This window comes from Lissotriton vulgaris, chromosome 1_1 (genome assembly GCF_964263255.1).
Source record: "Lissotriton vulgaris chromosome 1_1, aLisVul1.2, whole genome shotgun sequence".
Taxonomy (NCBI): Eukaryota; Metazoa; Chordata; class Amphibia; order Caudata; family Salamandridae; genus Lissotriton; species Lissotriton vulgaris.
The window spans coordinates 1,007,135,958-1,007,208,046 of record NC_141685.1 but is presented as its reverse complement, the minus strand read 5'-3'; positions in this window follow the sequence as shown (position 1 = coordinate 1,007,208,046).

The window sequence follows — 72,089 nt, the reverse complement described above, 5'->3', positions numbered from 1 at the left end:
CTGGTCAGCAGTGGTAAAGTAACCAATGTTCTAAAGCCAACAAAACAGGTCAGAAAAATAGAGGGAAGAAGGCAAATATTTGGGAATAACCCTGCAAAAATGGCCAGGTCCAACACTCAGTTATAGTGCCCTACACTGGTGTGATGTAGGAGAATGCCCTGTTTCAAAAGACAGTGATCCCAAACATTAGCAAAAGTATGACAATCAGAATGAATATAGACCAAAATTGAAATCTATATTTTTTACTGTCCAGCCGGACAGAATTTAATAGTATAAATATTTATATATATGACAAAAGGGATGGAAAACAATTACCAAGCGGGACACAACCTGTGTCCTACTATCACATATGACATAGATATAAGGCAAAAAAAGAGAGAAAGGGCAGTCTGTAAATGCTTCAATTTTTGACAGACGATGGTAAAAATACACTTTGCGTGATCTTTTCAATACAGTATAAGAAATCATCAAGTGTATAATGTTGACGACGTTTCGATCCCTGTTAGTATGGGATAATCATCAGGACTTATACTTGTATGCCTTAAATGATATTAAATGCCCAACAATTAAACAAACCAAAATTACAGTTACATACACACCATATTCACAATTGAAAAAGGAAAAGAAGGGGGGAGGAGCCAAGCCGGAGACCGCGATGGCCGCCTAGGCACTCAGCTCCGCCGACCTCGTTGTTTTGTGCACTGATCCTGAATTCTATCCTGACCCCGAGCCGCATTCCTATGAAGGGGAAGTGTGGCGGCGCTCGGCGATGTGCTCCCGAACTCTCCATCAGCCGTAGATCCGGAGAAATGCTCTCGCCGCCTATCAGGCCCTCCATGGCTGCTGGTCCAGGGCTTTGCGTGTGAGGAACGGCCGGCCCCCTATACCATGGTGATGATGGCCTGTGACGGGGAGGAGCCGGCTGCCCGGAGTGATCCGCCCGCATTGTTTGCCTCTTGCTACGATCTCCGGCCCACCCAGTGGGTTGAGTGCCGGTGGCGCATTGAGGAACCGGGGGATTACACTTCATTTGGGATTTTTCGTCTGTGCATTGCTCGGCCGTTCCCTGCATTTCTCCCGAAGTAAGTCTGAGCGCCATTTTGTTCGCCGAGGGATCGGTGTTTGAGACTTGGGGGCACTGGTATGTGATTGAGACCCTGACACCGCTGAGGCTGCCTTTGTGTCATTTTCTGCAAACATCATGGAGTTTGCCACTTTCGCAATTGTGACTCACTTGTGCTCTGATGGGGGGCGAGAAGATGCCCGACCGGATGCGTGGGTCAGTGACACCCTTCCTAACATGGAGGAGCCTGCTGAAGAGCATATGGTAGGGATGAGCGCCGTGGATTGTGCTCATGGGACGTCGCCAGGGGTCCGGGATGTAATGATTGCCCTCGGTGCCCTTCGTGGCGCCATGGCCTGCAGTGCTCGCGATCTGGGACGCAAATTGGAGGCCATTACTCCCGTAGCCGGACACGCCTTGCTGGACTATCCGCTCGCTCAGGACATTATGCCACACCCTACACTCGAGCGGTGGGCTAAGTTCTTTCCAGTGGATATGGCGGCTTTGGGGGGCCAGTCTCCCATGATGATAACGGAACTATCGGCTGTCGCTAGGTATTGGGGACTGGTGCCGTTCGTGAACCTTTCATTTGGCACCCTTCACAGCACACTGTTGCTTACGGCGGACGTTGGAAAACAACCCACTGGCCTCTCCTTGTCGCCCACGTTCATCATCATGGCGGCTGGTTGGATGTACTTTGCTGGTGCAATCGATCGCACGGGGCAGGGCTGAGTCTGCTTCCTTGATTGATGGTGTTGGTTTACCTGGTGACTACGAGGGGCGCGCACTGTTTTGACTGCCACTGCTCTCGCTTCTGTGTCGACTTTGTGGTTCTGGGCTCGGGGGTGGATGACTGGGTGCTGACATACTGACTTTTCTCCTCCTCCGCTTTCTCTCTTTCTTCCTTTCTAACTTACTACATTTCGGGTCTCTTATTTAGGGCGACAGGCACACTGCTGGGGGGGGGGGGGGGGGGGGGGGGGTAGGCCGTGGCCTTCTGCAGGGGTGCGGGGTGGGGGGCTGGGGGCGGGGATTTTTCTTTCTAGCTCTTTGTTTCTTCCTTGGTTCTATGGCCCTTTTTTCTTTTTCTTTTTCTGTACTACCGTTCCTTAGGATCTCTGCAGTGTTTTCGGTTTTGAGGGATGGGGCGCTGGTGTACTATGGTATGTGACTGTGTTGGGATTCATCCTGATTTGTACGCGTAGCCCTTTTTCCCTACTGCATTCGTGTTGCTTGTTGACCTCTCCCTTTGTGCGGACTACCTACTTGACCTGGAACGATTGCTTGATAGTGATCCTGTGACTTAAAGATTTGAAAACGAACCTACATTACTCCTGACTGCCTACACACATGTTTGCTCCTACGTTCTGTCCTGCCTTTACGGGTACTCCTGGCCGTGTGCTGCTATGTTTTTCACTTATAGCTTTGCTATTATCATGACTTCCTTAGTGGCCGGCCAGGTGGTTGTAGGCCTCTGCCTGTAATTGCTCGCATTCATAATAAAGGTTCACCAAAAATTTAAAAAAAAAAAAAGAAAAAGGAAAAGAGGGGGGGGGGGGGATGACAAAATGACATATATTAGACACAAAAATAAATATACCTTTGAAGATGTCTGAATCAACTCCAAAACGAGATTAGAGCATGTTCGAACATCCAAACGACCCAAGTAATTCAGAAAAAATTAGCATCAAAAGTTAGTGCCACACTTCGAAAAACACGCTAGAGAACTTATTCAGCGTGATGAAAAGAAACTATCACCGTATAACCGATAGTTATAAGAAACTGAGCACCCGTGAAAGAAATACTAAGCTGTGATGGCCGTCATTGTGCAGTATGTTTAAAAACAACGTGCGTGGGGCATACCTTAGTGTCAAATAAATTGACAGAGTCATCAATTTATTAAAAGCAACCGAACCTTATAGGGACCTATTATGGGAAAGAAAGAAAATCAATTCCCAATCCTAATATTGCTAGCACTTAGTAAAAGCGGGGAGTAATGAGGCTTACCGATTTACTATCTCGGATGGAAATTTAAGGTGAACGAAGCATATAGGGACCTATTATAGGGAAAAGGAGGAAGTTATTTCCCAATCTTAGAATCTTAGTAGTGCTCGAAACAAGAGTATCGTTTCGAAGCCAGGCTTACCATTTTAAAATTGGACAGATGCTAAACGGGTCCTGAAAAATCAATTAAAGGAGATATCAGAAGTAAATCAAGTTGGAAGCCGGAATAGCCTTAAGAATAAATTACAAAGTGCAGCCCTTACCCAAAAGAAGCTCTGTGGCCGGTCTAGGGAGTACAGAATTAAACCTGGGGAGGAATGATAAACAAATGCTGAGAATGCCCCATTTGCAACACTCAAACCACATAAGTCCGAGAGCCTAAAGCCAGTATGCTAACCATAGAACTTACCAGCAATGCGAACAGGTTCCACCGCAATGGAGGTCTGTCGAGTCGGACGAGTAATTACTCGTTCCGTCAAGGCTGATAGCGGACGCCGGCTATTTACTCGAGCAACCGGAAATACACTGCCGGGGTCATGGCACTGACAGGCACGTGATAGCTATAGATAGAATGCCCTGGCACAAGCCCAATGAAGCAAAGTAGGTAGCTTCATAGTTACATATGAAGGTTGGTTGTTCCTCAATGAAACCTCAGATCTAGAACCTGGAACAAGGAGAAGCCTGGTAGTCTCCAGATGCAACAGACTTTCACTATGCACAGGTCTAATAGGTGCCTTGAGTATATTTACATTCATGTCTTTTTTGTCAGATGACTGTTTGGAAGTCAGATAAACATTTCCCTTGAATCACCCAATACATCTGGGAATAAGTGTGTCTTGGTGGGGGACAAAATAATGATGTTTCAAAAAGGTTAGGAGCCTGGCTGCCTCTTTAGGGGCCAATGTTTTGCTATATATCTTCTTGTGGATTGCCTTCAAGAAAGAGAGGGTTTCTGACTGTGCGTAGGACTTTCTGTTGACCTACATGAAAGCCAGGTGGAACCAGTTTGGTGTCTCTAAAATGTTCTTTGCCTAATCGCGTTCCCAAACCAATGGATTGGTTGAGAGTATTAATAATACTTTTAAAGGATTGATGGACCTTTAGAGCAACCATTACGGACTAAGCGGGGACATACCTTCATATCAGATAGGACATCGACTGACATTGAGTATTTTTATAACATTTGAGTGACAAAATCTATAGAACAATTATAGACTAGATGTCTAGAATGGACAGTTTAGTGGGAAGAGGTACAATAGTGGATGATACGCATGGAGCAGAGGATGTTAAAAAATGAGCAATTTGAAGTCTCTTTACAGGAGCAGATGAGAGTTGGATGTTTCAAAACTCCATCACAATCTCCCAAGCCTCTGCTCAAAGTTTTGTGCTGTTTTTAATCTCATTTAATCCACACTTATGCAAGACGTTGGTGAACACGTAAACATTTTAAAAACTTTTTTTATAGCAGCCAAGCAGAATATATATATATATAGATTTCAGAATTTGTTTGTTGAAAACATCTTTTTTTTTGCTATCCTTCTAATCTAGTGCATCTTAGTGGAGAGTCCACACAACATCATTACGTTTGTGTCCAGAGACTACCTCCAAATATCCCAGTAGTTACAAGTATTCATGTGGGGAGCATCAGTCCAACATGAATATTCTGTTATCATAGTAGTGTTTACATCTACTTCCTTTCTGTTATCCCTTGATGGTGGAGTTGTATGTCTCCTGTGAATGCACATTCTGAGAGGATACTAAATTACAATAAAATTGCCAGAAGCAATCTGTTACTTGCATAAGGTTTAGTTCCAGATCCTGGCAGAACCACATACATAATGTACATATCTTGCACCATCCCCTTTTTTCTGGAATGGCAATTTTGCACACATTTTATAATTGTGCACTATTTTAATGAGTAATCCTTACCTTCTAAGCCCTACTCCTTCACCACCTACTGGAGCATGTATATTGTACAAATAGTGACTAGGTTAGCATACAAGAAGTCCGGTATCGTATGTAGCATAAAGAAATACATGTATTCGCCTTGCCACACACATAACCCCATCTTGTGTGCCAACGGTCATGGTTGACAGTCATTTACCCCCATCTTGTTTAGCTTATGTGTCTAAGGATATCACGTTTGAGCATTTAAACTCACCCAGTGAGCTCAATAGTGTGTTACTCTGTGCTTAAGTCCATAGTTTCTTCTTGGTCTTATTCTTGAGTGCTGAAGCCTGTTCTTAGTGCAGTTTTCATTGAACATCAATTCTTAGACCGGAAAAACTCATGTGCATGATTCCCAGAACTTTGCTTATTTCATGCACAATCTAGGAGTAGCTTTTTACTCAACATCTTAATTTTCTGATTCAAACTTGGAACATCTCTTCAGTCTACTGAGTACTTTTATTTCTTCATTAATAATATTGCATATAGTAGTTATTCCCACTAGTATTAGCATAGCCAAGCCAGAAATTTATTTATTTATTTATTTATAGCATTTGTATAGCGCATCCTGGCGCTTAGATACGTAGCTATGGCTTTAAGGGGGCAGGAGCATGAACGAAATGCTGAGCCGGAAAAAATTATTTATTGCGGAGGGTTTTGGGGGTGTTTTTTGGGAAAAGCCAAGTTTTCACCTTTTTCCGAAAGGTTAGAAGATCATTAGTTGTCCTGATGTCAAAGGGGAGGGTATTCCAAAGGTGGGCTGCAGCAATGCTGAAAGCTCGTCCTCCACAGGTGGCTTTCTTGATCCTGGGGGTGCTGATGAAATTCATGGAGGAGGATTGAAGAGACCGGCTGGGCTCATACCACTTGAATTTGTGCTGGAGTGGTCGGGGGCCTAGCTCGTGAACTGCCCTGAAAACAATACATAGGGATTTGAAGCAAATCCTTTGGTGTATGGGCAGCCAGTGTAGGTCAGCCAGGGCAAGAGTGGTAGAGGATCTACGCTCACGGGAGAGTGCCAGTTTGGCTGCGGCTGCCTGGACACTCTGGAGTCTGGAGATGAGATAGGCGGGGGATTCCAGTAGGAGGGCATTGCAGTAGTCCAGGTGGCTCAGGATAGTACTCCTGACTATGTCGGCTCTGGACTGTGGGGGCAGGAGAGTTAGCAGTCTTCGAAGTCCTCTTAGTAGGGCGAAACAGCAGCTAACCTGCTTGTTGACGTTAGTCTCTAGGCTTAGTTTGTTGTTAATAGTGACTCCAAGATTTTTTACAGAGCTCACTGGGGTGGGTGAGTCCCCTAACGACTGAGGCCAGAAGTCAGTCGGAAGACTTTTGGGGATTTTTCCTACTGTGCAGTGTAGTATTTCAGTTTTCTCACTGTTGAATTTTAGTGAGTTCTGACTGAGCCAGAGAGACATGTCCAGCATACAGGTGTGAAAAGTTTCCATTGAGCTTGCTCTATTTCCGTCCAGCGAGATTATCAGCTGGGTATCGTCTGCATAGTTTGTCACGCTGATGCCATGGCTTTTGATAATCCGCATCAGGGGTTGCATGTAAATATTAAAGAGTATAGGGCTGATGGCAGACCCCTGTGGGACTCCATGCGGGACTTTCGTGAACTCGGATTGGTAGGGAGGGATAGATACTGCCTGCCACCTGTCCGTCAAGTAAGAGCAGAACCAGTCGAGCGCGACCCCTCTGACTCCGATGTTCCTTAGTCTTTCTATCAGGATGCCGTGATTCACCGTATCGAACGCGGCGGACAGGTCAAGCAGAATCAGCGTTGCTGATTCTCCCCTGTCCGCCCTCATTCGCAGGTCATCCATAACTGTCAACAGGGCTGACTCCGTTCCATGAACTGGTCTGAAGCCAAACTGCTCCTCCTCCAAGATGTTGTTGGTTTCAAGGAAGAGGGCCAGAGAAAGTTTGCACGGCTGCTCCTAATGCCGATTTAATTGCATCCAAAGTTACCTTTCCGGCTGCTTTAATTTGTGAGACTAGCCCTATCACATTTGAAGCATGTAAAATAATTTCTAACATCTCAATAAATGCTGGCAGATAAGATGTTTGCAATATGTAATCTGTGTTCTACTATGTGCTACCTGAGCAGCATAGTAATCACTAGGTTTAATATTAAAAATAAATATTGATCAATTTGCATTTCAAACAAATACACAGAGAAAAAACAAAAGACAAACAAATGTGACAATCCACGACGTGGGAGCAAGGAGCTTATTTAACAGTTATACCATTTGATAAGGGAAGGACCGTGAAGACAGTAATGCCATCATTATCTAAAAGAGCTACACGTTAAAAGACAATCTTATCCATGTAGAAACAACAAGCGGGCAATGTGCAAAGACATAATAAACCTTTTTGTAGTGCTCACCAGCATCATAAAATGAGAAGCTGCTAGAGGGTTCAGTGGTACAGGTGCCAAATGAATTTATGGTCGATCAGTTAGATTCTGGTTGGTCTAACTGTTGTAAATAGGTGCCAAATATCTTTCGGATGGGCCACGGGTGGTTGCAGTGAAGAGTAGAGTTCACTAGTAGTGTCACAAAAAGTGAGGCTCTAAAGCCAAGCAGCCACAGTTGGGAGGCTCTTACTAACCCAGTGTAATGCTATTTCTCGCTTTGCAAGCAACAATGCCAGAGCACTGAACCTACAGACTCTGTTCAGGATATCATGCATGTAGCCCTGTAAGGTCATATAGGGATCAGGCACAAGGGCAAACCCCACCATCAAGGAGAGCTGGAAAAAAGCAGCTACCCAGAAATTGCTAATGTGGGCACACGTCCAGGTAAGATGTTCAAATCAGCGTCAGTGTTTTGGCATGTAGGACAGGCAGGGGATCTAGTTGGGTCAATTTGGGTCAGGGAATGGGGAGTGCTATACGTGTGCCTGAGGAATTTAAAGTGTATCAGCTGATATGTATGGTTTGGGGAAAGGAGTCTGGTTTGTTGACAGCAATAGTGCCAAATTTTATCTGGTAATGGGTGCTACAATTCACTCTCCCATAAGTCGCTAATGCGAACGTCCCTGGCAGAAAATAATGTCAGGCAAACGTGATAGAGTTTAGTGGCAAGATGTCTACCATCTGCATCTTCAATCAATGTGGTAAGTGCGGTGAACTACTCAGGGGTCAGTGGGTAGGAAGGAACCTGCAATCGCAGAGAAGTGTTATTGCGAGGCAGAATAAAGTGGTTCATGGGGGTCGCTGCGGCTATGCGAACATCGTCAGAGTAGGACAAGATATGACCCTCTGGGAATAGATCTTCGAATGTAGTGCATACTTCGTCAGTGTATTTTTGACAATGACCTCAAGTGTTGGGGCAGGCACTAGCTGTCCGCAAGGGGCAGTGAAGGTGAGTTTAGTAGATTTCCACCGAGAAGTTGAAGGAGTTTCTGCCAAGCCCAGCAGGTGGTAGAGAGGGTCTGATTATCCGTAGGGTCAAAGGGATTCCGTGGGGCAGAAAAGAACATCCCGGGACCCCCTCGGCTTGATCGCGCTCCGGTCTGTCGTATTGCAAGCGTGTATCCCTGTGATTCCAAGAGTGCGCATACTGGCATTGCACCACCAGGTAATAGAGCCGTAGATGTGGTACACCAAATCTGCTGTGCTCATAAGGGTGTCTACAAGGGATTTTGTTTTTTTTAAAACTCAGTATATGTGATTCAGAAGAATTACTTACAGTATTCGTGAGTCAATTGAACCTGACTGTATCTCTAGGATAACCAATATATTTCAATGTTGTTCAAAGTCATACATTCAATGAGGTAATAAAGGAGGAGAATGTGAATTTAAAAAGCACACAAAAAATTTATTATATTCCAAAAAACTTGTATTTTGAACAAATCATGGGGATAAATAGAAGATATAAAAGTCATGAAAAGGCTATACATATGAATTCACAGATAAGTTCATAACAAAACATCAACTCCGTAAATTTGTAAGGAAAAACCAGTTCATAAATGCAAAAAAGGTTTCTTCCAATGCACAAAGGCTGTGGAGATGATGTTAGTGGTCGACGTTTCGGTCTTCCTTGTTGTCATCTATGAGACCATCATCAGGACTAATGTTTTTCAAAATAAAAAGAAAGCCCCTTGAGATAACTGAGTGCAAGTTGCCACTGGTCTACAAACGGAACGGATCGAAGGTCTTTACTGCTGATCGTGAGACTCATACCACGGTGTTAGCTGGTTCAATTGCGGCTACCTTTGAAGTTCATATTTCTGTAATACTAAGTGACCAGTATTACCGTTTCAGATCTCCCAGATTCAAGAGAAAATAATCGTTCCACAAAATCCCTTGTAGATACCCTCTACTTCAATCACTTACCTTGCCCAAGCCTACAAGGGTCTATTGGGTTTCCCCAAGTATATCTTTAGTGCTCATAAGGGAACACCAAGGTGTCCCTACCCACACATGATTTCAGCCTGCCCAGACCTGTCTCAGTGCAAAAACAACAGTTGGTGGACAGAATGCAGAACAATGTCATACATTCACCCCAGTACAGAGATCTGGGCCTAAATCCATCGTTTTTTTGCACTCCACACCACCCCAGTTCAGACATGGCCATATGCAAATCAGCCTTGACCCTGTGCCTCATGGAAACAGTCCAGCCCGAACTGCCAAGCCGGTATACAACCGTTACCACGCATCTTTTACCACCAAATACTGTTACAACGAAACTATTACAACGCAAGTGTATTTACAACGCCTGTATTTACAACGCATTACACTACAACGCAGATACTATTACAACGCATACCATTACAACGTAAGTATAGGTAAGTTTATCTTTTTTTTAAAACATTTATTAGGGGTATTGGGTTATGGGGTACAGGGGTATTTTAGGGTTCAGGGCTGGGTTTGGGTTATGGGGTACAGGGGTATTTTTAGGGTTCAGGGATAGGTTTGGGTTATGGGGTACAGCGGTATTTTTAGGGTTCAGGGCTGGGTTTGGGTTTTGGGGTACAGGGGTATTTTTAGGGTTCAGGGCTGGGTTTGGGTTTTGGGGTACAGGGGTATTTTTAGGGTTCAGGGCTAGGTTTGGGTTATGGGGTACAGGGGTATTTTTAGGGTTCAGGGCTGGGTTTGGGTTTTGGGGTACAGGGGTATTTTTAGGGTTCAGGGCTGGGTTTGGGTTTTGGGGTACAGGGGTATTTTTAGGGTTCAGGGCTGTGTTTGGGTTATGGGGTACAGGGGTATTTTTAGGGTTCAGGGCTGGGTTTGGGTTTTGGGGTACAGGGGTATTTTTAGGGTTCAGGGCTGGGTTTGGGTTATGGGGTACAGGGGTATTTTTAGGGTTCAGGGCTTGGTTTGGGTTTTGGGGTACAGGGGTATTTTTAGGGTTCAGGGCTGGGTTTGGGTTATGGGGTACAGGGGTATTTTTGGGGTTTAGGGCTGGGTTTGGGTTTTGGGGTACAGGGGTATTTTTAGGGTTCAGGGCTAGGTTTGGGTTTTGGGGTATAGGGGTATTTTTAACATATATATTTACAAATTCTTAAATAAAAATTAATATAATTAAATACAATATTTTAAAATATTATATACTTACCTATACTTCTGTTGTAATGGTATGGGTTGTAATAGTATCTGCGTTGTAGTGTAATGCGTTGTAAAGGCATTCGTTGTAAAGGGTCCTGCATTGTAAAAATTGCGTGGTAATGGTATGCGTGGTAAAAGTATGCGTGCTAACGTCATACATCCGCCAAGCCATGTCTTCCCTGGACCGGAATCAAGCATCCTAGGACCGGTTTCTGGATATCAGCCGTCATCAGCCAGGATAACTTGACTCCAGTGGTGTGGAGAGCACGGGACTCACGTCTGAGCATACCCGTCCCACTCCGGGTGACAAATGCAAAAACAACAGTTGATGGACAGAATGCAGAACAATCTCATACATTCACCCCAGTACAGAGATCAGGGCCTAAATCCTTAGTTTTTTTTGCACTCCACACCACCCCAGTTCAGACATGGCCATATGCAAATCAGCCTTGACCCTGTGCCTCATGGGAACAGTCCAGCCCGAACTGCCAAGCCATGCCTTCCCTGGACCGGAATCAAGCATCCTAGGACCGGTTTCTGGCTATTAGCCATCATCAGCTAGGATAGCGTGATTCCAGTGGTGTGGGGAGCACGGGACTCATGTCTGAGCATACCCGTCCCACTAGGGGTGACAAATGCAAAAACAACCAGTCTCAGTAGTAGGCTCCGGAGCGTGCCGAAAAAGTTGTTAGTGCGAGGAAGAGGGATAGGGATGTTTTGAAAAGATTAAGAAAGCGGGAGAGAACCACCATTTTAATAATGAATAAGCGGCCAGCCATGGAAAGCAGCAGGCAGATTCAGCCTTCAATCTGTGTTGAATTTAGCCTTCAATCTGTATCGTCAAGAGGTCAATTGCCGGCTCATAATTCAGGCGTAGGACTTGTTCTTTATCGCAATGGATGTGCACTCCCAAATATTTGACAGTATCATCGCGCCATTACAAGGAAAATTTACAGGCCACCGTTGCAGTAGCGTCAGCAAGCGGAAAATAGTTCTGATTTCTCCCAATATATATGAAGACCATAAAAATGGCCATACCGTATGTTCTTACAGATGAGGGGAGTAAGATTGACCACTGGGTAGCATACAAACAGCAAAATGTCACCTGCATATAGTGACAGGAGCAGGGGACCGGTTGTGAACTGTAATCCTCTATGAAGGTGTTTGGATTATAGTTGCGGAACCAATGTTCCATAGCCATGATAAATAATTATGGGGACAACAAGCAGCCTCGTCTTATCCCTTTGTTCATTTCAAAAGGGGCGGTGAGTGAGCTGTTGGCTCGGAAAACGGGCCATTGGCTGTGAGTAGAGAAGCATAATAGGAGAGGTAAATCCTCGAGACAAGCCCAGTTTCGGGTGTGTAGCAAGTAGGAAGGGCCACTCAAGTAAATCAAAGGCCATCTCTGCATCGAGAAGGGCCACAGCCGCAAGAACCTCAGGGGAGATTTTGTGAAGAATTGAAAATAAAGTACGCAGGTTTAGGGATGTGGAGCGGTGGGGAACAAATCCCGATTGCAAAGACGAGATAATGGTTTACAGCAGGAGAAGTGTGGCTCAATGGTTAGAGCGGCAGACCATGATGCAGAGGTCTGGCCCGGGACCAGGGTTTAATTCCCCGCCTCGGGGGGTCTTGGGCTCAAAATTCCACGGACCTGATAATTCTCGCCTCGGTGCCTATTCCAATCATGGAGTCCCACTCTGCAACTCTGGGCAATAGCTTGCTTTATCTCCACAACGGCCCCCACAACGCTAAGGATGCCTGGCCTCCACCTTGGGGGTGCCCAGGAGTGGACGCCTCACAGGGAAAGCCAGGATGGGTTCCACAGTGGTATTCGCACAAGCGCCTTGAGACCCTTGTGGGTGAGTAGTGCGCTATACAAGTATCAATTTACATTTTACATTTTACAGCAGAAGAGAGAGATGGGTGGCAAGTATTTTGGCCTATATCTTACTGTCGAAATTTAACAATGAAAGAGGCCTATAGGATTGGTAGCATAATGGGTCCTTGCCAGGCTTGACAAGAACTGTGGTTATTGCTTTGCAGAGAGTGGGAGGTAAAATTCCGGCATCATGTGACTCGGTGTATATGGGCAGTAAACGGGACACAAAGAGGTGCTTGTAGGCTTTATAGAAGACGCCAATAAGGAGCGCCTTGAACCTGTCCAGGGAGTTAATGACGTTAATCACTTCCCACTCTGAAATCGGTTCACTGAGGAAACGCTGCTGTGGGGCCAAAAGGCAGTCTGCCACGACTTTGGCTACCCCGAATAATGGAAGGTATGTAAACACAAATAGGATCATAGGATTTCAGCGAGTATTGTTGTATTATCGGTGGCCCGTGTTCCATCTCCAAGCAAGAGCTCTGGAATATAGTTTTTTTTTAAAATATATTTTTATTTGCATTTTCAACCAAACAACCAACGTGTTACAGATGATTACTCTCGAACCCAAATACCCTCCCCCGCCCGCCTCCCTTAGCATCTTTTCCATGACATATACCCACCAAAGAATCAGCTCTGCAGTCAGTGACATATTTGGGAGTCTACTCCCCTCTCCGTCTGTCCTCCCCCAGGGTCTAATACACATGTCCCATAGCACTCCGTCCCTGAACGCAGTAAGGTTCGAAGAGGCCCACCTTTCATATTCAGGGTACAAACCCCCATCCAGACCATGATACTACCTCCATTTCCCCCATACCTTACGGAACTTCCGGGGACACCCTCTCGCTGTATATGTGACCCTTTTTGCCGCCATGTAAAGGTCCATTCCCCGTCTCCATTCATCCAGCCGTGAGGGAAGAGCTGCCACCCATGCGCAAGCCACATCCCTTTTTGCCACCACTAATGCCAATAATGCAAAGATAAGTTGTGGGCGACTCAAGTCAACGTCGTTGGATATTCCCAACAATCCAAATTTAGGGTCTACGGGAGTGTAGTCTCAAGCACCTTACTCAACTCTCCCAATGTTTGTGACCAGTATGTGTGGATGACAGGGCAGTCCCAGATGGTATGGTAGAAGTCCCCCTGCAGAAGGCCACATCGCAGACAATTGGGGTTACTTGCCTGGCCTATTCGGTGAAGTCGAGCCCTGTCGAAGTATACCCTGTGCAATATTTTGTATTGGATGAGACGGAGGCGTGATTTGATCGCTACCTCCCTATGATGCATCAGGGCAGCCTCCTAATCCACTGTGTCCATCGTGCCCACATTATGCTCCCATGTTTCTCTTAATGTTCCCAGTTTGTCTGGCATATTATTGTTCAGGGTTCTATATGTCAGAGATACTGTCTTGTTGGCCATCCGTTCTTGTAGTAAGCGACCATCCAGTGGAGCAAATTCCGGCAGGGGGCCAGAGAGCACGGTCTCCGCCCTCCATGCATGTCGTAGTTGGGCGTACTTGAATTTGGGTGGGGTGTAGCCCGAACTCCCGCGCCAAAGCCCCGAAGGCCTTAAGTTCCCCCTTTGCCACCACATCCCCCAGGGTGGAGATTCCAATATCGTCCCAGCCCCTAAAGCCCATAAGTTTGTGAAGTTCCCTCAACCAGGTGCAATTCCATATCGGTGTTTGTTTAGTCGGTTTACGCGCCCATCCTATGGCCTTAGTCGCCCTGTCCCACATCTCAATGGTTATTTGCGTGGCCGGCAGGAGGCGTCTCCTACCTGGACCCCCATATAAATAAAAAAGGCAGGATCGACATGCCATGGTGTCCCTTTCCAATCTGTAGGTGGGATGATATGCCGGGGCATGGAGCCAGTCATTCACCGGCGCTAGATGTTCCGCCCAATAGTAGGCCTCGATGTCCGGTAGAAATATCCCCCCATTGTACTGGTTTCGCAGCAGTGCACTTAACGCAATCCTCTGTTGTTTCCCTAGCCATAGCAGTGAAAGTAGTTCTGCAGCTATCGTCTGAAACGCCTGTCGAGGGAGAGGGAAGTATTCATTTTGGAGGGCGTACAGGAAGTGAGGCAGCGTTATCATTTTAAACATGGCGGCTCAGCCAAGTATCGTAAGGGGGAGCATTTTCCAACGTAGAGCTTCCATTGTAAAATTCTTTATGACTCGCTGAATGTTTTTTTGGTAGGAGAGATTTCTGTCTGTGGGTATATAGATCCCCAGGTACGTTAACCCCATCTGCGTAACCAGGAGAGCCCCTGGGAGAGGGGGTCATGTTACCTCAGGTCGTGGGCTATACAGAACCGACTTATGCCAATTAATCGTATACCCCGAGAAGGTGCCATATTTGCCCAGGAGCCTGAATAGTGTGGGGATCGTGCTTTCTTATGAGAACATACAATAGGATATTGTCTGCGTATTGTGAAATCTTTTCTTCCTCTAGGTCCGTCTGCGTGATTTGGAAACCCCGTATCTCCTTTGTCAGTCTGATCTCACAGGCCGCAATTTCCATGGTGAGGGGGAATAGTAGGGGGGACAGAGGACACCGCTGCCTGGTTCCCCTTCTGATGGGGAAGTCCTCAGACAATAGCCCATTCAATTTCACTCAAGCGCATGGGTCCGCATATAGGAGTCCCACTCAGTGTCTGAATTTGGGTCCGATACCGAATTTGACCTGGACCGCTCTAGAAAGGGCCAGTGGACAGCGTCAAACGCTTTTTCCGCGTCTAAAGAGAGAAACATATGTGGGTCCTTCCAGTCCTGTACCTCCATAAGCCAGTTGTGAGTCCGCTGTAGGTTCTGTCGGGTCGCCCGATCCGGCAAGAAACCCGCTTGATCTTGGTGCACAAGGCCCGCAATTACTTGGCGTAATCGGAGGGCAAGTATCGTCGCCAGGAGTTTAACCTCTGTGTGGAGGAGGGAGATTGGAGATAGGACGCACACTCCTCAGGGGGTTTCTCCGTTTCATGGATGGGGATAATTGTGGCCAGTTTGAGGTCCAGTGGAAAGGCGCCCTCTTGGGCCGTGTCCCTGAACAGAGCTAACAGGTGAACTGCCAGGAGGTCTGCCCCTTTCTTATAAAATTCCGCTGGGAGTCCATTCGGGCCCAGGGACTTCCCAGGGCGCAATTTAGAAATTGCCTCTTTAAGTTCGGTCACCGATATGTCAGCTTCTAAATCTGCTATATCCTCTGTCTCCAGGTTCAGAGTCTGAACAGTGGCTAGATATGCTTGTATCTCCTCCGGGGTAGCTAGTTCTCTGGCCGCATAGAAATCCCTAAAGTAGGAGGCAAAAGCCATCAATCCCTGGGAGTCCACTATACGTTCAATCCAGCGGGAGTCAAGTTCCTTGTGGCTAAGCCAAGCAAGTAGTGTGCCAGATTTATCCCCGACATCATACAGCCTATGGAGGGTCGTCTGCGTCCTAGCCTCCTTTGTTACTTGAGCTCTGTTGGAACCTAAAGATGTCAGGTCACCTAGGGTAGCCTGGCCTAGGGTAAGACAATATCAATAGAGGCACATGTGTAAAGGTTGCAAACCACCCAGCAGTAATCCAACGCAATATCACTAAAAAATGACGCTACACCAATGTTTAGAAAAATACGAGCTTGTTTATAAAAATATTCTTTGCTCTCTTGTCTTCAGAAATTACAGTTCAATACATTACATTTTCCCATGAAATTATTAAGATTTTCAAAGTTACCAAATTATGTCATTAATCAGCATTAATAGCACATTACATTAGTCTCCAAACTCTGCTAGACTTGACTTCTCTGAAGGGCTTATACCTTTACTCCCTCTGCACCCTTAACCACCAAGAAGGTACACAACTAGTGAGATATGTCAGAGAATCAAGTGTTTTACATATGCACTAGCAACCTCTATGAGGATCTTATAATTTTTCTTAGACAGTAGGTACTTCCAGCACTACTTTGGCAGTTGATTCTGCCCCCAGATTCTGGTTCAGTGGCTGCTTTTTCCCGGACCTGTAATCAATGAGGTTTGCATCACCAAGCTACTCCCCACCTTCTAGGACCCAGTAAAGGGGAAAAACGAACAGTGTGTCTGGACTATTTTTACATGTACTAGTACTAATTTTGCTCTACACGGAAAGACCTTTTTAAGAACCCCACTCCTCTGTCTCTCAAGGTGATTAATCCCTAGGGGTTCAGTCTTCCCCCTTTTCCCACACTCTCCTTACTGTACTGTGGAGACTGCACTGCCCAAGTCTCCGAGTGTCTGTGTTGTCAGGCGGCTCTGCAGAGGTCCCGGCCGGCAGCTGCTGAATCTGTTTCCTCCCGCCCAGCCAGCCACCTGATCTCAGTGCTGGCGCGGGGAGGACCGGGGAATGACTCTCCTTCAATTGGGAACTGCTGTTGGTTCCTCCGCTTTCGGCCACACGATTCCGGGGCTGGCGCTGACAAGGCGGATCAACACTGACGAGCGCTGCTTCCGCTTCTCTCCTCCGGCCGGCTCCGCCTCACAGAGCCAGACGGCTCAACTGGGCATGCGCGGAGGTGAAGTGTCTCCCCGCTGGAGCCCGCGCTCTTCTGCCGGCGCTTCCCCTTTCACTCCGCCCACTCCGGAACCAATGGAGGCATCATCAGGGCCGCTCCACTCAGTGAAACAACCCCCTCACTACGCCTCTCCCCTCACCTCAGGACCGGCGGCCACACCTCCGAACCTGCGCTGTTCACCTCACGCTGGCTCGAGAGCAGACCAGTTCGTTTTCACTCCTCTCTTGCTCCCTCAGCGATCGCTGCTCTCCTCAGCCAGCAATCTGCCACTGCAGGTAAGAGGGGGGATTCCGTCAGGTTATGTCGCCAGGGGAAATCAAGGGCAACTACAAGCAGAATTCCTTTAAGGAGCTAATCGAGGGGGGGCCATAAAGAATCACCACTCAGTCTTTATCTTCTCTTCTTATTGGCAACGCTCTGCCCGAGCCTTTCTAAGGATTTTCCAGCTAGGCAGAGGACTGCGCTCCGCAGCGCCGCAGTCTCCTTCACCCACTCACACCCCTTTCTTCAAGGCTAGGGGTTGGTCAGACGCCCAGGGTCTCCAGTAATCCTACGCAGCGGGGACAAGTCAAATAGCCCAAGGGAGGAAGGGTGGTGGATCAATAAGGCAGCGTCCTTAGACTGGGAGGTCAACCCTTTGACTATCCTACCCCCACCTTCTGCTACAGCCTGTCCTCCAGCTGACTCTCTCTGGTAAGACAAAATGGCTGACCAGCATTCTGCCTTATATAGGCTGACCTTCAGAGGTCCAGAAGGGACCAGAAGGTTCTGGAATGCCCTACTCTATCCTATGGGACCGGTTCCAGGTATGTCAGTTATGACAGTTGGTAGCCACCATTTTGTGACTCCAAAGAAATTCCTGTCAGGAAAGGCCTCTAGGCCTGAGGTGAAAAACTATGAGGGCGAAAGAGCACCTATCCCCTAGACCAACACCTTGAAAAATCTAGTGGACACAAAAATAATTAAAGGCATGAGGGGCAAAAAGGGGACAAAATAAATAATAAATTGGAGGGACTACGCAAAAGGTCAGACAGGTCTAACAAGCTCTATATCGTTGTTGGGTGTCAGTCAGGAGCTGAAGTACCTGCGAGTCGCGCCCTGTCAAATACCGTCGTTCCAACGTCAGGATTTGGGCTTCCAAGGAAGCTAGATCCTCTCGGGCTTTCCGCTTCTCCCAGGCTATTCGATTTTGTGCCCTATCGTGGAGCACCATCTTATATGCCTCCCACACTATCAAGCCCGATTGCACTGAACCTACATTTTCTGTGAAGTACACTTTCGTGTCGGCCCGCAGGCCCTTTAATATCTCGGTGTTCTGAAGGTCCCAAGCCATCAACTTTCACTTACCACTGTTTGCCCTGGTCCTCCCTCCCGTCCTAACCGTCAGTGAGGAATGGTCAGAGATGCCACGTGCCATGTATTCCGCCTCGCAGTCATTGCCCAGTGCCCGCCGTGGGAGAAAGACATAGTCCAGCCGGGAATGCGTCTTGCGTGTCCAGAGTAGTATGAGTAACTTCAAGTGTCTGGGTGTAGATACCGCCATATGTCTGTCAATCCCAGCGTGTTCCTCACCTCAGCCAAATGCGTTGTCGGGGGTGGTTGGTACGGTTCCCTGAACGGTCCATAGGGATGGACATGACGTCGTTGAAGTCACCCCCTATTATATGAAGTGTGTCCGGGGTATCAAGCAGGATGTCAGTCAGCCCACGTAGAGTTCTGTCCTGTAGCTTCGGAGGGGCATAAACCGAGACTATGGTAACTTTTCATCTACCCCATGTCCCTGTCACTCCCACATATGTGCCCTGGGGGTCTACCCATGTTCAAACTATCTTGAAAGGGGGAGATTTCCTAAGTATAATTGCCATCCCCTGGGAACCAACAGTGAAACCTGCGTGTGCCAATACAGTGTAGGCTCCCCTCGCCAGGAACCCACACTTTGTGCCCTTAAGGTGGGTCTCCTGCAATAGGACCACATCCGGCTGAGCCCGCTTTATATATGTGGATACCAGCCCCCTCTGGATTTTATCCCCTAGGCCATTCACATTCCATGTGAGTATCCTGTAGCTATCGGACTTAATCCCATCAGCAGGGGGGCTGCATTCAGTCAGGGGGCCATAGTAGTGGGTGGTCAAAGTATAACCCGGGTGGGAAGAGCAGGTTAGCGCGCGTCTCCGAGTGACCATATGAGTGTCTGCACACAACAAACGTTAAAAAAACAACAACTGTAGAACTCTTGTACCACCCCAGCTCCCCCACCCCCCACCCCCTCCTGAGGTCGCATCTCCTGCCAGTCGCCGGGGAGTGAACACTAGGTTGGTGGAGGTCTATCGCCCTCCCAATCCCACTTACACCACAAGTTCCAACTCCCTCAACAAACCCAAAATCCTGCCAGAGGAACAGATGAGTGAAGAGGAAACAGGGACAGAGATAGACCCTAGGAAGAACACTCCTGCCAAAACAGGCGAGCCGCTACGGGTCCAAGTCTGCAGCCACACCAGGGCTGTCGCCTATGGCTCTACGGGTGTCCTATATATCTCTGCCTGCTCCAGCAGAAATAACGAAGAAAGAAAGGGGAAAGAAAAATAAAGAGAAAAAGAGGGGGGGTGAATGTCCAGCTTGTCGGCTCAGAAATATCAATCCAGTCCACGGTCAACTCTGCAGACCACTCTTCATGAGTGGGAATCCGACGGTTCTCCCTGTGACACTGTAGCCTCCTCCATTGCGTCCCATTCCATCGCGAGGATCTCAGCTGCCAAAGGGTGCATGGCGGGATCCGCAGCCTCATCCTCACGGGAGGAGGAATTTCTAGTTTCATTCTCAGTATCCGGTTGGAGATGATTAGGAAGGTGGAGCCTCTGTAGACCTGCTGAGAGCCGTGAGTCCAAGGAGCGTCCACTGCGTCGCCTGATTCTACCTGTGTTTTTAGGCACGTATGGAGTCGTCTCCAAGAGTCTTCCCCTACGAGATTGTCGCGGTTGGAGTGAGCGCTGTGGGCCCGGGTATCGTCTGGCTCCCATTCCTAAGGGCCCCTCGTCGTGCATCTGCGTTTCCGCGCGCCCCAGTGGGGGCGTTTCTCCAGCCAGTGCCAGGCCTCCTTCGGTGTCTGGAAGAAGTGGGATTTGCCCAGGAACAGGACTTTCAGTTTCAAAGGAAAGAGTAGCATGTTTTGGATCTTATGTTCCCGCAATTTGGCTTTGACTGAATCAAATGTGCGGCGCTGCTTCTGCACCTCTCTACTATAATCTGGGAAGATCATTATGCGTGTGTTCTCGTGTCGGATCTCCCCGATCCTTCTGGCTTCCCTCAGAATCATATCTCTGTCGAGAAAGTTCGAAAAACATGCTATCACAGGACGTGGCTGTGCCCAGCAGGGTGCCGGGACATCAGCGCCCTATGGGCCCTCTCTATGATAAAGCAAGTTGAGAATTTGTCTTTCGGGAAGGTGCGTAAAAGCCAACTATGTAGGAGCTCGGGCATGTTTATTCCTTCAATTCCTTCTCTAAAGCCCACAAAACGCAGGTTATTGCGGCATGCTCTATTTTCGGCATTTGTCCACCTTTATAGTAGATCTTGTGCGAAGATTGCAGGTCTGCCACTCCTTTGCGTAGGTCTTGCAGTGAGTCATCTGCTTCGCCCAGCCGGGACTTCGTCTCTGTGACTATCTGCCAAGTTTCTAAGATCCTGTCGCAGAAGCGACACCTCCGCGCTCACTGTACCTATCTCCCCCCGTAGTACCTCTCTGGATGTATTGATCGCCTGGAGGAGGGTGTCGGTATCCGAGTGAGGGGTCGGGCGGTCCTCGGGAGGTGGGGGAATAACTTTCGCAAATTGATCCATCTTGCCTTGTGGTGGCGGCCTTGGTTCCTCGTCCTTGCCCATGGTGGATGATGCTAGGGCTGGGTATGGAAAGGGTTCTTGTTCCGGACGGTGCTGGTCCAGGCCGGTGCACAGCTGTGTCTCACTGTCTCTCCTGGTGGGTGCCACGCAGCTCTCGTTGGAGCACCACTGCTGTATGTGCACCTCTTCCACTGGCGCTCGCAGACCCACAGTTAATGCCCCCAAAAAACAGTGTATATCCGCCAGAAGCTTCTATGTTGCTATGGGCTTCCCAAGTTCCTGCCCCTGCTGGGGGACTCTCCTCATGCCCCTAGCCCCGTGTGGGACTTGCGCACCTCCAGGCCCCAGAGGCCTCACTGGAGGCAGTCTCCGTCCAGCCATCTCACCAGTCAGCCTGGGTGCTGTTGATCTGTTTCATCTCCTGCGCGCTCATGTAGACAAGAGGCAGAGGGGAGCAGGTGCCACTCGGGGCGAGATCCCCCACCTCCACAGTTCCCTCCCAGCCTCCCCTCACCATTACTCGTTGCCCATCCTGGGGGGCTGGGGCTCTCCCACAGGATGCTTTCCTCCACAGCCTCTCGCTCACGATCTTCTGCCGCCACACCTCGCCCGACCGGGGCGATCACTCTTATCAGGTGCACCCAGCGCCTCTACCTCCAGGCTATCCTCTCAGAGCTCGCGGTGCCTATTCCAGACAGCTGGCCGTTATTATGTGCTTGCCCGAGGCCACGCAGTGGCCATCAAGAGGGCGGGCCCCTAGTCGCGGAGGACTGCCCCCACCCACCTTGTGGCCAGCCACTCCTCACCTGGGCAGGCATCGCCCGGTAGGAGGTAGGCGGGTCGTTAACGCACGTCCGGGGCGGCTGGGAGGAGCCTCTAGGGGTACATTCCTCCCTTGCTCCAGTGGGGAGGCCTCTTTGCCGCTCCGGACGTCGTCGCGTTGCAGCTTCGGGACACTCTTTTCTACGGGACACTCTTGCGGTGATTGTGGCCTACGGGCCTTACCCCCCCTCCGCCTACTCCCTCCCTGCGGAGGTATGAGTCATGGCTAGGCGGCCCGCTTAGCGTCGGGCCGCTGTGGAGGTGGGGGTTGCGACTCGGCATTGAGGTATCCCCGCACTCTCCCTTCGGGGTGCGGGCGAGACCTGTGAGCCCACGTGGCGTTGGGCCCCCCTCTGTGTGCCGGGCGGCTTGAGTAGCCCTCTTCCTGGGCCCACATGGAGGGATAAGCTGTAGCGCTGGCCAAGCGGGTTCCCGACGGTTGCCCGTGCGAGGGGGCAAGTTGTAGGTACGTTATTGTCAGGGCGCATCTTATCGTCTCGGCCCGGGCCCTGAGTTGGACGTTTGTCGTCTTCGTTCACTTGGGCCGGGTTGGGACCGTGAGATGGCGTCGGATTGTTCTTAGCTCCCCCCCCCCTTTTTTGTCCCCGTGCGAGCCTAGGTGCGGGCCTCTTTTGTATGCTAACGTTGCATTTATGTATTACAATTTCATCGGCGACAGTGTGTGGTATCTCATGTGCATCACTCTTTGTGTTGTTAGGATATGTTTTGTTAAGGGGGTTACCAACATTATCTTCGCGCGACTCTTGTCCTCGTTGATGGATGGTACCGGAGAAGAGACACTGTGACGTGCTGCGATCCTCCTGCACCGCGGCTGTGGGTTGTGTGCCTGACCCTCGTTTCCCGGTCCGGGGGCTGACGGGCTGCACCCACGGCCGGTGTCTGTGCTGAGTGTGCCATTTCGGAGCGCCCTTGTTGTTGCGATCGCCAAATGTGTGCCCGGAGCCCGGCGATGTGGGCTGGGGATTGTGTCCCCCTCCGTCCTCTGGACCCCGGGATGGAGGGGATGGATGGCGCACATTCATTGAGATCCGTAATGGCGGCGATTGGGGCGCTCCGCTCGCAATTCACCGGCGCATGTGTCTCCCTGGCGGCGAAACTGGATGATGTCTGCTCGCGACCGGCCACGGACGCTGCAGCGCCTGCACAGAAGTCTGCGGTCCAGACGAGCGATTTGACCCGCCATCTGCAGGGGCCCGAGCGGCAGCCCGACTTTGCTCTTTTGAGAGTCGGCCTCACCTTTCCTTCATCTGCTACAGTACATGGTCTTCCCTCTACGTCTCCTATCCGATGGTGTGTCGTCGCTGGATGTCCTGTTCTTCATTGCCGAGTCTCAGGGTCCCGTCGAAGGGGATCGCCATTTTCCTTTGTTCCGGCCCGTCTGCATACCGGATGCCGCCATTTTGAGACCGGACTTTGCTCCACCTTCACTGCCTTGGTCCGCCATGGACGCTTTGACTGCCTCTGGTCGGATGTGGCTTGGTCGGGATGTGCTCCGGAACGGATTCGCACTAGTCAGGGCTGACTTTGACTTTGAGGTTTTCTTGCTCCTCGCCACTGCTTTGGACCATCTGAGACGCTCCCTTGGTTTGCAACTGTTATGACTTTGGCGATAGATCTCCTCGTGAGGCTTGCAGGGTTGACTTCTATTTCCCTGGGGTTGTTCCGTTTATTTTTGCCGGGACTGCACCGAATACCTCACCGGGCCGGGGGTAGGATGGGGGGGTGTTTTTCCTGGTGACTGTCCTCCCCGTGATAATGCTGACCGTTTTGCTTTGTTGATGATGATTGTGCTATGGGGGGGTCACCGCCGGCGGGGGGTATCAGGTGTCCGGGGGCTTGTTTGTTTTTCTCCTCCTCCACTTCTTCTTATACTTTCCCTTCTGTGGGGCAGTTCCGGGGCGATAGGCACGCTGTTAGTGGGTTAGGCCGTAGCCATTACAGGGGTGCAGGGTGGCGTGTGCGGGGGGGGTTTGTTATTTTAGTTTGTTTTGTTCTATGGTCCCTATCGCTCTTTTCCGGCTTTGGGAGGGTTCTTTCCTCTTTCGTAGGGTTGGCTGTCTCTTGGTCTTGCACCTTTCTTTTTTCTTTTTTCGGCTTCTCGACAAGCCTCTGTTTTTCTGTTCTTGGGGGGTAGGCTCTCTGGGGTGATTTTTAGAAATGTGGATTATTGTAATGTGGTTTATTGTCCAGTATTATCGCCGAGGGTGCCCGGATTGCATAGTCGCTTTAGTCATAGCCTATCTCCGACTGTAATTGGGGTGAGTCCCAATCGTCTCCTTTGTGCTCCTATCCTGTGAGGTGTGATGTCCTTGTTGTTGCAGCCCCTACTCTTTTTCTAAAATTTAAAAATGAAAACCTCATATCCTGTTTGCGAGCCCCACAACCACATCTGGTATACTTTGATATATCCTGTTTACTGATTGGCTTCAGTTTCTCCTGTTTTCATTGATTGTATTTGCGGCCGGCCATGATGGTTGCGGGCCTGCGCATGTATCTCCTTCTTTTTTGAATAAAGGTTTTAAAAAAAAAAACATTATCTTCGCGTGCTTGCAATCATGTGAACGCTAAAACGTTTCATTTTACCGTATTGCTCTGTTGATGGGGGGGATATATGTGTTGGTCAGCCATTTTGAATTTCGCAAATCTGTCCGGACATGTTATGCATGCTATCGTTTATTTAGTGGTGAACTCGATACATGCGATCGCTGATTCTATGGATTGTATATCATGTGTGGTGGGCGGTATTCATGTGTGGGGCAGACATGTCTTTGAGGATTGCATCGTGTGTTATGCTATGCTTAGTGATTCAGAGTATTACTGTTGATGCTTAACGCTGGTCCCCGTGGTGGGCGGCATTCATGTGTGGGGTAGACATATCTTTGATGATTGCATCGTGTTTCATGCCATGCTTAGTGATGCCAAGCTTTATAGTAGATGCACAACGCTTGTCCCCCCCACGCCCCCCACCCCCCCTCCCCCCACTGCTGTGTGCCATGGGGTGGGCGGGTTTGGTGTGTGGTGCTGCCATGTCCGGTTGCGTGCCGTGTGGGACTGTTGCGGCAGGGGAAGTATTTCTTTCGCTTTACACGTGGCTGTCGGCAAGGGTGGTCGGATAGGATGTTGCCTCCCATGTTTGTGTTGCAGGCCGTTCATCGGCGATTATTGCGTACAAGTTCGATTCCAGGCCCCACTTCATTTGCACGTCCACAGGTGCATTATTACCCCCTATGCTCAGCGCCATTGCGGGATCCGGCGGCATTCAGCATCGGTTCTGCGGGGCTCCGACGGTTCAATCGCCGGGCCTCGTTAGAGTGCAGTTGCAGCCAGATCTTTGCCGCGCTGCCCCCCCCCCCCATTTGTGGGTGCAGGGCGGGCTTTATCACATGGCCTGGTTTTCGCGAAATCAGTGGGAGTCACGGCGTACGCCGCTACTTATTTTCTCTTGTATTACATAATCAATGTCCTCATTTTGATGCGGTGTGTTGTGCGAAGGGTTCAAGCCGGGTTTTTCGGCGTCTGGCTTGCGCCTGCAGCCGGGTGTCGGTCATATCGGTAGCTGGTCGCGAGGGTCGGCTACACAGCATGTGGTCGCTGCTTCAGGTCCCACGCAGCAGCACCAGCGTGTGGGGCCTCATTCCTAATTGTGTCATTCTTCGTTGCAGGCTCCGCTCGCATCTTTTCACCCATTGCGCACTCCCGGCGCCGCGCGGGTCAAGCAGCTTTTTCAACACCCCTTTGGGGAGGTATGTATTCTGGCGAAGCGGGAGGGGCAGGTTCAGGAGGGTGCCCCGTGTGGGGATACCGGTTCAAGCACCAGACCTCTCTTCGTGGGGGCAGGGGCCAGGGTAAGCCCTATTGGCAGGCGCCCTTGCGCCCCCCCCTTACAACCTCTGCGCCCCTGACTCAGGGCGTTTTGTAGCGTGCGTATATGTTGCCGGAGTCGACCGGCAGTCGTGTGTTGCTTTGCCATGCCTAAATTCTGTCTTCTTCCACACAGTACTTGCCCTCGTCTACAGCATCGGGCTTGAGGAGCTGATCCTTCCACCCGCTCCTCCACCCCCCCCCCCCCCCTCTTTGCCTTCCCGGCACCAGGATCAGTTCGGCGAGGTATGTATTGGTGCCTGTTGGGATCAGGGGTATGGGCATGTCGGTGTGCTGGACATATTCCAGGCCAAATCTTCCCATTATCATTTTTTCCTGTTCACAATCTAGGTACGGGTTTGTTACTCTCGCCAACTTATGGTACCGTCTCTTGAGGTTGTGTGATTTTCAGTCTCGTGCAGTAAGTGCTTCTCCAGATATTCCCACATGTTTCTTTGCTAGGATAACTCTTTATTCCAACAGATAGCATTGTGTCAGTTCTAGGGTCGCCCTTTATTCTCGGGAGGTTGTTTGTGCTGTTGTTTGCTCATCATTTAGAACTTGGTCTAGTGGCTCACGGTCATTTTTCTTTCAGGGGAAGAGCCAAAGATATCATGGAAAGTCAGGGGTCCCCTCCGCTTTTCACACAGACGTCTCAGGTCGATGACTCGGGGATAGGACCCTCCCAGGATGCCCAGATGAAGGCACTATTGGACATGATCAAGGCTAATGGGGTGGCATGGGCCAGTGAACTTTTGTCGGCCAACCCCCCCAAAGCCCCCGGGGCTGCCCCCGCCCCCCATGCCCCAGAAATAGAGATTTTGGAGGATCCTGCCACTGCGAGGCCCAAGCGTGTGAGGAAACCGACAGTGAAAGACTTCCCAGCGGAACCCCCCCCAAGACCAGGGCGGCTAAACCTGTCAGAAATGTCATTGTGCACGCCCCAGCCTCACCCCGGTGGTGACCTTGGCTAGCCCCCCCCCCACCCTCTCGCCCGGTGGTTGCCACTGCGGAATTTGCCACCCCGGAGGATCTGGGTAAGCTCACGGACACCCTAGCTGTATTTATGTCAGAGGTCAGAGCGGGTTTGCTTGCCGCTCCTTTGCAGTCTTCGCTCCGGTGGGTTCCCAGGTGGTGGAGCCTGCTGCTTTGGTTCCTCTTCCTTTGTCGGGGGATGCAGCCAATGCTCGTGTGTGGGGTGGGCTTTCAGTTCTAGGGGGGGACAGCTGCGCAGCGCCTGCTGGCCTCCTTGTCGAGGTGGCTCCCCAGCTGGAAAGCGCACAGCCTACCTCTGCTACTACTCCTATTCCTGCCCCAGTGCTGCTTCACGCTTCCCCGGCGCATTTAGCTGCACCTGCGCTCACAGCTGCTTCTGCGCTTGCCCCTGTTGCGGCCCCCACGTCGCCTGCGCCCATAGCTGTTCCTGCACTCCCAGCGGCTACTGCGCCGGCCCCTGTCGCGGCCCCCACTGCGCCAGCGGTACTGATGACTATGGCTCCCTTGTTGTCGGGCAAATGCTCCCTCGCTTGGCAGGTTCCGCAGGCAGCGAAGGAAGGCATTTGGCGAAGAGAATTCATCGACATCTTTTCTCTCTTGATGTTAGGTGCCGATGGTGTTGATGTTAGGAAAATGGGCTCTAAGGATGAGGAAAAGAAAGCCCGTTTCCAGTCTTGGCCTGAGAAAACGATCAAGAACTGGCGACAGGCTTTTTCTATATTGGCTGCAGTTATCACTGAGCGCTTCCCAGAACAGGCGCAGGGTTTATTTCAATACGCGAGTGTCATTACTGACGAAGCGGAATCCTCTGCTGGCATCGGGTGGTACATGTACGACTGTGAATTTCGCAAGAAAATGTTGGTCTGCCCTGAGTTGGATTGGGACCAGGTGGAGGTTAGACTCTGGATGCAGCATATGGGGAAGGGTAAATCAGAAGCCATGGGCAAAGCCATTATACAAGTTAAGAAGGCTGAAACAAGTAAACGGTTAGCTGAGAAAAAAGATAACTCCAGGCAGTCCTTTCGTGGGGGGCGAGGAGGGGGGGGTTTCAACAGACAGGCTAACAGGAAGGGCTTCTCAGCAACATGCAGGTTGTTTAATGCAGGCAATTGCACCTGGGGAAAGGCGTGCAGGTTTGCACACTCCTGCAGTAAATGTGGTGGACCCCATCCTGGGTCAACTTGTGACAAACGAGATGCCACCACCAGCGCTTCCAGCAAAGACAAGTAAGACCCTTCCCAAAGTATTTCCGCCTAGCGCCCTTCCTGCTTCCTGGATCACTTTGCTTGTGTTGTCGCCAGCAGAGACCCCTCCCTCCTTCACTCTAAGGGCCCGTCTCCAGTCATTATCCCGAACTTGCTGGCCTTGCTGCGGTCCTACCCCAATGAGAAAGACAGGAATGTCCTGACTTTAGGTTTTCTGGAAGGTTTCAGGATCCCTTACCTGGGTCCCAGGGTCAGTAGGGACGCGGAGAATCAGAAGTCTGTTAGGGAACTACCTGAGGTCGTAGACAAGTAAATCTGTAAGGAAGTGTCTTTGGGGAGGGTGGCGGGCCCGTTCTTGTCTCCCCCTCTTCCTGATTTTGTGGTGTCTCCGTTGGGTGTGGTCCCCAAAAAAGAACCGGGGGCTTACAGGTTAATTCACAACCTCTCCTTCCCAGAGGGCAACTCTGTGAACTCTTGGTTACCAGAGAGGGCCTGTTCTGTCTCATACTGTTCCCTGGACATGGCTATTGACCTAGTGAGGAGAGCGGGGGAGGGGGCCTGGCTTGCAAAGGCTGACATTGAGGTAGCATTTCGTTTATTGCCTGTGCACCCGGACAGTCAGCACCTGCTGGGCTTCAAGTGGAAAGAGGGGTACTATTTTGACAAATGCATGCCAATGGGTTGCGCCGTCTCATGCGCTTTCTTTGAGGCATTTAGCACTTTCATGCAATGGGCCTTCTCCGCGAAGTATGGCGTCACGGCTGTGTCACATTACCTTGATGACTTCCTTTTCATTGGGAGGGAGGGTACGCTGGAATGTCAGGAGGGTCTGAATTGTTTCATCGACTTGGCTAGTCACTTGGGGGTGCCTTTGGCACCTGGCAAGACTGAGGGTCCGGCACAAGTCCTGACTTTCCTAGGCATAGAGTTGGACACGCTCACAGGTGTGTCTCGACTCCCGGCCGAGAAGGTACTGGGACTGAAGCGGGACATTCAAGACTTGCTGGGAAGGGACAAGGCACCGCTAGGGGTCATCCAGAGTCTCCTGGGCAAACTAAACTTTGCGGCCAGAGTAATCCCGGTGGGTTGTGTGTTTGCTAGACGGTTAGGCAGGGCCACTGCCAAGGTCTCCAAACGTCATCATTTTGTAAAACTATCTTCAGGCCTTAAGAAAGATTTGTTGATGTGGGCTGAATTCCAGACAGACTTCAATCGGACTGTCATTTGGAGGTCCCCGTGGGTGGATAGCCCCGAAATCAGTATGTTCACCGACGCCTCTGGGCGGGAGGGCTTCGGGGCAATTCTGGGAGAGCTGTGGTGCGCGCAGGAATGGCCCAATGCTTGGCGCAAGCGGGGGATCACTTCCAACATAACTGTCCTGGAACTCTTCCCTATTGTGGTGTCATTACATCTATGGCCGGGCCAATTGTCCAACAGGAAAGTCCTGTTTTGGTCGGACAATATGGCGGTGGTGCAGGCCATCAACGGTCAAACAGCTAGTTGCCCTTTAGTTCTGTGCTTACTCCGAGAACTGGCCAGCAGGAGCCTGCGCTGCAATGTGGAATTTAGGGCTAGGCACATTGCGGGGGTCACAAATGTCGCGGCTGACGCTCTTTCTCGTTTTCAGTGGGACAGTTTCCGGGCGGCCTGCCCACAGGCGAGAGAGGAGTGGGACCCCCTTTGCACCAGGACTTTGGCGCATCTTGGAGTGGAGCAGGAGCTGAGAGAGTTAGGGGAAAAGTCCTTAGCCCCAGGTACGAGGAAGCGCTATGCTAGTCACCGGGCCACATTCCACAAAGCCATTGCCGACTTAGGTTTGGTGGCCCTTCCACTGGAGGACAGAGTACAGGCCTTTGTAGTTTGGGCCAAGAAACAGAACAAATCCCACTCCTGGGTGTGCGGCCACCTGGCGGCCATCAGTCACGAGGCGAGGTTGAACGGGGTGGGTGATCCAGCCAAGTCTTTTGTAATCAGGGCAGCTTTGAAAGGTTGGGCTCGGGAAGAACCTAAGACTCCTGATGACAGGTCCCCCATCGAGTTCCCACGTTGCAGGCCATGTTAGCGGTCTTGCAGTCGGTGGTACACTCGCACTACGAGGCTTCCCTCTTCTCTGCAGCCTTCATTTTGGCATTTTTTGGGGCATTCCAGAGCAGTGAGTTAGTCGCACGTTCCAAGGCAGATCATTCTGGGGACGCCCTTGGGGTGGCGGACATTTGTTTTAAGGAGGGTCTGTCTATCACGCTCAGACGGTCCAAGACTGACCAGGCTGGCAAAGGGTCCGTCATCCGGTTGGCCCCCCTCGGGGATCCCCGTTTCTGCCCGGTGTCTGCCTTACAATCTTCCCTGGCGCTTCGTCCTGCGGGAATGGGTTACCTTTTTATCCACTCTGATCACAGCCCCCTGACCAAATACCAGATGGATAAAATAATGCTTGCATGCCTGGATCGTGCTGGTTTGTTGAAGCAAGGGAAAAGGTTCTCCAGCCATTTCTTCCGCATAGGGGCGGCTACCTCTGCTTTCAAAGCTGGCTTGCAGCCAGACAAAGTTCAACTGGTAGGGCGTTGGGAGTCTCCCTGTTATAAACGATACATTCGCCCTTGACCAAGATATCCCGGCATTTCCATGTTCTTTGTATATTTGTTTGCTGTGTTTTAATTTCAGGCATTTATGCCTCTTTGCTGTTTTGTGTGCACTCTGATTCAATAAACATTCGTGAATATATTGCGTCTTTTCTTTGACAGGGTCAAGAGTGTGGGTCTTGGGGCACTCCACGCTCGACAGGTTGGGCCGGTGGGCAGCAATCAGGAACTGGACTCGGGGCTTCAAGAACATAGACTGTGTTTGGCTGGGTTTTCCTGGCATGCGCTGGAACAGCTTGTTGCACAGGTTGCGGGAAGCCCTCGCTATGGCAGGGCCTCCTCCTCAGCACTTGATAATTCACCTGGGTGGCAATGACCTGACGAATCTGGGGAGATCTACCTTGCTGCAAAAAATGAAATTGGATCTGGGGGTCATCTGCGGGCTAATGCGCGAATGTGAGATTTGGTGGTCCGAAATAGTGATTAGGAGAATTTGGCGGGGAGCTAAATCTAGTGAGGCAATCGAGAGGTCCAGGAGGAGAATCAATAGTGCCATGAAAAGGTTCACCCAACGTAGGGGCCTAGGCTTCATCAAACATGAAATGATTCAGGATAAGGTCAAAGGTTATTTTGAGGCGGATGGTGTTCACCTCACGCCTGTGGGCTTAGACCTGTTCCTCCTCGATTTGAAAGAGGCACTCATGAACAAAGGTTGCAGGTAAAGAATAGTAGCAGTGGTGGGGGGCCCGTGCGGCAGCGGGTACCACCGCACGGGCTGTGGCGGAGTTACTGGGCGATTCGGAAGAAGAGAGGTGCAAACACTGTACTTCAGCGGGCACATAGGGGTGCCAGAGCCTAACCTGTAACCTCATGGGAGGTGCAGGAACTCGTGTCGGCGCCCCAGTAGTCCTTCGGGCGGTTGTGGGCCTGTGAAACCGGGGGTTTGCCTAGTCACGCCCCGCAAGGGGCGTGTGTAGTATAATTATAATAATTGTGCAGCAGTTGGGTGGTTCGCCACTGTGCTGATTGGCTCAACAGGCGGGCAGGTGGCGAGAATGCGGCCTGCCCTAGGATCGCCCGTAAGATAACCCACCATCATTACATATGTTGTATGTAATAAACCTGCAGCATTTTTTCCCAAACTTAACACTTGTGTCTGTGTGTTATTTGCGGGTTTGGGCATTGTGGGGCGGGGGGTTCTTGTGGCCCTGATGTGACTATGTGCTTGCCCGAAGCCACGCAGTGGCCATCAAGAGGGCGGGCCCCTAGTCGCGGAGGGCTGCCCCCGCCCACCTTGTGGCCAGCCACTCCTCACCTGGGCAGGCATCGCCCGGTAGGAGGTAGGCGGGTCGCTGACGCACGCCCGGGGCGGCTGGGAGGAGCCTCTAGGGGTACATTACTCCCGTGCTCCAGTGGGGAGGCCTCTTTGCCGCTCCGGACGTCGTCGCGTTGCAGCTTCGGGACACTCTTTTCCCGCCCTTCCTCGAACCCAGAGTGTCTGATTGAGGTGGGCTCTTGGGGAGCTTTAATGTGTTCCTTTTTCGTTGCAGGCGGAGTTACTGGGCGATCCGGAAGAAGAGAGGTGCAAACACTGTACTTCAGCGGGCACATAGGGGTGCCAGAGTCTAACCTGTAACCTCATGGGAGGTGCAGGAACTCGTGTCGGCGCCCCAGTAGTCCTTCGGGCGGTTGTGGGCCTGTGCAACCGGGGGTTTGCCTAGTCACGCCGCGCAAGGGGCGTGTGTAGTATAATTATAATAATTGTGCAGCAGTTGGGTGGTTCGCCACTGTGCTGATTGGCTCAACAGGCGGGCAGGTGGCGAGAATGCGGCCTGCCCTAGGATCGCCCGTAAGATAACCCACCATCATTACATATGTTGTATGTAATAAACCTGCAGCATTTTTTCCCAAACTTAACACTTGTGTCTGTGTGTTATTTGCGGGTTTGGGCATTGTGGGGCGGGGGGTTCTTGTGGCCCTGATGTGACTATGTTGATAGGCCCGGTCGTCCACCTGGCTTTGCTATTGCCACTGCAGGGCCCAGATTCCCGTTGCGGTACTGGATACACCCGTGGGAGGTGGGGAGGGCTCGCTCTTCTGAGGCTGGTCTGGGCCTCTCTGTATGCTTCGGGGCCTCACCCCGTCAGGTCCATCTGATGCAGGGACGGGAGGGGTGCTCGTCCCTCCGACATCCGCCTCCTCGAGCCCCAGCCACAGAAACTGCAGTGTCTGATGCAGTTTCCGGGTGCCCTCGCCTCCAGGCGGTCCTCACCTCAGTCGCAGCTCCACTACCAGTTGGCAGGCTGTTGGGAAAGACAGGCCCGGTCACCCACCCGTCTCCGACTTCACGGCTGCGGGCCGCAGACCTCTTTATCAGTCCGGGACCCCTCCGTTGGGGGAAGGGGACTCACCCGCCCGCGGGAGCTCTTCTCCACCGCGCCTGGCCTCAGAGACCCCACTATGTTCAGGCCGTCCCAGTCAGAGACGGGAGGACAGCTCACCCCTCCGTCGTTCGTCCTCTAGGGCCCCCAATCTCTCAAAGCGCGGCAGCTCCGACCCGTCTCCTCCCCGGTGCCATCTTGGGTCCTTGGTCTCTGCGGCAGGTCGAGTCAGCGTCTCAGTCCACCGGGATCGTTTCAGACAGTCAGCGCTACATCAGTCCGCTCCGGTGGTAAGCTGGGTCATACAGGCCCAGTTATATGTTGTCTCTGGGTCTCAGGTCGCTGGAATGTACAACGGATCTAGCTTTCAGCCGGAGCTCGGCGAAAGCACAACTTACTCGGCCATGCTGCTGGCCACGACCCGAGCTCTGGAATATAGTTAGTACTCTGCTGCGGATGAAGTAGACACGCCAGTGTACGACCCGGACATTCACCTTCGCCATAGCAGCGAGCCGTGGTGTATTTCTCGAGGTGGGTCGCCTCTCGGTCAGCAAGCTCACGAAATTCATCCATGAGGGATGTTTGAGGCAGAAGTTGAGGTCCACTGTGGCATTGTGCCTTGGCCTCATTAATCCTATGCAATGCTGCTTCACTTCGCCCTTTCAGTCACTTCCCCTAGCGCAGCAGGAAAGCTCTCTGAACGATTTTCTTGCAGAGACACGTCTCCACAAGGAATTCATTTCCTGTGCTGGATGCGCCCATTTAGAATTGTTTTCTCTCACCCTTGGTAATTATATGTGAACATATGGCCAATTGATCGAATTGATTCCACTAGGGAAGTTCCACATGGGAAGATTGAGGCGCAAAAGAGTCCACCATAATTCTTATAATCAAGAGGCGAAAATCTACACCTCCTACATCACACAGTGTGGGTGCACTGTTGTGAGGTTGCATTTCAATTCACCGTACTTCTCACTGTCTTGAAGAAGACCCGCATGCAAGAATCAAATCACCTCTTGCAACAGTAGGGTTGAAACGTCAACACTATTAAACTATCTAGCCTGGACTGATTACGGAAACCTATGTGGGGTGGTTGTTCTATCCAGATACTACCCGTTTCTGAATAGAAAAATAAAAGATAGTACATATTTTCCAGACAGGGTATTTGCCTTGGCTAAATTGGATTTTCTCATTGCCATAGCTATTGAACTAGGATTACTTCGGATTCCAGAAGTAATTGTTTTTTCACTTTTTTCCTTATCACTGCACACATGAGCACTACTTGAAACACCTCTTCTCTTTTTCTTCTTGGAGCAACCGTTCATAAAATTAATTTGATGTTTCCTTTTGTTAATCTATTATTAATGAATTCTCTGATAGATAAAAATTTATTTGACCGTTTAATTCAGCATTTAGTGTGACTCAATAATTGCGTTGCCTTTGTTTGTTTTTTCGCTTGCCTACAATGCCAACTTAATGTTGCATCTTTCATTGATCATATACCAGTAGGACATTTTTTTGTTCTACTTACCACATGTTACCCAGGTCCTATGGGTCTTTCTTTGGGTTACCCCAGTATTTTGTAATATTACTTTGTGAGAGGGCACGACATATATCGCGTGATGTGCCTGCATGTTTAGATATGCAAATGCCTTGAATATAGGCCTTGAAGTCCTCCCACAGCGCGGCCTGTGTTTTGACGGACCCAACATTTAGTTTGAAGAGTTCAATTATGGCTGCACGGAGCTTCTCCTGGAAGACCTCATCTTGGAGCTCATTACAGGGGATGGTCCAGCTGCACTCCACACCACCACCGTAGGGGTTGTCCAATACAGCCCATATCGGAGTATGCTCCGAGAGTATTCATGGAAGGGTGGTGATGTTTCCCAGCCATGGGAGGACCGCCACCGAGAACAGCCAACAGTCTATGCGGGACCATGTGTTATGTGGGGTTGAGTAAAAAGTATGACCTGGACTGGAAGCATGGTGAACGCACCAAGCGTCCCGAAGGGAGTGATTAACGCAGATATCCTGCAGTATGCGTACTGATCTCACTTTACCGCTTGGTGCAGGTGCAGTGGAGTCTAGGAGAGGGTTGAGGCATAAATTGAGATCACCCCCAGGATAACAAATTCCGCATCTGTCCGCCCTATTATGGTCTGCAGGTCTTAGAAAAATCTGGGGAGTCCACGTTCGGGGCATAGACATTAAGCAGCAATATGCTGCAGCCTGCCAGCAGGCCTACGACTGCTACATACCTGCCGCTCTCATCTGTGTAACTCACTCTGGGTATGAGAGGGACTGATCAGTGTATTAGTGTGCAGACCCCCGGAGAGTACGTACTGTAGGAGGAGAAATATCGGTGTGGGCCCAAGATTATGCAAATTTGGGCATAGTGTCAGGAGGGAGATGTGTCTCCTACAAAAAGGCTATCTTTACACCAGGTCTAGTGCAATACCTGCTTCCCTTTATGGGGGTTGTTGATGCCCCTGATGTCCATGTCATGAGTGGAGTCTCAATACTAGGGTCGGTTGCATTGTACAGTATGATCATATAGTATAATGGTGTAGGATAGAGCATCTAGTAACCATTGAAGTAAGTCCTTCCAGGTGAACAAACATAAAAACACATTCAAGACAGAAATATTAACCCATTCCCCATCCATACTTGGTCCCAAGTTGACCAGAAACTCCCCATTATTCAAGACAACAAAACTTCTTCACAAATTCTAAGAATTTAGCAGTATGGTGTACACCACAGGGGATGCAAAACACTGTAGCACCTGGTCCCCAATTTGAATAATGCTAGTGGTTACTACAAACATGGAGGCCCATCTGGAAACTATAAGGCTCAGTAGGATTAGGCTCTGTTCCACGTTGGCTCCTTTTGCGTGAGCAGCCATGGACAACCATAACCACAAGAGCGGGGACCCCGACATTCTGGAGGAAAGAGGTCAGAGCTGTTTGTGGCATGTAAGACCGGTGGCGAGTGTTCTGGGGAGCCACGGTGGGAAGGCGAGTGTTCTTTAGTATACTGTTTACAAAAGGCAAGTACGTCAGCCGGGGTGTGAAGAATCGTGCCTTGCAGTTGATTCACATGTGAGTCAGGTACAGCATTCCATATCGAAAGGCCAGTCGACGGAGTGCTTTTTTAACATCGGAGTATTTGTGTTTTCCCTCTTGTACCATCCTGGTAAAATCTGGCAAGAAGGAAGGGTTAGAGCCCTGATATTGCACCTGGCCCTGCTTGTGGGCAAGCCGAAGACCTGTATCATGATCCCTGAAGTTCAAGAGGTGGGCAATGATAGGGTGATATGGTGCTCCGGCGGGAGTGGGGGGTGTGGACCTAGAGAACGATGAGCGCACTCCACCACAAAGGTGCTAGTAAAGTGTTTGCAGCTAAAAAGAACCACCAGAAGATGCTCCACAAATAAATCAACCTTGCCTGTCGCTGCAGATTCCGCGACACCAGCTATGTTATTGCAGTATGACCTAGACTCCAAGTTCTTGTTTTTTATGGTTAACATTTTCACGAGACGTTACAGTTTTTCAAGACGTTTAGCCATCTTCACCGCTCATCCTCTAGCTAAAAGGTGCTCCTCCACACCATCTAGACGGGTCTGGTGTCTGGTTAGCATAGAGGGTGGATACGTAAGTATTTGGGATAGCCACAAACTGGGCCAGGAGGGTAGGAAGGGGCTAGTCACTGAGGCAGCTGCAGTCAAGACCAGAATCTCAGTCACTCATGTCAGTCACAGCAGCAAGGTGGGGCAGGTATCCATAATCTTATGTGGGGTATCTGTGGGTCAAGGCGTAGCAACCAGGCCCCAGTCCCAGCATGCAGACAGTCTGGGCAATCACTGACTGGGGTTCCAGAAGGATTTTGGTTATCCGCAGTCCCAAGCAAGAGGAGGAGGGGTAGAATGTCACTCACCAGGGTGTGGCTCCGTCTGGCAAACAGCTGTGAGTTTGCCTTTCGTGGATCTCGGCCAGCACTGGTATTCCAGTTGGCCCTGGGCAAGTCCCACCACCAGCCTTTGAGAGAAGCCGGCCTCCCCAGCCCCCACCCCGATCTCGAGGTCCAGCCGGTCAACAGAGGGTCAGGGTGGGGGTTTGTAGAGACCAGGCCCACACGGCGAGCACCAATCTCCGATATCACTAGTGCGGTCCACTGGCTGCCGGTTGCAGATCCAGATGCAGCCTGAGCGCGAGGACACATAAGGTGGCTGGGGGACCGGCAACAATGCAGGGAGGGCTAGTCCTCATCCACTCGCTATCAGCGAGCCGCCCAGGGGATGCCCTTTTCAGGAGCAATAGAAAAGGGAGGGCCACAACGGCCCCCCGCACGTATGGCGGGGCGCGGCCCCCCCTCCCCTTGACCTCAATCGTGGTGGGGCGTACCCCCGCCGGGTCATAGTGACGTGGCGGTCGTGACCCGCCACTGATTGGTGCGGCTCCCCAGTTGACCCGGAAGCAATAGAATTGCTTCCGGGTCAAAGGGGGGGAGCCAATGTGTGGACCAGTTGTGACAGGTCTGCCACAAGGGGTTAAAAGGCTGGGGGAGCGCAGGAGGCGTCCTCTTGTTCCCGCGCTCCCCAAGCCTGCCCTTTGCCCTCCAGCCTCTCTAGGCTGCCAACATTTTTCTCTTTTGTCTTACAGCGGCTTCCCAGTTGACCCGGACCAGCGCAGCGAGAGCGTCGTCACATTTGGAGCGGTTTTGTCTTGTTTCCCCTCACAGGTTCAGCAAAAGCGGGAGGAGCAGGCAGGAGCGTGTCGGGGAATTCCTGCAGGAGAGCGGGGACAGGACGGGCAGATCCGCCACATCATCGCGGACCGAGTTTCCAGCCGGGCGGTGCAAGCCAGTTGTGTGGGCCCATTTCATGGAGCGCAGGGGCAGCAGTGAACGGTGATAACGCTTAAATCACGGTGAGGCAGCTACACGCACAGGGCCCTGGGTGAGTGGGGGCATTCGGGGCCAATTTATCGCAGAAGTCTTTCAGAAAAGCAGCCTGCAGATTAAACGCTTGATTTTTTAAGTGAAGCAGGGTCGGGCCTGGTTAGTACTTGGATGGGAGACCATCTGGAAAGACTAGGCATTGCAGGCATTTAAGAAACTGCACAGTGACCACGCAAAATAGTACTGACGTGAGGGAGGCTACACAGTTCAATGAGTAGAATTTAAAAAACTGCTTTTCTGTGCAGAGGACACTTTTCAATGTGAGTGTGGGAAACGGGGGGGTAATCACATCTCACACATTGTAAGCACAGTTTAAAAAAAAAAATAATTTGGGGGCACTTAAACTTAAAGAACTCTGATTATTCTGTTTTTTTAACGCTTGCGTGATTTAACTGATGCTCATGTAAGGGGCATAGGATACCTACCTAGTTGAGAAGTATTCTCTATGCATTTGAATAGCATACACGCTTTCTTGTGAGTGGCTGATTTTGGTGTGCACAGCTACAAAGTTGAATAGGGGTTGGCGTTCTTTGTGTTTCAGTGCTATATGCTAATCTTGTTTTCATTGTAGGACCTCATTGCGGGAGACACTGCTTACAGTGAGGACGGGGAGTGAAGCGGTGGACAACGCAATCAGGGAACACAGGCAAGCCTGCACTTCACTGCTTCTGGTGGGCCGCCGGGCTAGAGTACGTTCGCCCAACACCCAGGCTAGCTGGTGTGGCGCGGTCCCAGTTGCGTGGTGCCTACGGCTAGTCTGTGTACCCCCAACTTTGTGCAGGTAAAAGCCGGGTCAGATCCTGGTGGTAGCGGGGATACATCGTGCTCGCGGAGTTAGCACAAGTGGAGGTGGATTACCAGTTGCGAGGTAAAAAATTACGGCCAGTGGACATGGCGCAAAGCGTTCCCGCATTGGAACATATGCTGCAAGGTATGATGCGTAGTATGGCAGCAATGGACAGGAGATGGGGCAAAGTGGAACAGATAGGGAAGAGCGTGGTGGAGCTCAGGCAGAGGTTTGATGATCAGGCTGGGCCATCTGGAAGGCCCAAGTGAATAATAGTACCCCCGCAGCCAAAAGGGGAATTGGATCCACTACCCAAGCGGGCCAGGGCTAAGAGGGGTAATGGTCGGGTCCCAAAGCCACAGGGAGGAGAGGGTTCTTCTAGGGGGGTCCCTGAAGGGGGGCTTGTGCCACCGGTGATCCCAGTACTTACTCCTCAATCCCGGCAATTATACTTGTAACACCGTCACCTGCAGCGCCGGTGCCAACACCAAGCACAGTGCCTCTGGTAGTCCCTGTGGTACCCACGTTTAACCCCGCACCTATCCCCGTCCCAGACACAGTAGCCCCCACCCCGGTATCAGCACCTGCAGGGGTTGGTCAGGTCCCGCCGGAGCTAGCAGCACAGATAGGGGCAGTTCTCTCTTGGCTAGGGATAGGGGGGATGTTACCATCTTCAGTAGGCGCGAAGGAGGTGGGGGAGGATCCTTTGGCGGACGCGCATAAGATGGTGGCAAGGATCATGACTGCCCCGGGTAGGGGGGGTGGCAAGTATGCCTATTCCGCCACAGATAGCATGTCCAGGCAGCAACTTCGGAAAGGACAAGATGGTAGAACCAACGCAAGCCGGGGAAAGTTGTAAGGAGGTGGCATTACCAGTGCTAGGCGAAGGTACAATACCCTCCAGGAGGGAACATTTGGCTCAACATGTAACACAAGAAGTGATGGATTTAATTTGGGCGGGCAAATATGTCAATATGTTTTCTTTGCTCTTGGATAACAGGGAAATGGAGTATGCTAGGAAGCAGAAAGATTGGATGTTGCCTAGCGAATGGCGAGTAGAAATGGCAAGATTCAGGGTGGAGGAGACATTTATCAACTGGATTAGAGCCTTTTCTGTGTTTATGGCGAATACAGCTGAGCGTTCCCCTAATTTGCAGGCAGAGATGGCGTGTTACCAGAGTAGGATCACAACTTTCCATGATAATTATGGGGGAAAGGATGGAAGGACTATGACATGAGTTTTAGGAAAGCTAAAGAGTTTAACTCCTCACTTTCCTGGGATCGGGTTGATTCCATTTCATGGTATGGCCAGTTTATAGCAGGGCACCTGGTAGTGCGGGCCAAGTTGGAACAGAAGCTACCACTCCAAATCCCAACAGCCCTTTCGGCCGGCAGAGGGTGGTGGCACGGCCCCTAAGACAGGGAGCAGCTGGGGGCAAAAAGGGGTGTGCTGGGATTTTAACAAGCGATCTTGCACCAGGGCACAAGGCACTTGCAAGTTCAGGCATGCATGTTCCATTTGTAACCAATCTACCCACCCAGAAACAACATGCCACAATAAAGGTAACGCCTCTGGAAACAGAGGAAGAAAGAAACAGGACTAGGGAGAGAGGACGGCTGGTGTCGCATTCACCCATTGAACCTTGCTGGCAAAGTCAGATATTGAATGTGCTTTCCGGCTAATGCCGGTTCATCCCCTAGACAGCATCTGCTAGGTTTCTCATTTCAAGTAAAATTCTATATGGATAAGTGTATGCCCATGGGTTGTTCTGTTTCCTGCGCCTACTTTGAGAAATTCAGTTCTTTTTTGGAATGAGTTTTTAAGCACACGACTGGACACCACCACGTCATGCATTACCTGGATGACTTTCTCTTTCTCGGGTCGGCTGACTCTCAGGAGTGTGCGTGGGCATTGCAGGAATTTTGTATGCTCATGCGGGCTTTTCGGGTCCCGCTGGTGCCGGGAAAGACGGTATGTCCAGCAACCACATTGGAATTCTTAGGCATTGAATTGGATTCAGTGGAGGGTTGTTTTAGGTTACCTAAAGACAAATTCATGAAATTTAACGCAGCTCTCCAGCAATGTTTGGCCAAAGACACGGTGACACTACATCAGCTACAGCAGACTGTGGGCCAGTTGAACTTTGCACTGAGAGTGATCCCCAGGGCACGCCCATTCTCCTGCTCAATCTCGCAGACCATGACGGGTCTGCAGGAGAAGCACCATCGCACAAAACTGCCGGCCGAGGTCCGCCAGGACATGCAGATTTGGATCGCATTTCTGGAGGTCTTCAGTGGCAGGGTAGTGTGGTCCGGTCCCTCTACTACGTCTGCCGAGTTAGGTTTATGGATTGACGCTGCGGGCAGTGTGGGATTTGGCGCCATACTTGGAAACAAGTGGGTGGCACAACAGTGGCCGGTTTGGTGGGAGGAGAGTGGCCTGGCCTGGCCTGACAACTACTATAGGTTTCCTGGAACTATTTCCAACCTGGGTTGCATTGACAGTTTGGCCTAATCAGTTGTGTAATCAATCTGTAATTTTCTGGTCTGATAACATGACGGTAGTTGAATGTATCAACCAGCAGATGGCACAGTGTAAAATGATACTTCGCCTACTGAAGGAAATTGTGCAGGTGTGCATGAAACTCAACATACAGTTTAGGGCCAAACGTTCCAGGGGTGTTAAATAATGCAGCTCACGCACTCTGTCGCTTTAAGATGCAGGTATTCAGGGAACATCTACCATCTGCAGAGGTGACGCCCACACACTTCCCAGCAACACTCTGGCAGATTGGTGCCCCCAGCTACAGAACCTCGTAGCAGCTAGCCTAGCGCCCAGGACCAGAACCGCTTACGAAGGGGCGTTTTTGTCTTACTGCACCTTTTTGGGACAGGATTGGGCGGAGAGATGGGATCAGGCAGAGAATTTCACTCAGTACCTAGATCAGGGGTCTCCAACCAGTCGATCGCGAGCTACTGGTAGCTCGCCGAGACCCTGCCAGTAGCTCGCGCTGCTTTGTGCTGAATGTGCTTTATATGCCAGCCAAAGCCATTGTAAATGCCCACAGAAATGTATTGTACTATTGATGTTTATGAGCGGATATGAAGCCGGCATTCCCGCGTCTGTACTTATTATAATTATATTTACGGCGCTCTTCTGAATCTATTTACGGAGGTCTGAGCGATGCAAAACCCCCCCCACCCACTTGAACGGTCTCTGCAGACAACAGCACCCGCCCTCACCCAAATCAGCAGCTATCATTGGCCAAGAAGAGCTTAGCTGGGGCGGGGTGGAGAGGATGACGTTCGTCTCCTCCGTGATCAGGGTCTCGTGACCCTGTGTAAGCGCCCCCTGCCTCTCCCTCACAGGCACCGCGCAGCTCAGTCACGAGTTAAAGTGCGGAGCTGCAGCGGGCGTGGCAGGGCAAAGCAGCAGGTCCCGCAAGCTGGAGAATTGAACTGCGCCATCTGCCTTGAGTACAGCCTGCTGCCTTCTATCAACCGAGCAGTTCAGCAGCAGGTAAGGCAGGCAAACTGTGTGAGGCCTCTCGGCGGTGTTAACAGGGATGTGTTAACTTGGTAGCGGGTCCGCCGCCCTTGTCTTCTGACTTAGTATTTTTCCCTGGCCTAGAGTCTTATGTTGAATCCGTGCGTTTGGTTTAAAAAGAACCTGGTTGCCCTGAAAATGTTCTGCAAAGGTCACTTCTGCTGCGTGATAGGTCAGGCCCAGTCCATCATTTGGTTCCCTAGCCGTTGGTTTTCCTATTGTCGACCACCGAGTAACCATTTTCTTTCCTAAATTGTATTTAGTTTTTGCTGCGCATATCTTGTTACCGTTTCTCCCGAATCCAAACGCTGTTTTGCTCAGTGTAGTGTTGCCCTTAGAGATAAATGCAAACTTTATTATGTGTACTGTACAGACTTGGGAGGCAGTTTTGTTGTATTTTGTGCTGCTTATGCATATTTCCGGTATGCAAATGAAATATATTTCTGCACTGAACTCGGATGCCTGCTCTGTCCCTCATAGAACCACAGTCAGCACTTCGAGGCCCTACGCCAGCCACAAGAGATACTAAGAACGTTGACAACATTAAATACAGAATCAGATCCTCATAAGGCCCACTGACAATCCCCACACAGGCACAGACAATCAACCAACCCACATCCTTTGTAGACGGCCCGCGCATGCTCCTCCTCTCCCTCTGTATTACTAACCACGAGTCTGTCTGCCTGCACTGTCTGCAGGACTCTCTGCCCAGGGCCTCCTCACATATAGAAGAGGCTGTGAAACTACAATCGACTTTGCACTAATATCACCCACTAAACCCAATTTTATAACTTTCTGGGAGATCGGGGATGACCCAATGAGTGATCATTATCCTATTATCTTTGGGGTAAGGCTCTCAGAGGGGAAAGCAAAGGAATCCAGCGGGCCTCTTTATCCACTTGAGGTCACTCTAACAAAGATAAACGGCTATGTGATAAAGTGGGAGAAATTGAACCCTACAATTTTCTTTCACAACCTCATATCATCTTGCTCTACAGACATATTTGTCTGTTTAGAAGAAGACACTGATCCAAAGGCGATCATGGCAGCCTTCGCTAATATCCAGCGTTACATAAAAGATATGCTAACTAGGAGCCACAAAAAGAATGGGAAACACACACGTGGGTGGTTTGACTCCAGGTGTACAGCTGCCCTAAAGAATTTGAAGAAAGTTTTATCCGCCATTCCTAAAGACAGGGTTCAAATTTCCCAGGCGAGACGAGAGTACAAGAGGGAAATTAACCATCGGAAGTCGACAATGAAGAGGGAGGCCTGGGAAGCTTTGGGGGAAGCTGCTAGGAATAAGGACACTAACCTCTTTTGGAAAGTTATAAGATCAGTATATAACACAAAAGATAGTGACAATTGCATAGACGTAGCAATCACGGCAGAGCTATGGGTAGAACACTATAGCAAACTTTACACCAATACCAAGGGGGACACCCAGAACCAACAAAAGGCAACTTCATCCTTGAATAAATCAACTAAGGATTACCCGTTAAGTGACCCCCCAGTATCCCCGTATCCAATTGATCTGGTTTTTACCTCCCTAGAAGTTGAAGATGCCATCAGGGAAAGCCCGTCAGGGAAAGCCCCTGGCCCCGACCACACCCCAGTGGACGTTTACAAAACAAATCTGGATTTCTGGGCTCCCCTGTTAACTAACGTCTTAAATATGGGAAACAAATGTGGCTTAATTAACACCTGGTCAGACGCAATTGTAGTGCCCATCTTTAAAAAGGGGAACAGGGACGATCCTGCTTGCTACCGCCCAATATCGCTATTGGACGGCCTCATGAAAATCGCAGGAAGGATCGTTCTCAAGAGGATCCAGCACTGGGAGACAGAGAAAAAGGTCATCTCGGAACTCCAATATGGGTTCCGAAAGGGATTGGGTACCCAAGAACAATGCTTAAACCTGTCCCTATTGATCTCTAAATACACTGAGGCTAAAAAAGGGGACCTGTTCGTTACCTTTGTTGACCTTAGCTCAGCATTTGATTGTGTGGACCACCTGCAGCTCTGGTCAACATTGGAACATATCGGGGTGGATCCTATCATTATCATATTTATAAAAGAACTATACAGAGATGCCGGCGCCAGAGTGAGGTTCGGGACCCAGGGACAATGCACAGAGAAATTTGCCATAAATAGAGGGGTTAGGCAAGGCTGCATACTTGCGCCCCTCCTATTTAGTTTTTATATAAACTCCATCGTAGAGCATTTAATAAATTTGCCAAGTGATTACCCAGCTGTCAATGGTAGGCCTGTACCTATTCTTTTATATGCCGATGACGCGGCAATTATGTCTAGGACTAAGGTAGGGCTGCAGAGAGCCGTAACTGAATTCTCATCCTACATGGGGAAAAGAAACCTGAAAGTGAACACTTCTAAAACTTTCTCCATGTTCTGCACCCAAAAAAACAAAAGGCCGCAATGTTCGATATATCTTGATGAGCAAAGAATTGAGATCACGGACACGTTCTGCTACCTGGGTGTTGTTTTTGAGAGGAAAGGAGGTTGGAAACATGCAGTATCTGCCAGGAAACTTGCCTTCAGCCGTGCTATTGGGGCCCTGCGAACCTTCGCAGCTAAAATTGGGGGCAAACCGATTGGTGAGATGTTACAGATCTATCAAGCCAAGTGTATAGCGACAGTCACTTATGGAGCAGGCCTATGGGGCTTCGAAAATGTGTCCTCACTACAAATCTGCGAGAATCTTTTTATCCGTTATTTACTAGGTGTGAGCAAAACTACTTCGACTTTTATTACCCACATTGAGACTGGCCTCAAATACCTTAGCGACACTATAAAGTTATCACCGTGTCTGCTTTGGCACAAAATTTGGACCACTGTGGAATGCCAATTTAACAGAGAACTCATCATGGACTGTATGACCCTGGACGGCGCATCCAAAATCAAATGGTTACGATACATCCAGCTGATGTTCTCTAACATTGGACATCCCGAATTTTATGATGATCCACAGTCTCTTGAAAACTTGTCCAGGCCGGCTCTCAAAAAACTTTTAATTACACACCTAGAAAGCGCCAGATGGAACACTGAGAAACTTAAAAGCACTACCTTGAGTTACCAAAAAATTACCCCCATTGAAGGTTTACAATTGTATCTCAGGATTGAAACTGCACCTTACCCTCGTATGCTTCTTACTAGGCTGCGTTTAGGGACCTTCTTTCGTATGGTCACCTTCCCAAAACAGAATGATTGGACTTTGTCAAATCTAATTTGCCCATGCGATGATCATTCCTTGCAAAGTAACATTCATATTATGTTCTTTTGTAATCTGTACTCTACCCCGAGGAAATTGTACCTCTTACCTCTTCTTAAACGCTGGGGCATAAGAACATGCAAAACTGCTTATCTGAAGTTACTCTTGTTAGATGAGGTGTATGTTATCTTTGTTGTTTCTCGCTTTTTAATGTCAGTGATGAAATACAGAAACTCTATGATGTAACCCTTACATGTTTAAATCAACTAGACACCCGAATATGAGGCCTCTCGTTTATATGTTTATCACTGACTTTTTTATATATGAAAAATGTTTTATAGATTCTTTACAAATTTTCTCAACGTGGAAACCATTTTTAAATTTATGGTATAAATTGTACTTGTATGCTTTTATGATTTTTCTGATAAATCGAATAAAGCTAAATTTGAATTTGAATTTGAATATATACTGGTGTGCACAAGTGACTGGTTGGTACCTGTTATAAAGCTTGAAGTTGTACTGATGCTGCTGCCTGAGCGTTATGTGTTGTACAGGCCTTTTGAGCAGGGCTTTAAGTGGGATGAAAAACCTGGGGGGTCTCTCAGTTGCCGCAATTAAGAAGGGCAAGCGTTAAAAACACCTAATAAAAGCTCAACACCTGTGCTTAGCATAGTGTGCCAACCGACTGGTATTTACCTGCTTCCGTCATTGCATCCAGAGTTGTAACATTAAATATCCCTGCTTAATAGCACAGGAGAGTTGCTGGCCCCACTCCTTTGCCACAGATGTCGAGCTGGGACTCGTAGTCCCCAACAATGCAGAGTCCTTGTGCCATAGTCATTTCCCCATTCTGCACTTCCCTCACCCGAGGGGATTGTGGGTGAACTTTACTATCCCAATATCGTTCAGAGTAGAGTAGACCTAAATCGCTTCAGTTTGCTGAAAAGAGGCTGGCATTCACAGAGGTCTAACCCAGGCATACCTGCCAAAAGTACTGTCTTTTTTCAGCAACACAACCAACTACCGTTTTGTGAGTCATTCAGCTTGATTTGCAGTATTTGTATGCCATTGTGGATTTGGTGATCTCAACGTCAAAATATGCCTTGCATTGTGCATCACACGTATTATTTTATTATTGCTTCATGTGTGCCGCTCAAACGCTGAACCCACCTGCTGTTTTGACAACCTCAATTACACACAGTGGAGTGGTGTATTGGAGAGAGGGCGTCAGGTGAATAAGAGCAAGGCAGTTAAGAATTGTGCTTTAAAATGCTGCTTCAGTGACAGCTATTGAAAGGTCTTCTTGATTTTTAATCTATTATTGTGAAAGGTCAGAAAGTGGTTTGACAACACAACACAAATCCAAAATCAATCCTTTCAGTGTTTCTAGGGAACTTTTAAGTATTGTGTTCAAACCACAGTATGGTGGGCTTTGAAGAAAATAGGTTTTTTGACCTTTAACGTCAATGAAAATGGGCGTGGGCGGTCACTCGAAAAAAATGCGCGAGTTGCTTGGGGTTTGGTAGCTCACGACCATTTTCACTGACCAGAAGTAGCTCTCACTATACAAAAGGTTGGAGACCCCTGACCTAGATGCATTACACAAGGAAGGGCGCGCTGCAGCGACAGCTAGCCGGCACGTGGCAGCTGTTTCTTTCTTTGCACAGAATAGGGGTACCAAAGATCCCACAAATAGTGAGGTACTGGGTTTTCACTGAACCAATACTATTACAATAACCCAGCGGTGTCAGGGCAACACCCAAAGACCCCGGATTCCCCTGTCTTGGCAAACAGAGACACGGGATACTTCTCGATGACGTCAAAGACCAAAGTTTATTGGTTGCAACCAGGGACAGAGGTCTACGAAGTACACACGGGTAGTTCGACAGAGACTGCACCATATCAATGAACAAAATTCGGTCTTTTATGCCGAAAATTACGCCTCTGGCAACATCACAATTTACATTTGGTGCATACAAAACTGACCAATGAACAAGTAGCATTTCAAAAAGTAGCGAATCACAACAGTCAAAGTTAATCCCACTTTCCGTTGTCCAGCCCACCAAAACGATCGCACATATGCTAAGTTTCCTGTTCGATCAGGCCGGACAAACCCATCATAAAACCTTCAACCCAGATCAATGAACATGTCGTAAAGGAAAGGCAGAAACAGATGGAAAGGAGATAGAGGAGTGGGAACGGTGGACCATAAAATCGGACCACGTCCTGTTCTTTGATCTTTGTCAGTGCAGCTGCTGAACAAGGAACTGGCTCAGCGGGATTCGCCCCAGGCGAGGAGTCAGTTTGACCAGGTCAACCAGAAGTCAGCTAAGGCGTACGTGTCAAGGACTCGTTCGGCCATAGTCATAGGGCCTATGTTAGGGCAACCATACAAGATGGCTGCCACATACAAAATGGAACCCGAGGGTTCAAACTAAATCCTCAAATGCAGAGTGTTCTCCTATATCAATTCATACGAAAACACTCAGACACGTTACACTCGCCATTTGCGGTCTGCTGACACCAAGATCGTCCATTTCCGACAATCTTTATAAATCGGGTTTCGGAACTATCAAACCCAATTCGGGACCACGGAACCACAATAGTTTCATTGTGAGGAAGGCTCTAAAGGGGTGGCGGCGCCTCCAATCAACCGCCAGGGACACGAGACAACCAATAGGTTTAGAACGGCTGGCATCATTATTAAATACCTTGTGTGGCATCTGCAGTTAATCAGGGGAGGTACTACTGTTCAGAGCCGCCTTTACACTAGCCTTTTATGGGGCATTCCGGGTAGGGGAACTGGTGGCTAGCAATAAGCAGGACCTGCTAGGTGGAGTCCAGCTTAAACACACAAGGATATTAGGTGATACACTGTTAATTACCATCAGCAAATCAAAAACTGATCAGGAAGCCCGTGGTGAGGGGCTGGTACTCCATTGGGCGCGGACTAATCCATGCTGCCCAGTGATGCACGTGGAGGCCTTTCTCAACCAGAGAGTAGGTGCAGTGGGGGGGGCATTATTAATGCATGCAGGTGGTACCCCACTTACCAGGTTTCAATTCCAAAGGGTATTGGCTATGACAATTGACAGGGCTGATTTAAATCCGAAAGATTTTGGGACACATTCGTTCCGAATAGGGGCTGCCACTGAAGCAACTGCTAGAGGGTTACACAATAGCAGTGTTAAAAGAATTGGGAGATGATCTTCCAACTGTTACAAGCGTTATATGCGGCTGCACATGTTGTGAGGGTGTGCTGCCTGTCTTGTTTGTTTTCTTGTATTTCAGTTTCTCAAACCAGTCAAGCAGGGCAGAAACTGCCGTCTGCACACCACCAGCAAGTATCTTCATCACGGGGAGCCCAGGCACAGAAAAAGGAGACACAAGTTGTATGGGTGTTGGTCATTCTTTTGTGAAACGTGTTAAATCTGTTTTTCTTACGAATATTTACAGACAGAGGGCGGAACAGGGGGGTTTCAGGGTTTCCTTTAATGGTAGGGGGGTCTCTACCTCAGTCAGTTTAGGGAGTACATTGCGGAAGTTGCTCGACAGACACACCCCACTGCCCACAGTTGTTATCTTACATTTGGGCGGAAACAACCTGGTAAAATTGGGCAGGAGGGTCCTGATGGAAGAGATAATCTCGGAGGTAAGCTGGTTAGCTAAAACATGCCAGGGCTGCACCATAGTTTGGTCCCAGATGATTCCTAGACTTAGATGGAGGGGGGGGCTCTGTCAAAGCGTTGAATCACTCTGTAAAGAGGATCAACAACAAGATAGAGAAATTGTTTCAGTCACCTCAATTGCAGAACATACCACATGGGTGTGTCAGGGGGGGAACAGTACTTCTTACAAGATGGGGTCCACCTGACTAGGGCGGGCAACAAACTATTTTTGGAGAACATCTTGGCATGGCTAGGGGGATTTTAGGTCTAGGCATGACCTTGCAGAGTAGGAGGATAGGGGGGGGCAGATAGTCGGGCAACTATGGTGGCCTGTGGCGGTAAGGTCATGATCGGTGAGCGGTCAATTTAAGGTCCTTAGGGGGCGGCGCTATTCTTGAATGGGGTCGCCCAGGGGGAGAGACAAGTGGTCTATCCTAGAACTACAGGGGCGGTACATCTGCTTGGTTGGATTGGTGCGGGGAAGGGGGGAGTCACACTTTCTTTAGGCTGGTTAGCCACCCCGCATGTGCACTATGACGTCATTAAATGGCGCAGAGTGCAAGGGCCCCCCTTTGGTTAATGGAGTTCATGGAGCGTACAGGGGTAACCGCGAGGGGGGGCGTACCCTCTAGATAAACAGGCCCTCTGCTCATGCGCACTCATACGTGGGGCCGTGGCTGGTTGATAAGGATCTGACAATTTTTTATTTGTTTTCATGTTTTAATAAATACGGCCGGGGGGGGGCGTGAGACCCTCCGCCTTCCAAAGAAACTCCTCTCCAATTTCTAATAATTGTGGGGGTGCACAAGACAGGGGAGGGGGATGGTCGGTAGTCCCTGACCATAAGGAAAGGGGGGCCGCATCCGCCCCCGCACCAATGGCAGGGTGCCGCCCCCGTTCCCCTTGACCTCAATCGTGGTGGGGCGTACCCCCGCCGCGTCATAGTGACGTGGCGGGCGCACCCCACCACTGATTGGTGTGGCTCCCCAGTTGACCCGGAAGCGATAGAATTGCTTCCGGGTCAAAGGGGCGGACCAGTTGTGACTGGTCTGCCACAAGGGGTTAAAAGGCCGGGGGAGCGCGGGAGGCGTCCTCTTGTTCCCGCGCTCCCCAAGTCTGCCCTTTGCCTCCAGCCTCTCGAGGCTGCCAAACTTTTTCCCCACGCACCATCCCCTAAAGCAGATTCTTACGCTTGTATGATAATGTTGTTGTGTCGTTTTATGCTGTTTTTTCACAGTGACTGTGTTCTGGCATTAATTTTTTCCTTAGGCCTTTTTTCCTGTTTACAGTTCAACAATTATCGTATTTATTGATATTCCTTGGTCAGGAGGTAAGGTCATGATCGGTGAGCAGTTAATTTAAGGTCCTTAATGGGTGGCGCCATTCTTGAATGGGGTCGCCCAGGGGGAGGGACAAGTGGTCTCTCCTAGAACTCCAGGGGCGGTACATCCGCTTGGTTGGATGGGTGCGGGGGAGGGGGAGTCACGCTTTCCTTAGGCTGGTTAGCCACCCCGCACGTGCACTAAGACGTCATTAAACGGCGCAGAGTGCAAAGGCCCCCCTTTGGTTAATGGAGTTCATGGAGTGTACGGGGGTAACCGGGAGGGGGGGAAGTACCCTCTCGGTAAACGGGCCCTCTGCGCATGCGCAATCATACGTGAGGGCGTGGCTGGTTGATAAGGATCTGACACCGGTTAGCGACCTTGCTGTATGCCCAAAAATAGGATATGCAGAAAAATTAATTATGTGTGATTATGATCCAAAAATATTAGATTCGGTTAGGAAATATTTTGTATTCGAAATTTGTGAAGGTTAGCCTTTGATACCTGTCTACATGGATTGTAATCTAATGTCAATAGCTTTTTCTGCATAAATGATTGTGTAAATATTGTTTATTTCAGATTTTTAATTTGGTTTCATGTTTTAATAAATACGGCCAGAGGGGTCGTGAGAACCCCCACCTTCCAAAGAAACTCCTCTCATGTCCAATTTCTAATAATTGTGGGGGTGCACAAGACAGGGGAGGGGGATGGTCGGTAGTCCCTGACCATACGGGCCAGTGGGCCCAATCTTCCAGCAGCTGCATAGACGTCCCGCTCCTGGGCGTTCTCTGCTGATAAATCCTCGCTGCTCGGTGTAGCTGCTGACTTTGCCCCAGCAATCTACATGCCTCTCTGCAATTGGGTTCCCCCTCGCACATTTTGTGGTGCCCCAATGTCAGGCCAGTCCTCACAGCTGCACAGCACAGAAGGACAGGGGGGCAGCACAGGCGCCCTACTCCGGAGACACTGGCTGCCTGGTTCGATTCATGAGTGTAGCAGAAACAAAGTTAACAAACAGCACTTGGCCGCATTATCCTTTATAGACAATTAGGTCATCACAGCCTCGTATAATTGATTAATACAGTGATCTGTAATCTCTGGCTCACGTCTAAGGATTTCTGATAATTTATATCTTACTGTTTTGATACAACAGGGTTTCATTTTATTTCAACTTATGGTTTTATGAAGTTGAAGAGACTCTATTATGGTTGTTGCAATTGGTCCTAAACAATCATGCTAATGAACCAAGACGATTTGACTATCAAATTATCCAGTTGAACTTAAAAGCGTTAACTGGAGCACCCTCCGGATGTATTCGCACAGGCGATCACGCAATCATGGACTTTGCCTCCCATATGCATGTCACATTAATGATTCAATTTTATCGTTTTCCACGTTTTAGTTTTTTCAATGAGTGTATCTTATGCATTCGCTTTTATTAACTAAGCATATAATAAAATGTACTTACTTACCCCGGAGACACTGACCCGGTGGGACTCGTTAGCCTCACGCATCAGGCATGCCCACGGTACCTATCATCACGGGGCCTCGGAGGCTCGGGCCGATCACAATGGGTGGACACTTCTGCGCCCCGGTGCCTGCCCCAATCGCCAGGTCTGTCCCAGACATGCAGATCCCGCCTGCAATTATGGTATTATGACGGCGATGGGATGTGATGCATCCCTAAAGACATTAAGCCAGGATGTTGGGGATTCCGGTCCGGGGCTTCAGCACCAAGCGACCATCTTGGACGCTGCCGTGGCTACGCTCCCCATAGTACTCATTAGTTTATTTTAATTCTATATCTTGCTTTAATAGCAGCAGGAATATACTACGGCTAACTTGTTAACGTTTGTATACAAGACCATCTTAAATTTTTGGCCTGTAAAGTACCATGGTTGTCTTTTGTGGTGGTGGAAATAATTCACAACCACAGCATTCAATCCTCATTCACAGCGACTACATAACTGATGACCAAATGTACCAAGGTACTTGTTGCCAAAAGTAGTCAAATTTGCATCCAAATTCGATTGACAAAATAGGGAATCGCATAGTTTAGCAGAATGAACTATCTAATTGTTATACATTAGGGAGGTCACAATTTGTAATCCTTTGTGATTAGCTACAATGACAGGCTTGGTCACCTACTAAAACAGCGAACAACTATCCCTGTCATTGAAATTGAACACCTTTTTTTTGTTTTTGTTAAAGCAACCCAATTTCCGTAATTGATAGGCTTTTTTTTTAAAAAAAAGCAAACGTTTTCAATTCTGAAAAACTTCAGTGAAATTTGGCAGATGTTCCCTTGGACCACTGCCATCATCTTCACCATGCCAGAAGTTGCCACACTGATTCCCTAAGGAAATTGGTACCCACTGCAAATCAATTACCACCCCAACTTGGGAGTGGGTCAATGTACCGCAACTCTAATTATGGTCACAGACCATTGACAAATATGGTACCTATCGTGAGTTTGAAAGAATGCCAAAGCACGCACTTCCAAAGTGTTAATCAGTAATCATTTCTAAACACGTTTTACAATTCGTAAAACTCTTCCAAATCCCAACATGTGCTTAGGAAAGAAGGAAAAGTGATTTAGTGGTGAGAAAACCGGAAATTTAGCATGTCATAGGGTTTGTGCCTTCTAAGTCACTTAGGGCTAAATAGCGATTGCAAAATACTGGTTGCAGTTTGCAACCAGTCTGTTTGCTACTAGTGTTGTATTTTGCAAACTGACCTACTAATAGGTCAGTTCACAAAATATCGAATCTTAGTGGGCCACAATTCCACCTAAAGTATTAATATTAATCATTAAGGTCGCAAATTGCTACCCATTATGATTCGCTGCCATTACAGGGATGGTGGCCTGCTGGGGTCAGGAGACCACCATGTTTGTGATTGCTTTTAAATAAAGCAATCTTTATTTTTTTCAAATAAAGCTTGAAGACATTAAAAAAATAAAAAGGTTAAAAAAGATTTTCTAAGACTAGTCAGTGGTTCTATGGAACACTGCCCATTCTTAAAAATTGTTTTTGTCGACATTTACAAAGTGGAAAGGGTTAATTGGGGTCACCTTCCTATTTATGAAAGGTTTCCCACTACCTTTCAGTGATCAGTAAAATAATAATGTTTTGAGACCGGATTTTATTTGCAAAACATTAATACATCCGATTCTGAATCACTATTAGGAAACGACACCCTAAACACGCACCTTCCAAATACCGATTTGGTATATAGTCGCAAACTCAAATGCGTATTGGTAACGTGTTACTGAATCACAATTTGGGTTTGGTGCATACAAAACGGTAATTTTGCAATCACAAATGGTCCAATTTTGCAAATCGGACCCTTTACAACGCAAAAAAACTTACTACATCTGGCCCTTTATCCTTTTCACAAAGAGCAGCATGTTTTTGCAAATCAGAGTAAACATAAACCCTTCTTCCTTATCATGACTTTCTTAGCAACATTTTGCTTTTGGCACACCATCAATGAGCATTTGCCATTTAACCCGTTTACCGCGGCAGACCTTCTGCTGTGGTGCGGGCGTTCTAAAAGGTGGGCGGGGCTGCGTCGGCCAAAGGTCGTGCGCGGCACCCGGAAGGTAGAGCACGGAACGGGTTAAGTCAGTCAAATTGCACTAACTGTTTGCATATAAGGAAAGTTCCCTATGAATTAATACATTCTACTGTGCTTAGGAATATAGGTTTCTCTTCTAGCTAATATAACATTTTCCAGAAAGAATGTATGGAGACAGTCTCAAACTTATTATACAATCCCATATCTTTCTCAAATTAGCAACCTTCAGACTAAAACATTTGTTGGTATACTCTGTGTTTCATACAAGTTAAATTTGGATAACTTAAATCCCTGTACCAAAACTAGACAATAACCTGAGTCATGTTTATTCAGCATTTTCTTAAGATCATTTATATTGTATGGTCCAAACATTATAGAGTCTTTGCCCAGCTTTCAAGGCGCTCTGTGTGGTTTCAGCGAATGCAAAGAAGATTGCAAGGCAAACACTGCTTTGTATTCTTTTTACTCTTGCTTGCAACTTTTTTGTGTTTTCTTCTCAGTTTTAAAAGCAGGTCATGTCAATTATGCAACTGTCTACTTCCTTTATGGGATTAGCTGATTTCAGCATGGCCACCACCACAGGGAGCCATTATAACAGATCTCTTTTTCCCCTACTTTTTTCCTGTGGTCCTTTGAGAAAATAATCACATTCATATGATAATTAAATGAATTAATATGTTTTGTTACTGCAGCCAGAGGATACTCAGGAGACTATTTTTGACATAATTTTCCAATGCTATCTGTTCTCTCATGGACCTTTCCACATCTAGGATCCACTTTGTTTCATAGTGGTCCTTATCAAACCTTTTGTGATATTAATTTATTTGTGTACACGTTCCAAATGCATTTCCTTTAAATTAATCTGCTACGTTTCTGAAAGTGCAATTAGGGCATTCATAAATAGTGGCACTTACGATTGGGAAGTGCAAATAGCTCTGCTTAAGGACCATCAATTCCCTAACGTTTGCAAAAGCAAAGCATGTCTGTTGGATGGTATTCATAAAAATGAAATCTTTAGGAGACAACATAATAGAAAGAGTCTGTTTCCTGAATCTTCCACTCTTTGGTACCTCCCCACTCAAAGCAAAAGACTCATTCTGATGGTTACTGCTGAACGCAGATTCCTCACCTTGTGAATTCCTCCAGGAGTAGGACTGGATCTAGATATGTTTTCAGCAATTCTCTCATGCCCCAGTAGGTGGTGTTATGCGTCTCTGTGTTGACTTTCAACTCTGTCTCGCCCCTGCACATTGATCTCAGTCCCTTTCTTTCAAACCCTTCAACTTCAAATGCAGATCTGGAGCTCATCCCTCACTTTTTTGTCTTGCCCCAAAACTTTTTTTTTCTTCAAATTTTCAAAACTGTGCAAGGTACATGTCACCCACTCAAATGACAAGTTCACAAGCAAACATCTGTGATTTACTCTCAAGATGTATGTCTTTTGTGTCTCAGGTCCTCACACGGATCCAAGTCTTGCAGAGACTGTTCCTCCAGGATTAATCTAAAAGTGATCCAGGAATGCAAAGTCAAATTCTATGGCACTGAACATTGTCAGAAAGCAAAGAAAGGCAGCTTCCAGACAAAGTGGATGGCATGGACCTGTTCCCACTCTCAAGGCCATTTTTGCGAGTTATCGTTTTCCTAGTCCAAGTTTTCAGGGAAGTCCAAGTCCTAAAAGAAACATAAGAAGTCGAAGCAGGACTCTCCGGTATCCCACCACTCTCTTTCTGAGAAGTCATGCACAAGCCCAGGTGCCACATGGTCGAGAGCACGATCTCCTGCGGAACAACTGCTCAATCACCCATTGCATCCTGTGTTTCCAGAGCCATCAGCAATGCTGCAATAGATTGAAACCTTAAACATATCCATGTTGTGCATCTTCGGCACCATACTAGCTCTCTCTGGTGCCCTTTAGGGCCCTTATGTATCCAAGGAGGCTGCCAGTCCAGTTACCACTGGTGGATCCATCTCCAACACGGTCTGTGACTCTCAGAGATGAAGCAGATTCCAGACTGATGCCCTCCTGCCTCTGGTGCCACAATCCAAGCCAGTCCACCCTGGCATCGATTCCGGTCCTGATGTCAAAGACACTGGAGGAAGAACCAATTCTGCTATCAGAGACAGAACCGAATCTGACATGACCCCAGCCAAAGTCGCATCCTCCCCAACTTTGCCTCAAGAAATAGCACAACCCCTCTCTGACTCAGACAGGTCTGTTCCAATACCACCAAATAGACAATCTATTTAGAATCTCATGGGCACAGATTCAGAAAAATAGACAACATGGTGGTGATGATACTGATGATGACAGGGATGACCAGTTTTAAAATGACAATGATTTATAATATTGACCTTCATGATACCAGACGGCTAGATACTTCCACCCTTAGCATATGGTTTTTGTAGGCCCTGATGAAGACCCTGTTAGAAATTCCTCTTTTACTGGTCGAAACATTTACAGATTCTTATGTTGACTATAACTGATATAGACTGTGGTCTGTTGAACTGTACATAAGTTCTTGAGTCCTTGCTTCTGAAACTGAGAGGACATTAAGTCATTGTTTTGTTTGCTTTGTTGTACTCTTGAGCACCTCTTGTTCACTTTTGTTACAAATCAAGATCACTGTGCCATATTCTGGTGCACCTACTTGTTACATTGTTATATTGAATAACTGTGAACAGCAATTAAACAACAGTTCGTCTAGTTTTTTCAAGGTTGCACATGCTTGTTGCCTGGGAAGCACAGGCTTAGAGCTTTCTCCAAGAGAAACATAGTTCTTGTTGTAATTATTGTGTACCCAGGATCCCAGGAATGCCAGGTTGCACCATATTTTGTTTCAGATTCCAAGGAATACGGGGGTGCTCCATATTTGGTTTCAGAGAGCCTTAAGGTCAGTCAATGCCAATTGTCTCATTGGATGTAACTCACACAAATTGTGGGACTTGTTTAGTAAGATCTTTAAAGCTGTCCCATATGAATATAGAGAAAATTGCACACATATTTTCCATGATAGGAAAGATGCAGCAAAGTACAACTAGGAATGGACACTACTGACTGATTAGGCAGGGCAGTCCATACCATTGTGGTACTTCTGTGCCACACCCAGATGAGATCCACGGGTTCTTAGGCAATTCCAGGTGTCCCTAATGGACATGCCATGCTGTCTCAGCCTTTCTGCAATCACGTGGCAATATCCATAACAGCTTTGCCCCTTTCAAAGCTTTGGCATGGGTTATCGCCAATGGGATACTGGTGATCGCAGTACATCTTTGAATACCAGTCTTTCCATGCCTCAGTGATTGGCTTCTGAAGGCTGGCTCGCCGTAGTCTGTTGTAGTTCACCTCCAGATAATGGTGAATCTCCTCACCTCTTTTGGGTTCTCGATCAATGTGTTAAAGTCACATCCATCTCCATCCTAAAGGTTCCAGTTTATGAGTGAGAGCTGTTCTGTATAAAGTGCTCCTTTGAGCTTTTTCACTTCTTGCTCAATGAGTCCAGGGCATTCGAATCATGATTCTGATGATTCAACTTATGTCCTGGGTCTCAGTGAGAGCTGCTCTGAGGCTCCTTGACCCTCTCACCGCCTTCATCCTGCTTGTGTCAGATGGCACAAGCGAGTTCTGAAATGGGATATGAAGTCTCAGTGGACTCATGTTTCAGAGGAAACTGCAAAGGATCTGTAGTGGTGGCTCAACTGCAGTTGGACTAGAGCATAACCCTCTCTCTACCTCACCCAGATTTGACAGTCATGAAGGATGCATCCTTGCTTGACTGAGGAGGTCATCTGGGAGAGGTGGGGATCAGAAGACTTTGGTCTCTAGCAAAGGTTGCCTCCACTTCAAATTATTGGAGTTGGAGGTGATTTACTTGGCACTAAAGACCTCTTCCTGTCCATCAAGGGGAGGTTTGTCAAGGTTCTTATGGACAACACCACCGCCATGTGGTACTGCATGAAACAGGATGAAGTGGGGTCCTGTGCCAGGAGGCTTTACTCCTCTGGAACTGGATGAGTTTTTAGGGCATTGCACTGGTGGTCAACAACTTTGCAGGATCTTTTAATGCCAAGGCGGCCAACATTAGTCGGTGTTGCATAGCAGATCACAAACAGTGCCCTGGCTTTATATTTTCACCACTGCTAAGAACGTGCATTGTCTAAGCTTTTGTGAATTGGAGTTCCCAGGACTGCTAAATTTCTGATATGCCTTCTGTCTAGAGTAGAACACAGGACTCCTGTATGCCTTACCGCCTCTACCTCTCCTGCCCAGAGTCCCGACGAATATCAGGAATAAAATCTTTGTTGGCTCTGGATTGGGCAAGAAGAGTGTGGTACCCAGAACCTCTGGGCATGAGCATCTGTCCCCGATCAGGCTGCTGCTTTGGGAGGATCTTCTGTCACAGCAGCAGAGCCAGGCCCCAGACCTGAGAGACAGACCAATGAGTACGATAGGCCCAAGAAGCTTGTTGGGGTGGCAGCAGGACCGTAATTTCCTACAATAAGGTGGTGCCTGCGCAGGCACCACCATAGGGATTACGATCTCCCTTTCCCACAGCCTTTCTATAGAGGTTCCACCACCATGGGAAGGCTGTTTTAAAGGGACTTTGTGGGCCCCAAGTAGGGCCCCTGTCTCCCGTGGTCCTCTGCTATGTGGCCGGGGGGGCACATGTGGTACCCCCCAATCATGCATGCACCAATGCCAGACACCTCATGATGCCTGGCATCCAGGGCTGGACTGGCCGTAGCGTGCACCGGGCAATCCCCGATGCGCCGCACGGGTGGGGGGACGGTTTGGGGTCCCTGGGGGCCGATTTTTGTTACAGGGCCGTTTTTGAAGCATAGTTGCAAAATCGGCCCTGTAACAAAATCGGCTGAAAACCAGCACTGGCAAAGCGCTCGGCGGCACCCACAACCCCACCAGGGGGTCCGGCCAAGCACTTTGCCAGGGCCAGTTTTGGTTACCAGTTCGGCCCTGCTGGCATTCGTTGCATGGATGTTTTAAAACCTCAATTTTTCTATTGCGGCTTGTGCTGTGGCCATTTTCCGTGTTGCAGTACAAGCCGCAATAGAAAGAGGGATGTTTCTGACCACCTACACAGTGGTCGCATCATAATCTGGGGGATGGGATCTTCGACCACTTGTCGGGCAGTCCCACTGCAATGGCAGTGGGATGCTCGTCTGACCGCCATTGTAATAAGGCCCAAGGATACTTGTGGCAAGGATTAGCATGCAGGTGATCTTTTTCTCTCAAATAATTAAGAGATAGATGCACGCTGTTTGACAGAGGCCAGTTTCAGAAATCACAGAGATATGTTATGATGTAGGTATAGCACACACAGTAATAGGCAAGGATATTTGATGCTAATAGAAACACTAACACAAAGTAAAGATGAACTGCAATGGGCTAAGAGCCTGATTATGAGCTAAGGTATTATTTATCACCCTAGATAAATAACAATACCATGGGGTACATTATTAATCGGGTGCGATAAATAACACCTATTACGAGTTCATAGGGAATTAAATGGGGATTTTGGTGTTTAACGCACTAAAATCTGCATGTGTACAGTAAATACTGTATGCTTTACCCTGTTACATTTTGGCAGCTTTGACCTGTCATAATGTAAGGAAGTTTGAGTTATTTAACACATCAGATAATTATCAGATGCATTAAATACCTTCAAGCTCGAAAATTCCGACTCTCGTGTAAATAGAAGTTTACGCATGGGCTGGAATATTACGAGAAAGTCATAATCAGACGCTTAGGCCCTGATTACGATTTTAGATGTTATTTATGGCATGTGACAAATATCAATACCATGGGGTTCTTTATTTGTCTGGTAGTATAAATAACCCCTGTTAACAAGTGTTTAATGTACCAAAATCCGCATGCTACAGTAAATAGTGTATAATATTCCTCATTAAATATCAGCAGTTTGGGAGGCGTAGCTGAGCTAATGACCAAGATGGCTCTCTGAATTTGAAGCTCCGGAGCCGCTGCAAAGTAGCAACAGCTGCCCTCCGCTCTACCGGCCCCCTGTCTTGCGATTACGAACAGCGGTAATGCTTCTTTGGTGCAGTCGCAGATCGCGCTGCTTGTGGGCTTGATTGGCCCGAACGAGACGTCTTTGCGAACTGCTCCGCTAGAGGCTTGTCACGGCCCTTGGAGGCACCAACTTGACAGGGGTCTCGGGTGAGCCTGAGGGCAGGGCTTTGGGTGTGTGGAGAGCAGAAATGCAGGACATGAGTTCCATGATGCCTGGGGGCTGCGAGCCTAGATGGGGCAGTGGTGCAGCTGCTGCACCCACATACCTCAATGGATTGCCAGGAAGCCTACAACAACGGGCCGCGGCAGTGAGTGCATGAGACCTTAGAGTGTGGCGATATCACCACCACCCAAAGCGCAGGGGCATGACACACTACACAGACCCCATTACAGTCCCGGAAAGCGGACGGGAAACGACCGCTCCTGCCCTCTCCTCCCCATAATCTGGAGTTTGAAGTGCGGGGTAGAGGAGAACATGCAAAGGTTTAGATCCTGCAGGAGACATGGAGGGGATGGCTGTGCTACCCTACTGCCCATGTACAGGACAAGACCGGGCATGCTGATTGATATAAGCCAATGCTCACAGACACCAAAATATAAACATCACAGGCCAGACCAGCTGAACTGACTCATTCAACCCCCTACAGAGGAGACTAAATTTCTGACTTCTGAGTCCGCTGTGAAGTGGAGGGCTTTTCCTACACCTGGCACTGCTGCGCGTTGCTCAACTCGGTGATGGGAGCGCACGGATCCTAAGCAACGCCAATTACCCTTCAACGCAGTGAAGACCCCCCCCAGGCATGAAGATGCGGAGGGTCTTCCAGGAGCAGAGGCCCCTCCATTAGATGGTGCTGCGGCTATCATGGCAAAATTGCGGGCCGGATTCAAATCAATAGACGCGAGATTAGACACACTCACATCCCGTCTAGAAGACATGCATGCCTGTATCGAGCAGCAGGGAACCCACATAGATGAAGTGGAATAGAAAGTGTCGGGCTTGAAGGATTTGCAGCCTACGACCAGTAGGAGACTGGAGAGAGGTTAACGCCTTCTCAAAATGGTGGCCACCAAGGCGGAAGACTTGGAGGCAAGGTCACGCTGCAACAATATCTGTATTGCTGGAGTGGCAGAATCCAGAAACACAGGCCCCATGGCCAGCTACGTTGAGAAAGTCCTTGTAGACTTATTTGGGAGGGAAGCTTCCTCCTCAACTTTTGCGGTTGAAAGGGCGCAGAGTTTGTTCAGGCCTCGCCAGCACCTGCCACATCTCCAAGATGAGACAGTTACACCTCAAGGTTCTGATCTAGCATTCTTCCCAAACTTTATGCTGATGGAACAGGAGGCGCACCACAAATTTGTGGATAATAAATGTACACTGCAGAAGGCGAATGTACGTTATGCCATGCTCTACCCGGCACGACTGAGAATTCAAGTGAATGGCAAGTTTCAGATATTTGATTCACCAGAGGAAACAATTAAATTCTGGAAACAACACCATGCCAAGAATAACTCCAGAGCGAGTGGTGAAGAGACGGTGGGGTCTCTGCCAGCACCGATTGGCATATAAACTCCTACTGGATTAATTACTATTGCCTTGAATGGCGGATGCAACTGAACCTGCTGGAAAATATTGGGTACCCGGAGGCTGATGACCACACAACAATGGGTGGTGGGGAGAGGGTTGTTTCCAGTGCATAATCAGTTTAATATGGCTTTCAAACACATGGTTTCTTGTCAGCGGGCTCCCAAGAGTGTTGCCTCCCCATAGGAATTTTCCTACATTTCTAATTTGAAGTTTCTTACTGGGAAACTGAAGGGATTCACTGGATGCTGGTTTGTTTATATCCAATGTGGGGGGTAGGGGGCGGTTGGGTTTTGATTGTTTAGGAATTATATGTTTGCAAGTTATATCACACAGGGAACATCTAATATGGTTGAGCAGACATGAACATACCACACATCCGATTATATATACATGTATCACACTATCACATAATTATTCCCACCAGTCATGAAGCAAGGAGGACTATTATTGAAATTCCTTACGTGGAACATCAGAGGACTTTCCAATCTCCGGAAGGGACGTCAAGTGCTGTCTTACTTGGCCAGGCATAACATACAGACCTTTTTACAGGAAACTCATTATGCCCCACATCCCACATACCGATTTGCTGCAACATGGGGGGACAGTTGCTTCTTTGCCTATTATAGTACTTATTCCCGGGTAGTTTGTATTCTGATCCATACATCGCTTCCTTTCTGAGTCCAGGAGGTAGTGGCCGATGAAGAGGGGCAAGACCTTTTGGTGGCAGGCCAATGGGGGCTGACCTGCTTCTTTTGGGTAATATATATGCCCCAAATGTAGACTCTGCCAAATTTTTCCCTAGCATAGCCACACACATCACATGATTAAACATTGACAATATACTATTGGGGGGAGATTTTAATCTCACCCTGGACCTAACGATAGACACGACGGTCACGCAACAGACCAACAAACATCATGCGGTCCAGGCACTCACCTCTCTTCTGCAGTCTTTTTTTCCTAAAGATCCCTGTCATCCTGTGGAGGGTGAAAACTCAATAAATTCAGCTCCACATGGCTCATGGTCACAAATAGACCATTGGTATCTTTCTCCCCACCTCCTGTTAGCAGTTACCACAGTAAATCATTCACCTCCTTTCCTGACACTAATCATTCCCAATGTTTCCTGTCGATTTCCCTCAGAATCGCTTCTAGACAAGGTATTTCGAAGTGTGGTAAGGGAAGCTGTGATTTCATATTTCCAGTTAAACATAAAAACAGTGAAGCAACAATCCACTCTCTGGAGGCTTTCAAAGTATACATTACATTGGGGGAGTGTGTATTGCTAAGCAGGGGGAGTGCTGCGATCCACACATAGGGAACTTGAGGTGGTAGAGGGGAAACAGGGTGATTTATAGACATGCTCGAACAACAAATCCTCCACCGGCCGTGCTTGAGCGTGCTGCTGATGGAATTTCCAGAATTAGCGGCGCGGGAGGTGAATTATATCAGCAAATACGCCAGGGTACAGACATATGGTGAGGGTGAGCGGCCCGGGTTGAAGCTGGCCAGGTTACTCTGCCCCAAGTATCAGTCCTCCTATGTTACATCACTGGAACTAGAGGATGTGACAACGCTCATGCAAAGGGAAGATATTGCAGCTGCATTTCTCTCTTACTTTGCCCGCCTCTATACCTCAGGTAACCCCCTGTGGGAGATGCCCATGCAAAGTATCTTGAGGAGGTGGCAATGGTTTGGATCGATGATGGCCAGCGCTAATTTTTAGCGGCATCCATCAAAGTGAACGAACTTTCGCAAGCTATTGATAATCTATCCGGAAGCCGAGCACCTGGCTCGGACGCACTGATGGGGGATGTTTACAAGGCCTACAAGACCTTATTAGCTCCCCTGCTACTAGAGGTATATGCGGAAGCTCTGGAGGAGGGTTCTCTCCCCCCACCATGTTGGAAGCAAAAGTCACACTCTTACTCAAACCCAGAAAACCAATTTCACCATTTCGCATCTTATTGACCCTTATCGTTATTGAACCAAGATTACAAGATTTTAGGAAAGGTTGTTGCCACCCGCTAATCTTTATTGGTGGGCAAGATAGTTTGCCCATTCCAAGCGGGATTTGTCCCCAAACATTACATTTCAGTAAATCTTAGCAGAATATTTGCAGTTCTTAAACAGCTGGAGCCCACACACCCGGCTGCGGCAATTTTATTAGACACTGAAAAAGCGTTTGATTCACTGGAACGGTCTTTTCTACAGGCCATATTATGGAAGCTGGGGATCCCAAATGGCTTCTCCAGCCTAATTCCCCTGCTCTATACTAGCCCAGTGACTCGCCTGTCAGTAAATGGTGCACTAACCGCGCAATTTCGACTGACACAGGGAACCCGGCAGGGATGTCCATTATCTCCCCATCTATTCATTATCGCTATGGATCCCCTTGTGCTGCATTTTCAGGAGCGGCACCTACAGCGCGGACTGCGGTTTCACCAGGGACTGCCCCTTACCTCTTTCTATGAGGATGACATAATGCTATTTGCCAGGGAGCTAGCGTCTAACCTTTCCCCTCTGCTCCAGGAGGTGGTCCGATTCTGAGTTTTCTAGGGACTTGCCATCAACTGGAGTAAGTCAGAGGTCTTTTGACTTACACAGGCTACCTCTCAATTCACCAAAGAAATCTGGCTAAGTTGGTGCACTGATACTCCCAGATATCTGGGTATTTTTCAACACCGAAGTGCTCGAGAGGTGATTCGCCTCAACTATGGCCTGGCGATAGATACGTTTACAACTCAAGTTGAATGGTGGATTAAGCTTCCACTCTTCATAGCAGGCAGGATCGCCATAATTAAAATGGTGGCCCTCCTCTGTTTTTTTATACCTATATCTTAATATCCCCATTGCCCCTACAACTAAATTTTTTGATGTGTTGCATGGACTGCTTATTCGGTTCTATGGGGCACCAAGCGACTGCACATAGGATGGAGCACGTTAACTATGCCATATCAGCGTGGGGGTTTAGGGTCCCATGTTTCTATATATATATATTATTTGATTTTTAGGTGATTATATTTAGAAATGAAAAATTGTTTACAGTGGACGACTTAATCACAAATCGTGATGCATCATATATGGATCAATTCATATTTCACAGAATGCATAGCATCATCAATCAGGGGCTCTCATCTACCTCTCAGGAACCAGTGAACTTCCCCAACTCATGTTCATTATCACAGCGGCAGGTGAGGCACACCTTGTTTCGCTGCTTTACCATTTAGCCCTAACACTCCAGCCATGGGTGGGGACAAAAGCGCGAGCTGCCTGGGAAAAAGATCTTAGATTTTCCCTACTGGACCAGACATGGTTGTATTGCTGTGAACAGATGCGCTACTTTTCAAATAATCACCAGCATAAACTGCTACACTTTAAATATTTACATAGAGCAAACGCAACACCGTACCTATTAGCCAAGATAGATCCAACCAAAACACAAACCTGTCCCAGATGTGCCATTGAACAGGCAGACTTCTCGCATCTGGCATGGAAGTGTAGACCTATATTGACCTACTGGGGGGAGTTCTTCCGCCACTTATCCCAGATGATTGATAGGACGTTACAACCCACACCATTGATGGCCTTATTAGGGTATCTCAAGCCTATACAGGCGGGGTTGAGGCGATTCGCCGCTATCACCTTGCTTATTGCCAAAATACAGGTTTCGCTGCACTGGGGAGGACCAAAGGTCCCAACGGTAAGAGCCAGGATTTGTCTAGATACAGGGATACTGCTGCATTTTCTCAGGTCTTATTGTGGAGCTAGAAAGCCTCAAATAAAATTGAAAATCATCAGTTAAACAGGGGGGCGCTTTGCCGTGCAAAGGTCAAGAGTACTTCCGCAATGGATGTGACATGAAGTGCACAGCATATAGACTAAATGGCCTCTTTCACCGTCAGTGAAGGTCACCCCATCCAAAGCCGAGTATGAGTGTGAGAGATGAAGCAGAGGGCACACAGGGTAAGCACCTCAAAGGGTGAAATATCACCCTGGTCTGAGAGTGCAAAATGTGTGAGGTGATGCAGAGGCCACACAGAGTAAACCTCCTCTAAGGGTGCATGTTTTTTTATGTCTCACCTGCACTGGGCATGTGCTGTGCCACAAGACGTATTATTTACAATTTAGTGGGCTTACAACCCACCCACAGTACACCATTACTTGTATTCATTCTCTCTCTGATTTTCAATCTTTCAATTGCGTAGCTTCCATAGGCTTCACTTCCTTTCTTGTGTTAGCTGCTCCCTGGGGCATGGACCAAGTACATACGTTCTTCCTCGTCTTTGTTCTTAACTGTCTTTTTGCAACACACTATTTTTTTATAAGCATTTCAGTATTATTCCTGGACTGCACTGTGCTTTCCTACTTTTAAAATGGGCTTACAGCTTCCTATTCATGCTGTTTACACCCTATCTGCAGTTTCTATTATTGCTTTAGTTCCTTACACCCACAGCTCTGCTACTCTACGCTACTCCACTGTATTCTACACCACTTCACTGATCTCTACATCACTCCATTCTTCTCTACACTACTCCATTCCATGCTACTCTAGTCCACTCTATCAATCAATCAATCAATCAATCAGGGGTTTATAAAGTGCGCTACTCACCTGTGAGGGTCTCAAGGCACTGAAGGGGAGGGGGGAGCGGCTCTGGATCAGTCGAAAAGCCAGGTCTTGAGGTCCTTCCTGAACGAGTACAAGGTCGGGGAGCGTCTGATGCTCACAGGGAGCTCGTTCCAGGTCTTGGCTGCGATGTAGGAGAAGGCCCTCCCATCAGTTCTGTTTCTGCTGATGCGGGGGACCTCTGCCAGGGTGAGGTCAGTGGAGCAGAGGTTCCTCTTGGGTACATAGAAGAATACTTTCTCGTTGAGGTATTTGGGTCCAATGTTGTTGAGGGATTTGTAGGCGTGGGTGAGGAGTTTGAAAGTGACCCTCTTCTCGACGGGGAGCCAGTGGAGGCCTCGAAGGTGTTGGGTGATGTGTTCGTGACGTGGTATCCCGAGGACGAGCCTGGCTGCAGTGTTCTGGATGGTTTAGAGTTTGTGTCGAAGTGTTCTGTTGATTCCGGCATAGAGGCATTGCCGTAGTCCAGTCTGCTGGTTATGAGCACGTGGGTGACGGTCCTTCTGCAGTTGTGGGGATCCATTTGAAGGTCTTATGGTGGATGTGCAGGCAGTTGAAACTAGTAGAGGAGACGGTGTTCATCTGGCGGGTCATAGAGAGGGAGGAGTCGAGGATGATGCAGAGGTTTTATGCGTAGTCTGTAGGGGTGGGTGGATTTCCGAGGGCTGAGGGCCACTAAGTGTTGTCCCAGGCAGACGTGCAAGGTCCGAGGATGAGGACCTCGGTCTTCTCTGAGTTGAGCTTCAAGCAGTTGTCTTTCATCCAGGCTGCCACGTTCTTCATTCCTTCCTGGAAGCAGAGTCTGGTGTCTTCGGGATTCTTCGTGAGTGAGAGGATGAGCTGGGTGTCATTGGTGTAGGATACAATGCTGAGCCCATGCTGTATGACGATGGCGGCGAGGGGGGCCATGTAGATGTTGAAGAGCGTGGGGCTCAGCGATGATCCTTGGGGTACTCCACAGTTGATATAGGTGGGTTTGGAGAGGAAGGGAGGGAGTCTGATCGTTTGTGTTCTGCCGGAGAGGAAGGATTGGATTCAGTCGACGGTGGTTCCTTGAATCCCCGCGTCGTGAAGTCTGGCTGCGAGAGTGCGATGTGAAATGGTGTTGAAGGCTGCGGAGAGATCTTGTAGGATGAGGGCCGCAGTTTGTCCCTGGTCTAGTAGCAAGCAGATGTCGTCCGTGGAGGCGAGCAGGGTGGTCTTGGTGCTATAGTTGCTGCGGAATCCAGACTGGAAGGCATCTAGGATGGAGTTCTCTTCGATGAAGTCAGTCAGCTGGGCGTTTACGAGTCTCTCAGTGACTTTGTCCGTGAAGGGGAGGAGAGAGATGGGCCAGTAGTTTTTCAGGTCTGTTGGATCGGCTGTAGATTTCTTGAGGAGGTGTTTAACCTCCGCCCGCTTTCAGTTGTCTGGGTAGATGCCAGAAATGAAGGAGGAGTTGCTGATCTGTCCTAGTTTGGGAACGATGGCGGTAGCGGACATGTGGAATATGGGTGGTAGGCAGGGGTCCATTGTGGCTCCTGAGTGGGTTTTCTTCATGGTCGGGGTGATGTGTTTGACAGTGGTGGCATTCCAGGAAATGATGGTTGGCTTATCAGCAGCGGTGGGTAGGGGGGTGGTGTTCGGTGTCGGTTTGTTGAAATTGTCGTAGAGGATCTTGATCTTCAGATGGAAGTAGGAGCTGAGCTTGTTGCAGAGTTCCTGGGAAGGCGTGACGCTGTGGCTTCACTGGTGGGTTTTGCTAACTGCTGTATGACATTGAACAGTTCCTTGGCGTTGGTCGCATTGGTCTGGACTTTGTCTCTTATGAAAGTCTATTTGGTGTCTCTTATGCACTGGTGGTATTCCTTCAGAGCGCTCCTGTAGTTGTTCCATGCTACAATGTTTTTCTGGTTTCACCAAGTTTTCTCTAGGCATCTGCAGGAGTATCTGGCTTCTTGTAGTTCTGTGGTGAACCAGGCGACTTTCAGAAGGCGTTGTTGGCGGGGTTGCGGAGGGGTGCAAGCTTGTTGGCGCAGCAGGAGAACCAGTGGTAAAATTCCTTGGCTGCGGGATTGGTGTTGGTAGTGGCGCTGGGACGGGATTTTGGAGGAGGGTGCTGTTGAGGTGCTCCTCTGTGAACTTGCTCCAGTTCCATTGTGGCGGGCGTGGGGCGAGCTTGGGTGCGGGGGTGGTGTTGAAGGTGAAATGGACACAGTGGTGGTCTGTCCAGATGGGCTGGGTGGTGTGGCTGAAGCGATGGAATGTCCCTCCTGCGAAGATGGGGTTGAGGGTGTGTCCAGCTCTGTGAGTGGGCATGTTGACCAGCTGCTTCCGTCCGAGGCTGTCGAGGAGAGTGATGAAGTCAGGGTCATTGCGGTTGTTGAGGTGGAAGCTCAGGTCCCTGAGTAGAATGTAGTCCATGGAGGTGATGGTGTGGGGTGCAATGAGGTTGGCAATGGTAGTTGCAGGCTGGGTGCGAGGTCCTGGCGGTCCGCAGATGAGGCTGCTGCATAGCGTGGTCCTGGGGCTGGTCAGGGTCTGGAAGTGTAGGTGTTCTGTGTTGGAGTGGGGGTCACTCGTGCTGGAGGTGGAGAGTCGGAGGGGGGTCTTGTGGGCGATGGCGAGTCCTCCTCCTGGGCGCTGGGGGCAGTTTTTTCTCTGGATCTTGTAGCCATCTGGGATTGCAGTGGCGATGTCGGGCCAGAGAAGGCGTTGGTCCAGGTTTCCGTGAAGAAGGCGACGTCGGGCGAGAGGGTGGCGATTAGGTCCCAGATTTCTACGGCGTGTCAGTGCAGGGAGCGCACGTTGAGGAGGATGTATGTCAGTGTTATGGTGGTGCGAGCATCAGGTGGACTTTTGGCGGTTGTGTGTGCTTTGTCGATGGTGAAGGATCTGCGGCAGGGTCTGCAGGAGAACTGCCCATGGGTGGTTTTGGGCGAGGATCTTGCGCAGTAGGCGTGTCTTCCGGGATTGAGTGTGTGGAGGGTGGTTGAGTCATAGCAGTGGGGCCTGGGAGAACCAGGGTCCCTGGCGCTGGTCGCCGTCGGGTCGCGGACAGGTGCAGACGGGCTTGCCAGCAGCGTGACCACGCAGCAGCCACCATTCAGTAGGGGAGGGGGGCAGGACTAGAGGTAAGGAGGTGGGAAACGGGGGCCTTGACAGGGACTGGGAAGCAGGGACAGCAGCGGCGGGAGAAATGCCGAACCTAAGACAGGAAAAAGAAACACAATACACACAATGCGAACCTAAGACGGAAAAAAAGAAACACAATGTATAGAAAGTATCAGAGGCACAAGGAATTAATCACGCTCAGGAGACCAAGGGGGCAACTCAATAGAAAAATGTATACCGCAGCGAGAGAGCGGAGAGCTGCAGAGCGGAGATCTGCAGGCGCGAACTCTGGGCGGAAGGAGGGCTCTTGACTCGGTGCTAACACGCAGAGCTGCTGGGGAGAGTGCTGGCCTGGACAGGAGGTCTAGGTAGTCACACGCGCTCCCCCACAGCGGCCGCCATTAAGTAGGGGAGGGGGCGGGACTAGAGGTAGCGAGGCGGGAGAAACGCTAAACCTAAGGTGGGAAAAAGAAACACAAAGCACACAAGGAGAACCTAAGACGGGGAAAAAAAGAAACACAATGTACTGAAAGTATCAGAGGTAGAAGAAATTAATCATGCTCAGGAGACCAAGCGGGGCACTCAATAGAAAATATATACCACAGCGAGAGAGTGGAGAGCTGCAGGCGCAAACACTGGTCGGAAGGAGTGCTCTGGACTCGCTGCTAACACACGGAGCTGCTGGGGAGAGTGCTGGCCTGGACCGGAGGTCTAGGTAGTCACTTCATACAGGACCACTCTGTGCCACTCCACTCTACTCGGCACCACTGCATGCCACTCTACGCCGTTCCACTCCCCTCCACTCCAAACCACTCCATTGTTTACCAATGTACTCTATGCCACCCAACTCTATGCAACTCCATGCCACTCCCCTCCACACAATGCCACTCGAAGGCATTCTGCGGTGCTCCACTATACGGCACTTTACTCTAAGGTAATCTAATCTACACCACCCCATTCCACTGCACACCACACTACGCCACTTCACAGCACGCTACTCTATGCCACTCCACTCCACTCCACATCACTCTGCTCTACTCTACTCCTTGCCACTCTGCTCTACGCCACTCCACCCCACTTTATGTGACTCTACTCTCCACCACTCTATGCCACTCCACCCCACTCTACTCTATGCCATTCCACGCCATTCCACTCTACGCCACTCCATTCTACTCTACTCCACTCCACTCCACGCCACTCTACTCTACACCACTCTATCACACTCCGCTCTAAACCACTTTACTGTAATTTATCCCACTCCACTCAATGCCATACCACTCCACTCTACTGAACGCCACGCCAGTCTATGCCAGTCTACCATATACCCCTCCATTGTACGCTGCACCACTCCACTCCACTCTACGCCACTCCATTCCACGCCACACCACTGAACGCCACTCTACTCTTCTCTCCTGTACATCACTCTTCTCTACGCCACTCTACCCTACTCAATACCACTAACTTTAAGCCATGGTGAACAGTAGCCATGCCTCTGTACAACATGACTAGAAGACATTCACAAAGCCAAAAGATCTTACATAGGCAAGACCTATTGGCTTTACCAATGCTTATTATAGAATGACTGCACAATTGGATTGGGCAACTGTATCAATGCCAAGGATGCACAAAGTGGGAAACAGAGTCCCCATTCCTACCCAAACACAACCGTCATAGGTAATGAGCAATAATAAAGTATGAGCAAAATCAAAGCTTCATGTCCCTCGAAATAATACACAGTTGCTCGTATAATTTAACAGGCCTCCCCAGTGACCTCATAAAATCTATTAGCAAATTTGATGTGAGACACAGTAGAAATAGACGGCTTTGGCTACATGATGTAATCCCTATAAAACAGTGCCCGAGGTATATGGCTCTTCTGTCATGATTAAAGTTGCAACAGGTATAATTAAGAAAAACAGATGGATGTCATTACATTTATGTGCCTGTAATGAAGTATTCTGTACTTACATTTGTTTGCCTACACTCTGATTCCTATTTTTTTTTTTATGTAGATACAAACTTCGCACTAACACCTTACGTCATAACCTTGCAGTTATTTACATAGGAATCCCATTGGCACTGCAGACTCAGCAACAACAAACATTAAACAGTACAAACTTGGCTCAATGACATGAACCATGACAGTTTCCAATGAACATCTTCTTCGAATGCCAAATCACTTGGGTCAACCCGAAATTCACTCTCACCCTCCAGGAACACACTGCTAAAATACAAAGTTGGCGGGTACTAGCTCTGTTTCTAAGGAAAGTGAAATTGTTTCTTCCAGAAGGCAACTTTGGAGGTGCTGTTCAAAGCCTTGTCCTTTCACATCGGGACGGTGGTAATGCCCTGCTCCGTGGCCTACCTAACTCCAACACTGGACAACCCTTAACGCCATCCTAAACACCATAGTATTTCTCAACCCGGGCCTAAAAAAATAGGATCCCTTTACCTCCATTCTGATGCAACTCTATTGGCTATCCTTGCCAGCCTGCCCCATCTTCCAAACTGGCTGCATCATTTACAAGGCCATCACAACCTGCACTCTACTCATCTTGCAGATAAACTAACCATCTTTGGGGGTTCCTGGCACACCCCCAGCCCAGACACCATAAAACTGGAGACTAAGGAGCGTGGAAAAAAAAAGGCAGAAGTCCTTTTCCATCTATGCTCCCAGAATCTGGAACAACACCCTTTATCTATCAGGACTGCCCCAAAGCTGCTCCAATTTAGGAAAGAGTTGAAAACCCACCTCTAGGACACTACATCACAATGCATGTATAGTTCACAACCCAGCTATCTCTTCTACCAGTTGTAGGCTTTATGCATGCCTTTGACTCTGCACAGTGCTCTGCTGCCTTTAGCCAGGGCTGCAGTATAGAAATACCGCATACATACATATACATACATGAATAATAGAAATTGCTTGCAGATAAGTTAGCATGTATCTTCCTAAATCCAATATTCTACAC